The following is a 72089-nucleotide window of genomic DNA, read 5'->3' on the forward strand; positions in this document are numbered from 1 at the left end:
AAGTTCATTATAGAAATTTAGCAGGGTAAGGCACTGTGCATCTTCCATGGAATTTGCCGTATTTCATAAATGCGTTGCATTGTATTCAGCTCCTGTTGTTTCTTTCTGTCGACATAAGACTTCTTCAATAGACTCCAGCGGTCCTCAGTAAGTCTGGACAAAGAAATCTTTAAACCAAAAAAAAAAAAAAAAACAAAAAAAAAAACTGACCGATTTTTTTTCTCGTGAAGTCACGTGTCACTGTAATCAGCACAACAAACATTTATGCTTATTATGCTTAAAACAGCAAAGACTTTATTAATACACGAGATGTAATTTGTTCTAATGATAATTTTAGATCCATTTTCTTTTATCGATCTTTAGTTATTTCACAACTCTTTTATATTGTGCCAGCTTATGTTTCTTTACTTCAGTAAATGTGTATAAGTAAAATAGTAATGACCTTGACCTTTTCTCCAGATCAGACGAATGTTACAGTATTTGACATAAATCACGTTTATTTTACGCTATCAAAATAGTTTATTTGTGACTGGGATTATATCTATATGCAAAGGTCATTTCATGCTCCAATCTGACTAAAGTACTTGATCTTCTAAACGAAGATCTGAGAACGACCCATTCACATTCGTCTTCTGTATATTTTGGATTTCCAGTATTGCTATTTTTATTTTATCCAATCAGACGACATGTTCGAATGTCAAAGAGTAAGAAAAATGTGCAGTTATTCCAGGGCTCGAACCCAGGACCCCTCGCTTACAAAGCAAGTGGCCTACCGACTGAGCTAACCGGCTATCTGATACATTATGACATAAGAATTGTAAATATCAAAAGTCAAGGCTACAGGTAGATTTGCAAGATGTTGTAAGTTAGGCTCTGATTGGCTAGCGAAAGGGTCGTCAGAACGAGGCAATGAATAGGTCGTTCTCAGATCCTACGCGTAGCGTAATAGGATATGTACTTTAGTCAGATTGTTTCATGCTCATAAATGCAACAACATTCGACAAGTTCCATGGTGCAAAGACCAACGAATATGTGTCTAACAGCACTTACTACTAGCCGTACATGTAAGAGTTGACATATTAAATGTGACTGCTCACTTACGATATTTTTTGTTTTCATACCCGAAAGTTTATTGGAAGTCAAAGCCCTTATGGGCATCTGACACGCACATAACATATCATACAACAACATGGCATATTAAACAAGCAAGCTTTTATTGTAGTTAGCAATGTACGAGGAGGATTAGAAATGTTATTAAAGTAGTGGACTCGCAAACATAATTGGCAAACTACAAACCTTCCAAATAAATAACTTCTACAAGATAAGAAATTTAGCGAAAGTTTGTCAAATCTCATGACCAAATATGAGATCTCGTGTATCGGTGTAGACGCTTTATAAGCTTCATAAGCGTCTAGGCGTCAGATAAACTGAACACGTGATGAGTGATTTCATAAAACACTTCTTTGCCAGTGTATACGAGCGTGCCTGTATTGCAACATTGTAAGTGCAGATCCTCAAGGCCTGTAGCCGTATACATGCACCCGTTATTTTGACTATCACTTTTTCCGCACTCATGTCACCACACGACACTTTTCATTGTACTCCTCATAATGTAGTATGTAGTTATACACATTTACACTGGCAACGATCGTCATCACAGTAGCTACTGTACATAAACACTACACAGTTACTCTGACACCATTCTGTCATTCCAGTCACGTGCTCCCATCCAAATCTCGCGCCACATACCACTCGCGCTGGTACCCTGCATTGACCATATGGACCGGGCCCGAACGGTTCTACTTTCATGAGGAAGGAAACCGGTCTTATCACAACTACAGAGCCAATACCTTGATTGCTTGTGTCTTCTTCCGCTGCTGAGACACTCCCTATTTGTGAATTTTCCGTGCTTGAAGCGGGAACCAGACTACTGCTGTCAATATTTCCACTTAATGTTACTCCAGACATTTCATTAGATAGATTGATGTCATTTACTTTGGAGTCAGTGGGCTGCGTCACAGATGTTACAATACTTTTCACATCATTTTGACCATTCTGAATACCAGCAAATAAATTTGCCGAGAGTCCATTATTACCTGTGTTCCCACCAATCACAAATTCACTTTCGACACCAATGTTTACCTTGTCAGAATTTTCATCAGGATTTGCGATACCATTGGATTTTAAATCACCTCCTCCGAATGAAGATGGCGCAAAGTTTTCATTTGAATTTAGACCAAATCCAACATTGGTTGCAATTATATCAGTGTTTGCTGATCCACTTGTTAACATATCATTTACATTAAACACATCAATCTCTGGTTCGTTTCTTGGTATTTCATTTGTCACATATATAGTGCCTGATCTAGCATCCGGTGAACTTTTACCATCCACAATAAATCCAGGAATGTCACCAACCGTAACTGCAGAATCTGTGTTCAGCTTTTCAGTGGAGGATTCAACACCATCTGAAGGCGATATAGGTACTAAAGTTAAATCTTTGTTTATTTCTCCATCTGGCCCTACCACACTTACATCCACAGGAGAAACATCAAACACTGTGTTAACATTTGGTTTTGGAATCTCTATAACTTTAGTATCAACACTAGCTTTTATGGGGATAGTTCCAATCAGATTGTCGCCGTTGTTTGGCTTACTAATATCTACTATATGAATATCAACCGTGTTTGTTGGAACATCTTTTACGTTAGTTCTGCTTTCAACTGGTAAATTTACAATATCAAAATAACCAGTATCTTCTACTGGTTTTACATTTTTAGCAGGCGGTTCTTTGTCAGTGTTTACGATATCAATAGTAACTATGGTTTTATCAGAGTTCGGCTTTGGTTGAAGTTGATTGTTGAAACCAACTTCTGTTGGTTTAAACTCATTTTGTTGAACATACGGTGAACTAGTTCCTTTCAAAAATAGTATTTTGGGCTTTGAATTTGTAAAACTTATTTCAAAAATATTTGGAATTCCTTTAGAGTTCCCAGGGTATTTCATAACTGGTTTTCGTGACATGGATGGGAAAGGATTGTTTAATGATTTCCAAAATGAGTATGGTTCCCCATTTGAAGTTGACTGATCAAATTGAGGTTTTCCTTTCGTCAAATTGTCGAAAAATGGTTCACCCTTCGAAAAAGTACCGTGCGTTGATGGCCCAAGGGAAGACAGAGGGGTCCAGTATGTAGACGAAGGAGAAATATTCCACATGGCAGAATCAAGACTAAAACCCTTTGGTGCCACTTTAGGTATCATCTTTTTCCTGAAGATGACCGGGTCAATCTTAGGGTACATCAAAATCTGTGGATTATAAAGTTAATGTAACATGTTAGTTGCAGACGTAGTTTAGAAGATTCATCTTACATGTAAGAGTGCAGCTGAACTTACAATTCTAATGAAATATGTGCGGTTCAAAAATGAATTACATTTAAAGCAGTACTTACTGTTGGGGCCGCCATCTTTCATTACAGTAGATGAGTACTTTAGAATTTATTTACTGAACAGTCTGTGTATATGAACAGTCTGTGTATAAATCACCTTCGGAAAATCTAGATAAAAGTGCAGAAAAGATATTAAAATAGTCTACTTACAGATTTTGGCACATTTTCGTAGACAGGTCTTCTTTTTCCAAACTTGAGAAATTTGTGATCATAATACCCTGGACCGGAAAACGGATGTGCCATAAGAGCATGCGTCATGACGAGAATAAAAAGAAAATATTCAGTAAAAACCATCGCCTCGGTTCAAAGCATCAGAAACTGAAAGATAAAAAAACTTACGTCAGGTGATGATTTTATATATTTCAGATAAGTAACATACAACAACCAGTTCCGGTTTATGCCAGACTTTGTCACAAAGACGCTTTCAGAGCGTCAGTTCAATAATGGCTGCATGGCTTTCACAATAGAGGAGTGGGCGTCACTTGTGCGACACCTCGCAATTTCATATAAGATCTGATTGACTTACATACTGCGTGAATACGTGTAGTAAGATAGGGAGGCCTTTTGTTGCTTGTAAAAATAGACGACAAATCGGTATTTTGATTTAATGTATGCACAACGCTGGGGCCAAAAAGTTGTTTCGCACCGCTAGCAATGACAAATACAGTCGAACCTGTGTTAAGGACCACCTCTGAGCAGAGACCACCTGGCTCTAAAAACCACCTGTTTTGTTTCCCATTTTACTATTTTTACAGTGTATTTTCCCAAGGGTGGTCTTTATAGACAGGTTTGACTGTATACAGATTAGTGTCTAGGGTTCTGTGTAACTGGACGTAGGTCTATGTAACTTGCGGCTAATTCTAATCGACTTTGGCTCTTTTTATGTTATTTTTTAGCCATTGCAAATTCGAATTTCGTAACCGATGGTAAGAGTCGCGGGTCCGAGAAAAATAGGCTCATGCAGATTTCAGAAGAGTGATTTCATTAATTCTTATAGGGTCTTATTTGTATAATATTATAACATATTGTCACTATCAAAGAGCAAATGATTACAGGTGAGTCGTTGTCATGGAAATATTAACAGAAATATGCACGAGTTTTGAAGAGGAAATGATTGCGCGGCTTTAGAAACAAGTCTTATAATACATAGGATCTTCACCTACATCTATTACATAAAATGAGCTGCGGCATGAGAAAACCAACATAGTGGTTTTGCGACCAGCATGGATCCAGACCAGCCTGCGCATCCGCGCAGTCTGGTCAGGATCCATGCTGTTCGCTGTCAAAGCCTATAGTAGTTAGAGAAACTGTTAGCGAACAGCATGGATCCTGACCAGCATGGATCGCAAACCCACTATGTTGGTTTTCTCATGGCACGGCTCAAATGTGTTTGTTCTTTAGCCTAGGTAAATTTGAAGCTGTATTCGGTTATGAACCCTTTTTCTGTGATGCGACGGCACACATGAAACTGGCATCACGCACCCCAATACGACCATTGGACGTCAGTAATATATAAACGATAAATTTGAATTTAATTTGAGGTTAAGTGAGCGTATAATAAGATATGATTGTCCTAAATCTTACGTGTGCCAAAGTTTATTTCGTCTCTGTGTTTCTTCCGAGCATTTGTTTTTACTAATAAGCACCCCACAAAACAAACTTGACATAAATATTTGATGCGATATCCCACTCGCAATTTATTCGTTACATTTGTCACTGTGCTCACACTAAATGTCCAGTTTTTCTCGCTTTGGATGTAATGTTGTGACAGAATTATTACGATACATGACCATCATATAAACAGCATATTTATTCGCCTTAAGTATTTCCCGTATCAGCAGGTGCATTTTCCTTAACCCTTACCCTGCTAAATTTCTATAATGAACGTGTCCGTCTTTCAATTTGGACAGTTCCATTAACTGTTTAAAAGGGTACTTACAAAAAAAACCCTGACTTAATGGCGAACGGTGCAAATAATGATCAGACTGCATGGATGTGCAGGCTGATCATGATCTTCACTGGTCGCAAAGACAGACAGTCGTGTTTGTCATGATAAGGGTTAATATTTAATTGTCAAAAATTACATTTTTTTCGGGACGTGCATTATTTTTCTTTCCTTTGTTTTTTTGTTTCCAGGTTCTTTTTTGTAAGAATGATGGCTGAAAATATAGTCCAAATACTGTAAACGCAACATGTTATGTTTATTCTGTTGACATAATTTATTTTTTTAAATAAAAAAAGATCATGTTTGGCACGAGTTCGCCATCATTTGTCAAAGCTTTCTGTTTAAATTATTCACAGAACTAAAGAAATGTTTAACAGACTCACGTTTACCTTTCTGTTTTAGTGGGACGGGAATTTGGGTTAATTAACTGAAAATATAGCGAACTCTCTGTTAAACAATGTTTCGATCAGGTTAACACATTTCAATACAATTTTGTTAAGTTACAGAAAATCCAAAAATATATTATTAATGTTCCAGACGGGTAGCTTGAGTGTCCCATAATATGTGATGAATTTTCATATGTCCGTATTGTTTATCAAATGTTTAATAGTGTAATCAGACATGAAGGCTCCGCACATTTTTAAATTTCATTTAATATTTAACATTTCTAATGCTTGATATTAAAGTAAAATGAAATTCCACAAAATTCCAGTGATACAATCATTTAAAAATACAAGTTTAAAAAAAACCCCAAAACATTACCTTTTTTATTTTTCTCCGAAATGTTTTAACAGTATAAAGATACTAACCTTACTTTCAGAATAGGTCCGTATTTTTTTCGTATATCCGACAAGTGCACCCGCAGAATGAGCGTTTGATTTTTTTAACATGCATATTACCGGCATTTCCTATAAGTGTCAAAACACACAGTTTGCAAACAATCAACTGTAATAAAAATGTCCAAAATAATAGGTCAAAAAGCTAGGCATTCGTTCCTAATTAGTGGGCCATTATCAATAAAACATGTATTAATCATTCACGCGAGGACCGGACCCGTCACAAATTGTTGACAACGTGTGTCAGTGAGGGAAAGAGTCAGCACTCAAAAACATTTTCCTGAACGGACACCATACAACACGGACAGGTATGACGACTAGTTAGCCTCGTAACATAATTCGAACATAATTCGCGTCTGTAAAGGGCATGCTGCCTTATTTTTTGTGTGTTTGCAGTTTGCGGGATTGTGGTTGAACTTGCGATATTAGTCACTCAGCCGATGTGAATGAGGTCATTATGTCTAGTGTAGACTGTAGCATTGTGCTTACTTTCACCAAATGCTAAGCGTTACTAATTCAACGCAGAAAACTGCAACGTGTATGCGAACAATCGTCTGATTACCTTGTGGTCATTTTTTTATTCAGAAAACATTCCTTTAGTTGCCTCTTTCTATCCTCGAAACTCGGTAGGAATCTGGTTCTCACCGATTCACATTGTGTATAGACAAAATTGAAAATACTGACTGCCAAACGAAAACAATCTCGGAAAATTGTCCCATTGTCCGATCTGCATGGTGTCATATTGTCTTGTGGTGTCGCGTTATCACGCTAGAGCGTGCACTGTCACTGTCACGGTTACGTAGTGCATAAAAAATCTCATAAACGTTAGAAAAGATTTGAGGGAGTGAGGGCATAGGCTGCGCCCCATCCCAATGGATCATCCTTTGTGTACATTAAAATTACATGCACCTATTTTTTTATCATTTTTTTTTTCTCCGTTTAAATATCGCTGGCCTTTGTAAAGTAATAAATATTTGTTAGCAAAGTAAGCGAAGCGTGCCGGAAAATATAGAAAACATATAACAATAGAATAAAGAATAAAAATTGCAAACTTTGCCGAAAAAGTGGGTGGAATCTTAAAACACTAATAGATGTTTTATTCAAGTAAATGAGGGCTGCCGGGTGAAGAAACCGCGAACACTTCTGTATGGTTCAACATATCGCCGAATGTTGTCTGTGCAAATGCGCTACCAAGCCCCCTTTTCAAATTGATTTTGTCACTGTTTGTAAAGACATTCGTAATGTATCAAGTATTGTGCCAGAACAATTGAGCCCCTGTCAGCCTCCTATAAAATTATCACCATGGTTCGACGGTATAAAGTTTATGAGTTTTATTGAAAAGTCATCTACCTTATGGGCATTTGATATAAGTATAATAAACATAACATCTGTTCTCCAAAAATGTATTCCTTGTAAAGTGCGGCCCTTTTATATTTGCAGACATTTTTTAAAATAAAGAACGCCATTTAGAAGCCAATACCAAGGTTTTGTACATAAAACTGAATTACTTTTCGGTAGCTATGTCTAGATACTGTTTGCAATTCATTTTTACAGGAATGGTTTTGAGGACTTATCGTATAATCACAATAACTTATGTAGAACCAGGTTCATATTCAGTACTTTGCTGTTTGTACATAGAATTTAACTTCTTTTTAATAGCTGATCATTTGTTTAAATGTATAGAAACTGCTTGCACTTTGTTTTCTTAGGAATGTTTTTGAAGACCTCTCATATCATTACCAGAACTTATGTAGAGAAAGGTTCATTTTCAGTAATTCACTGAAAGTATAACAAAAACTCAATTTCTTTCTTGTTATAAATCTGAAAAGTAGATCCCTCGGAAGTACCGAGAACAAGGCAAAAAAGTGAAAATTGCAGACTCGGTTTGATTGAGTCTGTTTATGAGCAGTAATGGAAAATGCAACACTGTCCACGCCCCACCCTAGCACCGGCTAAAGCAGCATTCAATCTTTAAATGAGTTGAAATGAATGATCCCGAACTTGGACCAGAAATTGCATTTTATGCAACATAGCTCTGTTAGGCTCTATCTTTGTTCCATTTTCTTTTGGAAAGACACACCTTTATTATAATAAGTTTCAAGTATTCATGCACCAATCTACACAACGTGATTTTTCGTTCAAAGGTCACGGACCACTATGTACAACTGTTTGCAGTAGACTTGACCCACATTTAGTTTTCTATAACAAGTTTGAACGCAGGGATTGGCAGAAAGATAAGAACTGGACCTTTACATCATGAATAGGAATTTAGAGTCAACTATACACATTTTATTTTGTTCTTTCGCTATACAGTTAAAATGTAGAACTCAATTCTATATACATGGACGGAATTCATAGTTATTCTGATTTCTTCAACTGAAATAAAAATAATTTACAAAGATTTGTTTTAAAAGAGGCAAGGGGATTTAAGAAAAAGGTTTTTGTTAGGCTTTCTGTTACGGAGGTTTATTTCAAAGTGAACAAATTTTTATTCAACATGAATTTTGAACACTTGGATTTTGTCGTCTGCTTCTGTGTCATTGTAATAAACGGTAAGCAAACGGTGTATACTGTGCTGAGCAACGCGTATGGAGGTCAAATGAGTATTCTTACTTCGTTTTTCTCTAATGTGCGTGCGTGTGTGTGTGCGTTCGGTTTTAAGGACTTTTTTAACAAATTCGACAGTGTCTACTTGTACCAATGGCAAAATTCCCGCCGCGCTGGAATACTACACCTTAGACACGTCACATGATAGCCTCACCCCTGTTACATTATACTGACAAGGGGCTTAGAGGCTGACCAGCTAAAACAACCATTTTAATGCTTAAGCGCCAAGCGAACATTGATTGGAAGGTCAGTGTGCCATGCTAATTGCCAAATGCCTTATGCCAAATATTTAATGTTAAATGCCCATTACTTAATGCTAATTGCCAAATATTTGATGCTAAATGCCACTTACTTAATGCTAAATCCTAAATACCAAGGCTTTATGTCATATACATGCTTAAATTTTAAATGCCAAATGTCAAAAAGCTAATACCTATTGCTAAATGATAAATGCTTATCGTCAACGTCTTTAAATTTATGAATAATGATTTCTGTCTGTTAACCCTATGAATGTAACTTTTAATTACCAGCCTGACTTGAAACAAGAACACATTCTATTGGCCATAACAACATTGTATCGAAAATGTTTACACATGTACTCTTGAAATGTTTAGAAAATTTATTTGATTCAGACAAATTTATGGAAGAAGGGCCAGTGACTCTTTAAAGGATAATACATCCATGATAGATTCAGCTCTTTTGTTTTTAAAAAGCACTTAGCAATAAACATTTGGCATTTCTTGTTTCGTATTTCTCAATTAACGATTAGCATTTACCTTTAGACAATTACTGTCTGACAGTCAGTTTTTTGACATTCAACACTGCATAAAATATATGCCATTTAGCATTTAGCAATGCCATATAATAAAAGCTTAATGTCAATTACAGCATGGCAAATAGCTAATTCTTTAACTTATGCGTTAATGGTCTCTATCTCCTAAACAGGCTAATAAATGGAACTTTTTACTATCTGAAAATCTTATGATATTCTATCGGTCTAATTTGAAGTAATTATTTAGTATCAACGGTTCCACTTGGGACCGAAAACTTTTAGACTAAGACGCCAGTTTAGAAAAAAAGTTTTTGTTAACAAAAACACATTTATGTAACGAAGGCAAATGCCTATTTAGCGTATGCATTCATCCAATGTAATATTTAGTTCTTTATTTGAGTAAATATTTGACATTTATTGTTTGCATTTCCCAATTCGCAAATATCGTTTATTATCATTTGACAATTACCGTTTGACAGTCAACATTGACGTTAAGCAATTAGCATAAAACTTTAGCGTTTGGCAATTAGCATGGCGCACCGGCCTTCCATAAAATTACTATATTAATGTAGAAGACATCAACTACGTCGTTCTTAAGTACTTTAGAATATTAATATTTTCAGTAAAGTTTATCAGTGCCTTCCGTCCGGTAGATTATGTTGCACCTGTGAATCCGTGTCGACTTGAGGACCAGTTCTGCTCCGTGAAATGTTCGATACTACAGTTGAAAGGGGACATCAAATGTGACTTCTGCGTGTGCAGACATAGAGACGATTACGGTATATACGTTTTGTATTCGCAGTTATCAAAATAATTTCATATTCAACCTAAACGGTGTCATACATCCGTTTATAGTAAGTGAACACCTTACAATAAATGTACTTATCACTTAGTAAACTGATAGTTGTTCATGAAATGATCGTGTTCTTAAAAGAAAACATGAAATGAGCCGTGCCATGAGAAAACGCAAAACGGTTCGTTTCTCATGGCGCGGCTTAAACAATATGTTTTAGACTGAGAAAGAAACAGACGAACTGCTCTTAAGTAAAAAGGTTGATGAAGATTGAAATGTTTCATTTAATTCTTAAGTCAAAAATAACTAATGCAATAAAGACTTGCCGTTGTTTGAAAAAAATATTATTTCCTTTTAAAATATTCAAAATTGGCCAGAAAATGGGGGAAAAAATAAATAATTATCATAACGCAATGAGAACGTAGCGAATAGGTACTGACGTCACCGTGACACCGGCTTCCCATAAATTTTGCAACGTATGATATTCGCTGTTACAGGTATGATGACAATAAATGTAGACTTTCTTTTAAAGTGAATAGGTTCTCGCGAATTCTTTAGAGTAGTGAATCGTTTCTTTGTTGCAAATACATTTTTAGTTTAACCTGATTTCTTTGAGCCTGCTTAGAGGCTTTACCTTATTTCACATTATGTTACTTTTCTGCAGTAAAATGGGATACAACACCGGATCCTACCATGTCGTCTGTCCCCACAACTTCACTTCCGCCGGATGTTATTGAAGTTAACAACATCCGGTATCATAAAATCAGCGATCCATGCGTTTTATCACGTGACGGAGTTTGTCCAATGAAATGCACGGAAACACAATCAGTTAAACAAGATGGCAGCCATTGCACCATGTGCGATTGTAAAGGTATCACTATAGGAATCAGTAAATCTAAGCATGTTCTTTTTTTCGTGTTGTAACACCTACAGAAACACTAACGCACCCTGAAGGTTCTGCAGACATAACTGCGCACAAACATGCGTTAACGCAGTTCTAGCATAAATAGGGTAAAAATGCTGAATTAAATTACATTGTTTCAACTATACGTTATAATGCCTTTATACCCTCACATTTTGACAGGTAAAAGGTGTGTTTTTAGCACGTGATCTCTTTCGTGACACGCGTTTTCTCTCCTGTGTTAAATCACCCTTGAAAATAATACTCACGTCAGTTTCGTGCTAGAATTTAAATTTTAAATTATGATTTAGTGAAAGAACCAAACTTGTGTTTTTTATTGATAATCACCAGCCAACTGGGGGAAAAAGAGTGGGCGGTGACGTTGCTTATAAGTTTTGGACTTTTTTGGCGGTAAAAAATGCTGAAACCCGTTTACATAGAAATTCCCTCCTCCTTATGTAACATTTTGAACCATTCTTACTTTTGTTTAAAATATCTTATAGATTAATTTCATTTATACACAGTTCTTTACAATCAATCGTGAATTACTGTGACATATATTTGTCTGCCACTAAAGCACACGCTTCTATCTATTTTAGGTGCCGCTGTTCTGATTGGTTGAAATAAGTGAAAAATGAAATGGCAAATATGGAACAAAATTGTTATATGAGACAAGTTACTTTCCGTTTTGTTAATCTCTTCCAAATCACACTGTTGATCAGCATTGATTTTGTTTTGTATGTGACGATACGTTAATAAATTGTAATACATGTATTGTAAAAAAAATGTACTTCATTACATTATACAAATAATAAAACGCACTCAAATAATACGAAAATATTTTATTCGAAGTTCTATATCATACATTATTGCCCAAAAGACAAAAAAATCGTAAAAGACAGCCGCGTTTTTTGTGTAATCGCCATTCGAAATAAAATACATAGGCTGAATTTATTTCTCAGTAATTCCAACAAATGCACCAACTTGCCACATGATAGATCTATGTTAATATTAAAACACATCGAAACCATAGTTTAATAAATACTTCATAACTAACTCAATATATCAAGTCTCTTGTCTTACTCAAAGTAAGTATGTCCAATTTTTCATATTTTCAATGCAGCAAGGATTTTGATCCAGACTTAATTTGTCCAGACAGATAGGCAATTTGATCACTCATTCCATCGAGCTGTCTTATTGTTAATTGTTTAAAATTATTATGCCAGCATATAACAATAAAGAAGAAACCTTTATCAACCATTTGGGATTTCTAGGCAGGGAACACACAGTATATCATTCAATCAGTATTCGTGCACAACATACACGCACCTGCATGACACCCAATTTACAATACAGTTTAACCAGAGTTACAAATATTGCACAGAACTCTTTCGGCTTAGACCTCATACCCGACGTTTTGTAATATATAACATACACATGCTGTCCTAGCTCATTGTGTTTTACAAAGTGTCCTTTTGAACTATCGTCTGTTGAATTTACTGCGCATGTGCAAGCTTAAAAAGTAGTCCTGTTGTCGTATGAAAACACTGGGGGCGGCGGTAATGAGTTCAATGAGGACGCTCTTGCTTGGTGTGAATTAATGCTGAAATGAAAAAAAAAAACAGATCTTTATTTCCCACCTATGCATTTCCTCTACAATATCTAAGCTTTGTCAAACAAATTGATACAACAACTTGCATCATAAGGAAGCTCATGTTTTTTTGAATCCGTATCACCCTAGTCGACCAGCTTGCCTATTGCTATGGATAATCCACTGTGACCTAGACTATGACGACAGGAGGACAAATAAGTTGTCAGTCAAACTGATCGGCAAAGTGATACAGATTCAGAAAAACACAGAGTTTATGTGAAACAAAATTTAGAGTATAAAACATGCCCAGATCAACACGCTAGTATAATATTCCCTATATATAAGCAACTAGAAATTTTAAAATACGACATGGTCCCTTGACGAAACAAAGGCACAAGGACGACCAGATATGCGCCCGTATGCTTTTAACCCTTACCCTGCTAAATTTCTATAATGAATTTATCCATCTTTCAATGTGGACAGTACCATTAGCGGCTTAAAGGGCCGCTTACTAAAAAGATACTGATTGAATGGCGAACATTGCAGATAATGACCAGACTGCACGAATGTGCAGGTTGATCAAGATCTACTCTGGTCGCAAAGGCGGAATAAATCGTGCCCAGCATGATAAGGGCTAAATAAGCATAAATGCATATGCTTACTGCTTCGAATCAGAGTTGGTACATTTATCACATTTTAATAAGCGCCAAGTAGAGCAGTTTGCCTAAACAGTTTTCCTTGATTCTGTGCATTAACTGCCAACTTCTACACAAGGATCAGAAGTGGAGGAAGAATGAGTTCAGACACAATGTCTTTTATCAGACGTGACAAAGAATATATTAAGCCACTGCCCGCGGATCGAGCTCACGACCATACGATCCCTAGATCACTTAAACAATATAATTTTCGGTTCGTAAGGAACACTTTCGTGCACAAAAGTTTATTTATGAACATCGAAGTAAAAATTTGTTAAATTTCAAAAAATATTTACCTATTTTCCCAGTTTGCTCTGTAATCCCTGGAAGGAAATTCTTCAGTAAAAGCTTCATTTACAAACACGTTGTCATCTTCAATCGGTGTAGCCGTCAGCTGCTGCGCATGCGCCGACATGGTTGGGTCAGTGTACACGTGATCAATGTCAATTGACGCCGGATGCGGATATTCTAACTGTCGTTGTAAATAGTACCTAGGTAATGAATATTCATGCTCCCCTGAATTATACGACATTATCACCGAACTTGCGAGCGATCTGGTGTCATAATTCTGTGTCACGTGACTACCGTAGTTATGGTTGCTACGGGATACGTGAGTCAATGGACGACCATTTAGCATGGCGCTGGTCGGTGTAGATATGGAATGGAAATGTTTGTCATCTAGGTAAATGGATGTTGATGGCGGACTGTCCGAATTTCTTTCCAATCTATCCGTTGACCTACAAATTGAAATAAATGTCAGTGCTACAGCTGGAAACACACAAAACAGAGGATATCTCATATACATGTACTCAAATTGCTTGGCGGCGTCACTGCTTTTGTTTTGTTTTTTCATTCGGAATAGGTATCTTTGATTAGACAGTTTGAACTTTCCAAGTCAAATATTTGTCGGCTCAGAGCTGATCAAATGTACATATTCATGTACTCAGCCTAACCACTAGTGTACTGTACGCACATTTCTGTCATATTCAATTAAAAATGAAACGACACTATACAGAAACTTCGCCTTTTGTCGTGCATGGCAATCTGCAGAAATAATGGGAAGACTCTGACGCAGTTTAGTGGCTTATGCATACGATAACCACACAATATGGTGAAATTGCTATCTTTTGCCACAAAGTCTTATAAAAATAAAATTTACATGTACAGTATGTTTGTTCGTTTTTTTTTTCTATTGAATTTTATTCTATTTTTTAATGAAAATATCAAACAGATTTACCTAGCTGAATGAATGTCTCTTTTCTTGAAACACAACAAGTGAGCCAGTATAATTGTAAGTGCCAGGATAACTATAGCGCCACACCCAGCCAGAACGCCTATCAGCACTATATCAGACTGTGCGACACCATAGAGACTTGAAGCTGAAATAGAGGAAAATATATTCTTCTTTATTAACCTTTACCCTGCTAAATTTCTAAAACTGACTGGTCCATCATTCATTTGGGCTGTATCACTTCTTATTCAAAGAGGGTGTTCACTGAAAATATATTGACTTAAACAGACGTACAGGCTGATCTTGGCCTGCACTGGTCGCAAAGGCAGACTCTCTTGTCACCAGCAAGCTAAAGGTTATACATAGGTGTCATTGGTAAATATAGGAAATGTTATATATATATATAATTGGATTTTCATACATAAGGTTTCAAGATGTGCGGAATATTTAAACGATTGTCCGCTCCAAAGATTTAACCCAATCGCAGTGTTGTCCAATCAAATTCACTGACACCTAATTACTGTTGTCCCCTTGTTCCTACACTCAATTGTATTTCATGTGGGGCTACTAGTAACAATAACTCTATCCATAAATCGGGATGTGGTTCAAAAATAGTTCTATCCAACTCTTTTTAAGCGAAATTTAGTCACAACAGACCGGACTATGGTCCAAAGTGAAAGTACTTTAGATTAAGAAATGATGGTGACATACCAGTCTGCATTCATCAATACGAATATAGGTTTCTGTAAATGTACGATTTTATTTGAACATGGCCTTTTCCTTTGTATAATCAGGATGCATTTAATATAAGATTAAAAGGCAATTTAAATTTGACATGCCAAATAAGTTTTTAATAAAAATTGACATATGGTACAAGTCTGGCTAAATAAAGCTGCAAACATCCGTTGTAATAGGATTGACCTTCCAATAAAATTAAGTTCTGCAGTAACTGAGCTTAGAGAACGCAATATCAACCCAAAATCATTTATGTTAGTGTGTTAAAACTAATCAAATTATTGTTTACTTGAGCACGACGGTTCTGTGACGTCATCCCAGGCTCCGCCTTCAAGACACGTGATCATACTTGGACCTACGACATGGGAACCTTCTGGACAGATGATATGTATGTAAGGCCCTACGTCACTATGACTCAGAAGAAACTTCCCAGTTGTTACACTAACGCTAGTATTGGAACGCTCCACGTGCCAAATGCGCTCTATGTCCGGGCATTCTGAAAAGATAAAGAATTAATTAATAAAAATCTGCCGAAACGACACACGACTGTGACGACAAACATTTTTTTATTATTTAGGATACTAGTAACGTTGCAGTAACGTATTTGTTCAGCCTTCTGTTTCAGTTGTCATAGACTGTAACTCACTGCAGACCTGGATTGCCTGTGTAAATTATTGACTCCGGTACATACCGGATTTAAGCGATTGGAATGATAAGTATCTTTATTGTATACATTTTGTAACCATGGTAATACTTACCCTAACCTTTATTAAGTATAGTATATACATATTATTCACTAAATGCGTGCGGACATGCAAAATTATATGGCATGCGCATTTTTGCCGTGTGCTCCAATTGATGAACGCAAAAAAACGGCATGACAATAATTTATGCTAAACTATTTAATGGTAACTGCTTAATCCCAAATGCTTTTTTATCAAAATATTTGATTTTAATGGGTAAGAAATCAGTACCCTTCAAAATAAAGCATTACTGTACCAGAAATATGCATTTAACTTTATGAGGCATTTTGTTAAAAAGTATGGCACAGTCAGCTCTATTGAGGACGAACCTTCGACCTACGAGGTTGAGCATGACGAAATTTTCAATCGAAATGTAAGATAAAAAGTTGTTTTTTTTTAATGAGAAAGCTCTTTACAGAGGGCCATTCCACCTATTTCAAAAAGATATTTAAAAGAAATAACATACCTGTGATGCTTTTAGCTAGAGCCACCATCTTGTTTATTTTCTTGATATCGAATATATCCTTAGCTTTTTGTGCTTTCACTCTGTCAGATTAAAAACCCTTCTCCAAACTTAAGCCACTTGTGTTCGTAAGGTTTTCTTCATAATCGAAACATCTGAGAAAAACAGAATACACATGCAAATTTTAAAAATGAAAACGCAGTAGGTTAAAGATCAACCTACACTTTAAAGAGGTAAGGAAGAGGTTCACTCCAATACATGTTTTAAACTAATTTGTCATAAAGAAATTTTTTTTATAATACACAGAAGATAAAAAAAAATCTTTCTTACTTTGCATAAAACACGTTATAATAGAATCAGATTAGAGTAATACATACAATTCCTTTGATATCTATTCGTTCTTTCTGGCAAATGAATAATTAATTGCTTTATGTACATAATTACATGTTTATGTGAATACTAATGACACATATAGATATTTTCAAAGTTGTACATATTAAATCGTTATCAATCGAATATCAAAACATCATGACCAAAGTCGATAAATTATGTTATTTTGCCCTAAACCATATATAATCGATCAAGAAAATCAATTCAAATGTCAAAATATCTACTGGGAACAGTGGCGGACTCAAAAATATTGTGGGTGGGGCTAGAAAAAAATGATATCTCAACGTGGTATAGACTGTTGGTAAAGATTTTTAGACTACATGATAGAAAGGGATATGAACGATGAAAACACAATGTATTGTTAATCAATAATTGAAGCCTTCCAGTTATTTAAATTTCCAAGCATTTGCGTGATGTAGACTCTACAGTGATAAATTAGACAATAAACCACAAGAAAGCATTATTTATTTTCATTTTGATGTACGCTTGGCTTCTTTCCTTGACAAATCTGGTCATGTTAGAAAGCTACGCTCGTTTTAGTTGCATTATTAGACAGCGCTTATAGCTGTTTCAATGTATTGATTTACTTTCCCGAAATGTAAAACTTACATTAGACAGCGCTTATAGCTGTTTCAGTGTATTGATTTACTTTCCCGAAATGTAAAACTTGCATTAGACAGCGCTTATAGCTGTTTCAGTGTATGGATTTACTTTCCCGAAATGTAAAACTTACAAGAGCAGAGAAGAAAACAGATCTACTAAAAAAAAAAAAAAAAAAAATAAGAACAGAAACAAACTTAAAGGCGTATGCTAGAATTCCCTGTTTATGAGATGGGCGAAAATTTTCCCAATAACAGAATTTCTTTAAACTTTGGATATTGAAGGACAATCATCTAAGAAACAAAAAAATGCAATAAAAATCATAGGTCACCGGATTCGAAAAAGCGTTATCTGCCCTTGAAAACGTCATTTTTTGGGGAAATGCCGTTTTTAAGGGCAGATAACTCTTTTTCGATACCGGTGACCTATGATTTTTATTGCATTTTTTGTTTCTTAGATGATTGTCCTTCAATATCCAAAGTTTAAAGAAATTCTGTTATTTGGAAAATTTTCGCACCAAATTCTAGCATACGTCCTTAAAATTCATGCGAACATTATCTATGCTCTAGTTGACTATGAGTTTTCTGCATTCTGCGTGGAATGGGACGTTTTCATGTACTACAATGATGGCGGGTTTTGCAGATTGAAATCGCGAGTAGGGGTTTATTCTGCTGACAAGAGCAAATATGCGTTATTGTAAAAGTATCAGATCACGTCTGACTTGCGTTTCACTAGGAATAGGATCTATCATTTCATTTTCTTGATTCGTGATAAGACTTCGTAAGAAAAGTATGAAAACTTGGTATTCCAAAAAGATACGTAAATAAGATCTGAAGTTGTCGTTTTTTATATAAAACAAAGAAGGATTTGAATTAGTCATGTTTAACCTTAAAATTTAATTATCCAATTATCCAATATTTATTAACACAATAAATTTGATTGGTTTAACCGAGACGTTCATGCATTGATGAACCAAAGCCCCGTACTCACTAAGATTGAAGGTACTGACAGATTAAAAATTTACTCTTTTTGTCAAATGACCACAATAAACTTTTTCCTTAGGGAGCATTTCAAATACTTATTAAAACAAATCTGAAGATATTCAGCAATGAAAAAAGTTGCTGCAACCTAATTCTTTAAAATGTCTAAGGCTCATGCACTTTTAACGGTTGTGAATACTTTGCGTCCCATGCTCCTTAGTATTAATGTTCATCACGTGCACCAATTTCAAAAAGATAAGTGTCAGTGTTACTATACATGGATTAGCACCCCCCTCCCCCATCCCCCATTAAAGAACCTCTGTAAATCTAAGTTATAACTTTTATGTATTTATTAGAAAAACGTCGCATAAAGGAAAGGACTTCGCAAATAACGAGGCTTGTCAACGCATGCTCACGTCAACGTGAGAACAGAATAAGAATCCTTTAATTAAGAATCATTTAATTCATTAAGAATCCTTTAATAAAGAATTATTTAATAAAGAATCCTTTAATTAGAAATCCTTAAATTAAGAATCATTTAATTAAGAATCCTTCAATTAGAAATCCTTAAATTAAGAATCAATTAATTAAGAATCCTTTAATTAAGAATCCTTTAATTAAGAATCATTTAATCAAGAATCATTTAATTAAGAATCATGTAATTAAGAATCATTTAATTAATAATCATTTAAAAGCACATACATGTAACTCCACTAAAACTAAATAAAATAAAACTTGCATTACATACCATACTGTATAAGGAATATCCATCGAAAATGCTCTATTTTGACGAAACGACGTACATGCGTTCCTTGTAAAAGATGTTTTGAGTGTAGCAACGTAAGAACAAGACATAAACGTTTTATGTAACGCCTAAAACCGCGGGGCGATCAAACAAAAGGGGAAAAACATAGTACACGCACACAATAAAATAAAAAAAAACATAACGCCTTAGGAAATGTAGTTTTGTTTCAAGTCAATGAGTTTTGACAGTTCATTTTAAAGAAGCAATATTTTATTCTTTATTGCATGACAGCGTGATGATGGATGCTCAGTACGTGTACTTAAATTATGACAGTATCTAAATAAAATCAAATCAAAAAGAAAAGTGGACTGTGGTTAGTGTGTCCAGATTTGAATCTTATCTTTTATTTATTTCAATTTTTTTTACCAGCGGTATCTTTGCCTGCACGTGCATGCAGATTCAGTTGCGCATGCGCACTTTTTGGATATCCATACAGGCTCTCAGCCCCCCACCCCCCCCCCCCTCCCGCGCATGCTAAAACTCCCAGATATTATTTAATTTTTATATGATCCTATTTTTTTTACTCGAGGGTAACTATGACTTTGGCCAAAATTTACGTTAAAATTTTCTTGAAAATAAAAATAAAATCCAAAAAGAGGTGAGGAGTGGTTTAAATAGTTTAAATCTTATCATGCTGGACACGATCGATTCTGCCTTTGCGAACAGTGTAGATCATGATCAGCCTGCACGGATTGATCAGCCTGAACATCCATGCAGTCTGATCATGATCTGCACTGTTCGCCATTCAGTCAGTATCATTTTGGTAAGCACCCCTTTTAACAGTTAATGGTGTTGTCCAAATTGAAAGATGGACAAGTTCATTATAGAAATTTAGCAGCGTAAGGGTTAAATCTTCGGCAGAAAGAAAATAACCAAACTTTGCTTGACAACTCAGCCAGCCCGGAAAACATCGCAGAAATACTAATATAGTATGACACCTGTCGGTTGAAATTAGCTGTAAACAGGCGACATAACGTAGAAAATGATAATTTTCGACTCGTCCTGCCTTCAGATAAGATTTATTTTTTCTTTAATATAGTCTCTTCAATGTGCATCAGTTTACAACCTAAATCATAAAACATTAGATACAATGTACAATGTCATTCATATATGAATTATGAGAGACTACAACAAACAAAAATTGACTTCTTTCATAGAGGCCGAGATGTAGCTTTTATTGTTATTTAGAATTCTATCATTATTGTCTAAAATCTAGAAATTAAATTTAAAGTACTAGGGCAGTGTCATTTAAAAGTTTAAAATGTAGCTGTCCTACAGTCTGCATTCATCAAAACAAATATAGGTTTCTGTAAATGTAGACTCTACGATTTGATTTGAACATGGCCATTTTCCTTTGTATAATCAGCATGTATTTGATATGCACATGTTGCCTACGAGATTGCAAGGCAATCTAAAGTTGATTTCCCCCCAAAATGCCGTTTTTAAGGGCAGATAACTCATTTTCAATACTGGTGACCTATGACTTTTATTGCATATCTTTGTTTCTTAGACGATTGTCCTTCAATATCCAAAGTTTGAAGAAATTCTATTATTGGGAAAAATTTCGCCCATCTCATATACATAGACTCTAGCGTACCCCTTTAATGATAAACTGAATAAAAGCTTTTGATGTGTTTTCACTTTTTATTGAAATGTTTCGAGACTGTAAAATTAACAGTGAAGTTTAGATTTATTCAATAAGAAAAATTAAGCCCTCATTCGAAAACAAATCACCGAAAAAACGATATTGAACTTAGCAAACAGAGTTGTTTTATTCTTCAAAATTGTAAAAACAAAATGATTTACAAAAAAAAAAAACGTTCATGCAAATCTATTTATATCATCTTGACATATACGCATGCGCACAACGATGTGAAACAATTGATATTACTGTGGGAGAGGACAGATGTTTAAGTCGTCAGTAGAAAAATTCATTCATATAAATGAATTAACATTATATTGTCGTGAGAAAGAAAGGCCTGTTATCTTCAGTTAGAACATTATTCAATCGCTATCAATGGAATACTTTAGTTCGTCAGTCATTAGGTACATTTTTAGATCCTCAAAGTTTATTTCGTACAATCAAGGCACTTTCTACACTACATACGCCTAAAAGTAGTACACAAACCTAAATTTTCATATAACGATTGAACCTTATATCTGTAATTTACCGAATGATGTCATTACAAATTAGTAAAATAAACTGTAACAATTTTTTTCATACTCAAGACTTAACAGCTAAGGTAAGAAGTTATTTCCGAAAGTAGTGCAAAGACCTTCCGCTGGTTTTTTGTTGACATTTGGCCTTTGTACTCAAAACTAGCAAAACCATCTGTCATTCCCCTAATGATAACTGTTCACGATGACGTCCAGTACAGCTGAAATGAAGGGCCGAATGATAATGCAGATTTCTTTTTCACGGGCAATCAATGCACTTGATATTTTAAAACAATGTGTATATTGCAATATGTGGTTTCTTTCGTTGCTATGGCAACCATATCTCGCGTCGCCTCCTCTTTAGGTGGGTGTATTTTCTTAGCTTTGTTTTGCTAACATGGTAATTTACCATACGATATCATGTATTTAAATTTTAATAGAATATAGATTTTAGATGAATTCAACTTTTATCGAACAGTGTCTAGTTTGGCGCATTTGCTGGTGCGGAGTGACAACCCTCTATAACAGTTTCATGATAATCTTAACATATTTTTATCAACTGCTTACGGTTTTAGAGATATTCAACCAACAGTTACTCCCGATAGCCGTATTGTATACAGGTTAATTTAATAGTGAGATTCAGTGACTTTGATATTATATTTAAACAATTCCATTTAAAACGAAAATTTGAAAATTGAACGTCTCATACGGATATTATTGATGAAAAATAATCCAGTTAGAGTTTGCATTTATTATCAATAATAATAAAAAAAAATGTTCAATAGCTTTTTAAACAACAACGTCATCACCATCGTCATCATCAACAACAAGAACAACAACATCATCAGCTATAAAAGAACAAGAGAAAAAGGTTTTAAACATCTTACGTAAAATGCACAGTCATTCAAGTTTGCGTTATTGAAGTGCAAATTTAGGCTAGGGTAAATTATTTTCTAACTTTACAACTTCATTTCACCGGTTTAGAAAACATTTTGATGAAAATGACCTAATTTTGCCAACCAATGTTAAACTGTTTGGGTGGAACATTAGTAAAATATAGTCGTCGTTCTAATTTATTATTACAATGATCATCCAATTTATTTTCATAATATGACTGTAAATTATATACGTATATTTACCCGCCCTATAATTTAGTGATAGTGTTTAAGTGCAGTGTAATTATTCGTTCTTATTATTGTTTATTAAACATGGTCCAACCTGTCAACGTAGTTATACAAAATTACCCCAGAACGTATTTCTATATAAATGCTGTTATTTTCTATTCCACTGGATTAAATACCAAATAAATAAATAAATAAATAAATAAATAAATAAATAAATAAATAAATTTTACAGTAATTGTTTTGAAACTTGATATTGGAAATAAATTTTCGTTTCAGTTTTGTTCTTTAAGTTATGACTCTAACCCAGAAATAAATAGCGTCGAACTATTACCTGGTCAACAGCACAGACTATGGGCCGCCGTTTTATATATAGAGTCATGTTATAGAGATGATATATCCCCTAGGTCCACCAATATTTACTTGACCTCGACATATTAGTCGTAGGTCCACCAATTTACTTGACCTCGACGTATTAGTCGTAGGTCCACCAATTTACTTGACCTCGACATATTAGTCGTAGGTCCACCAATTTACTTGACAATTTACTTGACCTCGACATATTAGTCGTAGGTCCACCAATTTACTTGACCTCGACATATTAGACCAATTTACTTGACCTCGACATATTAGTTGTAGGTCCACCAGTTTACTTGACCTCGACATATTAGTCGCCGCTGCCCTATAACCCTACTGTAAGTGTATATCTTCTTTTTTTTCAGACACGCTTCACATAAGTTCAGCTCGACCAAGGGGCCGTCGCTTTCTTTTTACACAGAATAGTTACAGTATGTGCACCATGTTTTGTCCACTAGTATGTCCACAGGGATATGTTCTATCAGCAAACGGATGTTTGCTGTGCCAGTGTACGACCATAACTTCCGTTACTACGACATCTTCATTTCAACGTTCCTCAGGTAAAGAGCTATACAGTTGTTTTTTCTTGTGTAACATATGCACATGTCCTCAGTTCGGTTTCAATTAATGCACTCATTCTTTTATTTATTCATATTTGAATAGTAAGATTTTTTTTTTATTTTTATTTAATCAGCACGTACATATTATTTGGAAAAACTGAAAAGAAAAAAAAAACGTTTTGAGTATTTCAAGTGTGTCTGTGTTTTATTTCATAAATATCGCTCAAATAAGCACATTTTATAGTGATTTGTGTCATAACGATCGATATTATAGACGCATTTAAAACGTCGTTGGTTGCCATGTTGTTGAAGCGGATGTTTTAATTTAAATGCGCATGCGCTTTTCACGTGTGACTCCTCACATAAAATCATCATTATATTACATATTGTATTGCAACAATAAAAAAAAGATTTCAATTAAAAAATTTAGTGTACAAAATCAAAGACAGATATGTTATTATTCATATCCTGTCTGAAGAGCCGCCTGTATTCTTATTTTTTGTCCGATCACTAGTTGTCTCTAATCTAGTTACATTCATAACAGAGGTAAAACTTGTTCTTGAATTTTGCTTTCATTTATCAGTCAAAAGAAAAACAACGTATCTCTGTACCTTTACTGTGACAACGCCGTAATTTCTTGAAAAAGCCGGTTTTTATTAATGACTATTTGAAAAAAATCAACTTCTTTAGATTTGCCAGTGACAAAATGGTATGGTAAAAGTTTGAGGTAAAAACATGAGTTAAATATTAATGAACTTATGCATGTTGTTTATTCAATACCATGTTTCTCTGCTTGACCATACAAAACACACATATTCTTCGCCCCGTCAATATTCTCAGAGCTTTGATTCTATTTTCATATATTCTTCCGCAGCTTTCACCAGAGTGTTCCGTTTCTTTTGTTATATACTGCTTCAAATTCAGACACTTATGAATAGCTTAATCTATTTTAAAATGACTTTACATTTTATTACAGTGCAAACCGTTCTGCAACCTTTTTCGCCAATCAACGGCGGGATATTTCTGTCTAAACCCTGTAACCCTGCCGTACGCCACTGTCGTCGGCAGTGTACTCTTGGTTACCTACAGGGCGGCAATGGTTGTCAGTATTGTATCTGTCAGTCAACGATTGCCAGTCACGTGACAACGCCTGTTACACCCGTTCCGTCAACGACAGGACATCAAGGTAGCTTCTTTATTTGATTTTGGCTTAAATCAGTTTCTTAACAGTACCGTTAAGTTATTTAGCGGAGACCAATTCACATAACCAGTGTATATGGATTCTGTTCTAGTACAGGCCTATTTATTTCGCATGTAACTAATAACTCCTTCCATCTCTTGCCATCATCTACCTCTCTACCCCACCCCCGCTTCCATACTCAAAAGCAACCACCGCTTCTCCCCACACACATGAATCAGAGAAACTGAGCTGAAGAGTGACGTTATCTTCTTTCATATCATAAAAGAAAACTTCACCTCAGCCGGGGCATTGAACTCACGATCTTTTTGATTGTTGGACTTGTGTAAGTCCTGAATTCTAAGAGTGGGACCAGACATCAAGGCCTAGTGAAAAGAAGCTATGTTTTAAGACAAACTGAGTTTTTTCAATGCCCGAAGTGCCACCTCTTGAATTTGACCATAAATCCAGTGATGATTTTGTTTAATCAAGTTACGTACATATCTTTGAAATATTAATACCATTAATGTTCTATTTTTTTTGCAAATTTCTTAGTAGTAACAACAAGTGAAAATGTAACAGTGTCGCCATTAACTACACGCACCAGACCTACGTTGTCGCCATTAAGCATACGCACCAGACCTACGTTGTCGCCATTAACTACACGCACAAGACCTACGCAGTCGCCATTAATTACACGCCCGAGAGTTACACTATCGCCATTAACACGCCCAGGAGTTACGACTACTACTGTTACTACAACGATAAAACCGATATCAGCCAGAGTTACGACGCGGATGTCTACAAGTCCAACTACAAACTACAATGACCCTTGTATTCCATCACAGAAAACGTGTGATAAGCCTTGTGGTGGAAGTTATGTAAAAGGTGAAGAAGACCTTATATTTTGTATAGAAAAATACTCGATATTAAAAAAGACAACTCTTCGCTTAAATGGGTCAGCAGTGTTGTTGTACTTATAAAATAGACTGGCCCGGTTTATAGGTTGGTCTGGGCTACGGATATGCGATATGTATTGTATTTTGTCATTATTTTTGAGCATGGATCCTCTTCAGTTTGGAACCGTCCATGTTTACAAACACGTTTGTTTATTTTATGAGGAGTACATATCGCTTGTTATCGTTTCATTTCATTTAGGCAAGATTCGAAAAAAGTCCAACGGAATTCCCCGAACATCATCGGATTATGCCGATAATATGCATAATTTATCGAAATAAACAGTGTATTGAATACCAAGAGTACGGTGTGTGCCACCGTACAATAGAATTTAAAAAACCCAAACATTAAATAGGCGTTTTCCGTCAAATGATAACGTGATGTCAACACTCCCGTCATACGACTCATACGACGAAAGAAAATATCACTGTGCAATGTAAACTGAATATTGTCAATATGTGTTCCACTAAACTGGTATTATTTATTTTTTCCAGGACCTGGCTGGTGTCAGTACTGCTTATGTGCCAAAAAGAACGTGCAAAAAATCCAGACAACAACCATAGCACCAGGTTACATTGTAAATCATTATCAAGATAAGAAAACTTTCTATGAACAAATTCAAATCTAGTCTGATAGCCTAGTGGTAGAGCATCCGCTTCGAGAGCGTGAGGTCATGGGTTCGATCCCCTGCCGCGTCATACCAAAGACGTAAAAAATGATACCAGTAGCTCCCTTGCTTTGCGCTCAGCATTAAAGGGAACTGACGTCATACCAAAGACGTATAAAAAATGGTACCAGCAGCTACCTTGCTTGGCGCTCAGCATTAGAAGGAAACTGGCCTCTTCTCTTATACCCTCGTGGCGATGGATTCCATCAGGAATGAGGTGTCGAGAGGGATTAATATAAGCTGTAGAACTTCCTTCACAATCGACCTGAAATAAACTAGTGTAACCTAGTCTGATATCATTCAGGACTCTGTCTAGTAACTTTATAGCAGACTTGAATTTATTGAGACGTTTAATTGAGAGGGAAAGAAGACTTTAGTGTGTAAATTTCCACCACACACAGGCCTTTTAAAAATGCTTTTTATCAAATTAAGATATGCCGAAATTTTTGCACCAAGCCTTATGATACACCCTAGGTATAGGTGTACTAAAAATATGTGTCTGTTTGCTGCGATGGGACATGATTAGTTAAAACAGGATTTGTTTTGTATTTTAGGAGCTATGACCGGGAAGTTTGCAACAGTGCCGCACTACCTTGACTTGAGTCCAACATCAGAGGCATGTATTATTGCAAAGGTACGGGATATTTTAACTTGTGTTACTGTATCTTCTACATTAAATAATGTTCAAGAGTGCGACTGGCTAGACCAAAAGCAATTATGGGTCTAAGTTATGCATTTCTGCATACTGCACGAGCATCTGATACTGTGAACTACAAACTCTCATCATGCTGGACACGATTGATTCTGCCTTTGCGACCAGTGTAGATCATGATCAAGCTGTATATCCGTACAGTCTGATCAAGATCTGCACTGTTCACCATTCAGTCAGTATCATTTTTGGTAAGCATCCCTTTCAACAGTTAATGGTACTGTCCAAATTGAAAGATAGACAAGTTCATTATAGACATTTAGCAGGGTAAGGGTTAATGCGACAAACGGTGACATTAAGCAGAATAGGGCAAAGGTATTAAATTGTTTTACATTATTATCCTCATCTTGGTAGGTGCAAACAAATAAAACCAGCTACTGTACACATAACGAATATGCGTTTAACTTGTTTAGGGAAGTTGGACACGTAATGACAACAGGAACTTTCCGTTCGATCAGGCATTCTCCGTATGATTTCGGCATTTTCCGGAATAAACGGAAAGCCGATACACAATAAATTTATTCTTTTATCTTTGCCAAACGTTGGAACATTCTAATGAAAATTGGACACAGTCTTTAATAATTATATTCTCTTTTTTTTAATGAAACATAACTGTTGTAATGACCCTTTCATTTGCGATTTTTTAAATTTTTTGTAATGCAAACTTTTATTACATTTACAGGTAATTTGTAACCAAAAATGTGATCATGGTTTTGTTAGTCATCCAAACGACTGTCTTTATTGTTCCTGCAGGAAACAGGCTGATGGTATGTATGTGTATACTTTTAACTATTAAAAATCTTCCTCCAAACTCCCACAGCGATTACCTGACAAATACCACGTGACCATGGAAATCACATGATGGTTTAAGGGATATCCAAATTTTATTTTCTTTCTTATTTTCGATTTTATCTTTCATTTTATTGTCCACATTAACCTTAAATCTCTGACTGAAAATACTCAAAGGCAATTTCAATGAGGAAACGATTAATGAAAATGTTGACAAAGATATAATAATGTCTTTTGGTATCCCAGAGTCTATTCCATATCATTCTTTTTGATAACAGTGTTTCAGTTGAGCCGGTGATATAGGGCATGAACGTCGCCACCCATTTTATTATCTCTCACGAACAAACGCAATCAAACCGGCTCTTCCATTAGACCATATTATTATATCATTCGCTCCCGAAAGGTTCTCTGACGAATTGCATTGAAATAGACACCCCTTTTCGTCCCCCAATTCAGCTAGCATCTCGCGCTTTACCGTGTCAAAATCAAATATAAACACATCATGCCTTTATTTTCATTATTACATATGTGTACTTTCAGTTCCTGCAAATGATGATCCCGATGCCTTTTTCGTTACATTACCAAACCCATGCGTTAAACAAACACCAACCTGTGGAATAATGTGCCTTAACGGTTACGTCATGGGACCACGTAATTGTGAATTTTGTTCGTGCAGAAATTGATATAGTTTGTATCAGAATGAAGGAGTTAAGAGATCTGACGTGATTAAACTTTAATTCAGACACAGAACAATAAAGACTTATTAATTAGTTATTTTTAAGGTGATTTTTGTTTTATGTATAAATTTATTACCGGAAGCAAGGGAACGTCACCGCCGGCATTTGACATGCACTTTGCAGTAAAAATATTGTGCTTAGTGAATGTATGTCAGTCGAATCGAAACTTGTGCATAATACAATAAATGCTTGTGTTCGTTATTTTTTGTGGTAATATAGACAGTTGGTGTATTCCAGTGAAGACCCCATTACATTATCATATAATATATCTTTTCTTCTGGCGTTAAAGCTTGCGTTACGAACAGAGATTTACAAATTGTATAGTGAATTTAAAATGACCATAATACATTAATTAAATAGCTCTATGGCTGTGTTTTTGGTAATCTGTGCTTCCAGGAAATATACCCTTACCTTTTATCTTTTGTAAAGCGCATACACATTTCTTCAACTGTCAGTTGCAAAAAAGGAAAAATATTCCTTACCCTTTCTAAAATGAACATGTCCATCTTTCAATTTGGAAAGTACCATTAACTGTTAAAAGGGGTGCTTACCAAAAAGATACTGACTGAATCGCGTACAGTGCAGATTGATCTGACTGCATGGATGTGCAGCCTGATCATGATCTACACTGGTCGTAAAAGAAGAATCAATCATGTCCACAATCATAGGGATTAATATTTGATGACAATTTAGAAACTTACCATATTCATCTTATCTGGACACTTTTAGGTTTCCAAAAATTAACATGAACAACCCGATTTAAAATGACCTTTCTTTGAATATAAAACTTCATATTCCTTTTAGAGCGTTTGATGAAAAATGGATGAATGGTTACTGCTTACCGTACACAATATAAGGATTAGCCATTGTGTATGTTATCATTAAATAGTCTTAATTAAATTGGAAAATTGTTTTCAAATGCGACGTGAACTGAGAACTGACATTAATTAAACCCAGTCAAAGTTTGAGGTAGTCACAGTTTGATCCTTTTTAGTACAAACTCCTTTTCTGCTGTTACGCGTCATCCTTTTATTATATGACATGCAGGAAAACATTAGGATACCAAGCGTTTGCAATCAATGCGTAAGCAACGAATCTAAGAATGCTCTGTCACACTATCTATAATGTAAAGGCTGTTATTAACTAATTTTGTTCCGACAACGATATATTTATTCAGGATGAAATGAGATGTTGCCCGCGCATGCGCAGTCAGCAGCTTGCAAATTGGGAATATAATATTTGCCGTAAAACTACATTATTTGCCGTTGACATTCGTCAAAAATACGTTGCTTCATCTGGGCCAATATAAAATTTTCTTGGCCAATGCCAGAACCTTTAATTTGAATTTTTAATCAAGCCGGGTAAATGCGATACAATGTTTGATTTACTCTTGACATCTAGGCCAGCATAGGACCCTTGCTTGGCAGAACAACACACACCATCTTAGTGTCGTGAACAAAAAAACCCTTAATAACCATAATTATATACAGTAGCATAATATTTGATTACTAACACGGAAGATAAATCATTTAGTGCGCTGTTACATAAACGATTCACCATTTAGTATGCTATAACCTAACCTGAAATGACCAGACCATGAAATTAATGAGAAAAGAAGTGCACATTGACAATGAGAGTTCCCAGTCATCTACTAGATTTATGCAGATTTATGAAGTATTGTCACGAAATTCACATCATTTGATAAACGATGATTATTTTTTTAAATGAAGTTGCACTTTGACTTGCAAAATTGAACCAGGTATTGCTTGGTTTTGAACGGGTTCTCGATTGCAATGTGACATTCGCACTGAAATTTGTCACACCGAGGACATGTTTAACATTCAGGTTAGTCTGGTCGAGTTACCTTCTTTGAAAGTAATCATGGATCTAGATCAAAAGCGAAGCATGTTGTTAAAAAAAAATAACGAAATACGATCAAATAACCATTATGTGATTCCATATAAATATTCAAATATCATTTGGCCCAGTGGCCTCGGCCATTGCACCACGCCTGTGCCAAATATCAAAGCCCATATGGAACTAAATATCATTGTACAGTAAGGACAACAACAACAACAACAACAACAAATAAATAAGCCCTAAACATCATTCACATGGATTATGTTTTTAACTTTTTATTGATTTCACTGAATATTCTTTTATGATTTTTAGGAAAACATTACGTCTTTCCCAACGGCTGTATCTGCTTAATAAGTTAGCATATTATGATACAAAATGTTTTATTTATCCTTTGAAAAAAGTTATATTTACAAGTTACATTGAGAAATGTTTTATATATCCATTGCATTAAGAAACGTTTTATTTATCCATTAAAACACGTTCTAAATATCCATTACATTGGTAAACGTTTTATCTATCCATTAAATTGGAAAATGTTTTATTTATCCATTACATGCACAATATTGGCATGATCTTGGCCCTCTACGATATCCGGTTGCACAGAATATTCTGCAAACATCAAAGCCTTGGATGCAAGGATTGCTCAGCCGAATCATGGGTTGATGCTCTTCCGTTATTATTGCTAAAAATAGAAATTTTAACAGATATATAAATAAAGCAATTTTCATTGGTCAAAACTGTAACTTTTCATATTTGTTGGTTTGTTTTTTGTCTATGGTAAAAATAGTATAAAAGTAGAAATTTGGGCTTACTTTTGTAAACGAAATATTAATTTAGAAAACACTGGTTGGTTCTTATTAGGTGTTAAAAACTTTAAATGTAGTATTGGTTTTTCTTAATTGTTGGTTTATACCATTTAGTCTAAAAATGTTACCTTGACATAAAACAGCATTGTTCGCTCTTGGATCAATGGATATGATGCCATAGTGGAACCACATAATATTCACTGACACAAGAGTTAATGATTGTTTATCATTAACATTTGTTATGATTAACTTAGCTCAAAATAAAGCTCTTCAAATATATGATATTTCTTCTATACTTTAATTCTTCATAGAAACATTACGAACAAGTCATTAAAATATGATTACCGCCAGAAAAAATAGCGCCCTCTGCAGCCGACAAAGAAACATACTTACGCGGGTATATGTCATCTTTGCTTATGCACATCGTACAAGAGTCATCTGTCATGAATCCAAAGGGATATTTCAGTTGACATTCTGTGATCCTCTGCATGCATTCTCCTTCAGAAAGTGTTGTTGTGACGGGTGGTGCAGGCGATGTCGCTTCTGTGATAAAAATGTACATATTCGAATATTAGATAAATCCGAAAACTAATGCCATCCGACATTATATGCGAAGATTAAATCTTCACTGGTTTCGATATCCAATACATTGCATTTAAGGTCAATACTGTTCTTTAGTCTTTATGATTACCAGAAATGCAAGTTACTACAGCTGAAAAATTAAAAGTTTAACATGTCATGTTTTTCTTTAGTTTGAACAAATTTTGAAACGATCATTAGTATCACTTTGAAGCGCTTCGCACTAAAGCGAGAGGTAGTTTTGTTTCTCGTGCTAGAGAGAAAAGTCCGAGGTATCTACAAAATATAAAGCAATATGTCTGAAAGTAATGTTTATAACATATTGCGAATCTATTGTGTTTTTGCTACTAAGTTTGCAAAAGTTAAAAGCCAGGACTGATAACACCTGAAAAACAGACAAACCTGAGTTGTGTGCAACTGCACATCTGCAATGTTGACAGCCAGAACTTTCAGTTTGATATCCGTCCATGCACACCATATCACAAGTGGCGGCCGCATCAGGGCACGGATTGTTGTAGCTTTCAGACAGTTGATTTGCTGTAGATAAATAAAACCAGTTAAACGATTAAGGCCCTATGTTCCAGACGGAGTGAAAATGATTCTCTTACCTACATAGACATACAAAATAATGTATACCATTTTAGTTTTTTCAGTCATAACCAATATGAACTTTTGATCCATCGAGAAATCAAAGATCATTCCAAATTGTATAGAACAAAGAGATACAAACTTTTGCAGATTTTACCGAATAATATTTCACCGAAAGTGTACAGCTACCTTAAGAAATTAACGGAAATACGTTTTTGGCACCTGTATTGAAGTTGTCCTTATATTTTGTAACAAATCTTGTAATTTTAATTATTTGAAGTTATTTTTTAGCTTGTTAGAAGAAAAATGTTTGCTACAGAACTGCACATATGATTCAAATATGATCCTTGAATGTGACCTTTGACCTTTAAGTTTGACCTTGACCTTAGCCCTAGGAACTGGTTCTTGCGCATGACACTCCGTATCATGGTGGTGAATATTTGGGCCATGTTACATTAAAATCTCTCCATGCTTGAAGAAGAAATGCTCCGAACAAAGTCATTCTTGCATCTGACTTTTGACCCCTAAGTGTGGCCTTGACCTTAGACCTAGGGACCTGGTTCTTGCACCTGACACTCCGTCTTATAATGGTAAACATTTGTGCCAAGTTACATCAAAATCCCTTCATGCATGAAGAAGAAATGTTCCGGACAAAGTTTGTGGACGCCGCCCACTCACCCATCCGCCCGCCAAGGGCGTTTCAGTAATACGTCCCGTCTTTCAGACGTGCGTATAAAAAGCAGACATCAATGAACTATGTGTATGTTACTGTTTGAATTAGAGTAGTGTTCCTAAAAGGATTTAATAAATGCCAAAATAAGTGTTGTTTAAATAAGACATGCAGTACGGCATGAACAGGAATAATGACAGGTACATGTTAATTATATGAAAGCTATAAAAAGGAGGATAGGACACAAAGGGGTCGGGGAGAAATGGAAAAGGTAAAGAAAAAGAAAGTAGGGACACAAATAGGGCGATGGGGCATAAAGCAGGTGAGTGAAGAGAATTAACAACAGCAATACACACGACAATACACATAACAAAACGAAACGGAGAAAAAGCAAGTTGAAAATACGGGTACCGATTTGAGCAGGCTAACATAATTTTATCCTAATACTTTACATGTTTGAGATGCTGCACAGAGGCAAAACTGACATCCATTCGGTCCATTATAAAATCCGTTTTCACATTTCAGATCACACGTGGTGCCATTAACGCATGGTTTATTGTACGTAGACGAGGAGGGACTATTGTTTATAACTCCGCCCATTGACATCGGAACTCCGCCTTGGTGAAATGGGTCACCACCCGGATTCATTGGACCTGAAAAAGAGAAGAATCAATTATTCCCTGTACAATATGTTTTACTGTTGAGTTTGATAAACAATTGAAGTCTTTTGTAAAATTATTCTCGAGTGGCATGTTTGAATATCTGTTTTCGCTCCAGAGGATGTCTTTGAACGGGCATTATAATGTCATTGCTTTTCCCGGCTACTTAGTTTAGACTACACTGACGATACAGCGTTATTTGCCTGCCACTGTTCTTTCCTTTTTTACAAAGTCAACAGAAGACTTGTTTGACGAAACTTACCATGCGCAATCACGAGAAATGTCGATTTCTACGGATATGTACCGATATCTGTCATAGTTTAAGGCAGTGGGCCTGAAATGACATTCGGTAGTTTACGTATCATCCGTATGCGACTTCGGCAGTCTACGGGAATTTACGTGAATTTACGGAAAGACATATGCGCGTTCAGCTACATTTACGTCTGGTGAATACCGAAGTGCACCGTGGGAACATGTAATTATAGAGCCATAACGGGTCAACTACCTTAAAACAAGATAATACTTTTAGTTCTTACCGTTACTCATTGCAGCATCCCCTGTTGTTGAACACCGACATATTTTACATCCATGACTATCTAGGACGTACCCATTTTTGCACTGTAATGGGCACATAAACGGAGGACAGCCATTACCGTAGGGGTAATAGAACTGACTTGATACCTCTACCAAAACTGAAAGACCAAAAAATAACTGATGATCAAACCAATTCACGTGCTATGTAAATGTGTGTTTTAATAGGTGTGTTATCTAAATGTTTTCATTTCTTTTTTTAAAACGTCTGTTTAATCAGCATAATATACATGTAGAGGATATATGCTGTTTGTTGACGTATTGTTACACAATGCAAATAATAAAGTCCACAGTTCACCATGTATGTAATTATTTAACTGGTTCCCCTTTTATGTTATTACATTTGCTCCCTTGTCTGACTGTCTGGTTGTTGACGATGTTTATTTTTTCTTTTATTTATAAATCGAATGTGCTTTAAGATTGCTTTAAAAAGGAAACCTGCATACGATTTTATAGTGCATCATCAACAGCAAAAAGAAAAAAAAAAGCTAAAAAGATACATCTTTGTTATGACAATCGGCAATTTCCGTGCGATTACGTACCCTACGTTTGCGATTTCGGCATCCTTCGGTCATAACAGAAAATTATTTTTTTTCTTCATAAATTACAGAAGAATGCCGATATCGCATATAGAGAATACGTAAACGATCGGAAATTGCCGATTATCATAACGAGTCCACTTCCTTAAAAAGGCAAGGAAAGTCTGAGAATTAGTTCATTTTATATGAAAGCCATTCCCAAGCCTTTCATAACGCTGGAAGTATTTTTAAAATCGGATCACTATTGAAAAAGATATGGCAGTTTTAAAATAAAGAAAATTGCTAATCATGGCGGCATTCATTTTAAAATAGTGTGTTTATGACGTCATTTACACACTGCTGAATTCTTTATTTAGCAAATAACCTTTCACATAGATTAATTTCATATGTTTCTTGAACATGACAATTTCTTTCATTAGAGCTTGAAAATGTAGAGAAATTATGTCACAGAAATAAGAAAATACAGTTCAAATATATATGCAGAAATTGATAAATCCGCCATTTTGTTTGCTGTTGCCATGGAACAAAATGGCTGCCATTTCGATCAAATATTCAAATGCTCACAACTTTCTCATTTGTAAGCCGATTTTGAAAATTCTTTCACTTTTTTAAATGATTTAAGAAATCATATCATGCAGACGAAATAAATATAAGAATAACATTGCCTTCCCTTTAATATAATACTGTATTTTAGTCCTTTCATCAATATACTGATAATACTTGACCTTGATCTGTCATCAATATTGCATTTAAGAAATAATTTATAGCAAAAGAGTGTTTTAACGCTATTTATGCACGATGGGCGGTTATACGTCGGGCGTAATAATTTCACGAGGGCGCAGCATCATTCTAGTGTAGCTCTAAGAGTTTTTTAACAGAGACAAGCTTATTAGAATGTAGGGCAAAATTCAATAGAGCCGAATAAGGTGCTGCTTTAATGACACATACCGATTTCTAGTGCTGTATCAGCCGAAATGGAATATATTTTCTTAGACAAATAAGGTTGAACTCTCATTGGAACCGATGAACTTTTTGACGCATGGAACGTCGAGAAGCTATTATTACGTCATTTCTGACGTCATATAAACATGACGCAAACCATTTAATATTAATTTTTATCACATGTTTGACGTCGCAGGAGTGTAATAAAGCCATTAAATAAAAACGATAATACACTAGTGTAATAAAGCTTTGACGTTGACGTCGCTTTTAGTAAAGGAGACGTCGGTGAAATTGACTTGTTTATATAGTAAAAGATATTGATATTTCAAAAGAAAAAACTAACATGTGTTAAAAGAATAATACATTTGTGACTTTCCACATTGAATTTATTAAACTCGTTGAATTTTATTCAACTCGTTTAATAAATTCAATATGAAAAGACACTCATGTAATATCCTCTATTTCCGTATCAGGTATGAGTTTCATACAAGGTTCTATAGTCCTAAGTAGTGGATTACAGTCTGTATTTCTGGCTGCCATAATAATAAGAAATAATTGACGTCTCGGATTCTTATATAAATACATGGAGATAGAAATTATGTATTTAATAACGAATTAAACCTAATTAAGCAACATTCCATTCATTATTATTTCATGATGACAACGTCGGGAAGTTGTCAAACATTCTTTTTGTAATTGTAATAGATCTAGTCCAAATTAATTACTTGTAACAACACCATCATACAAAGTGTCTCAAAGCCCGCCCGCTTAGCTCAATGGGGAGGATCGCGGGTCGCGAGTTCGAGCCCTGGGCGATGTTCTCCGTGACGATTTGATAGAAAAACATTGTGTCTCAAATCATCCGTCTTCCACCGCTGATTCATGCGGAGAACAGGTTTGTACTGGTACAGAATCCAGGAACATTGGTTAGGTTAACTGCCCGCCGTTGCATAACTGCAATACTGCTGAAAAACGGCGTTAAACCAAAAAAAAACAAAACAAACAAACAAACAAACAAACAAACAAAAAGTGTCTCAACATTATTAAGGCGCTATTGAAGCTGAGAGCATGCACAGTATAGGAAAAATATATAATTTATATTTATTTTTATTATCTTGCTTAAAATGTGTCACCTGTTTTCTTAAATTATTAAAATTGACAATCTATTATCACCTGTTGATGTCAGAGAGGTCACGTTGATAACAGTTAAAAGTGTACTTACAGTAGAAAATGAAGAAACAAATAAGTCCCACAGGTGACATTATTGCAAATTAGTGTTATTCAAGTCTATTTCATTTCACAAACTAATCCATGTTTGGCCAGAACGTCTTTAAACCAACACTTTATAAAACTTTACACATCTAAGTTGATGAAATTTATTTAGTCGTCAACAAGACAATTAATGTTTTCAGAATGAGAGGTGTGTAAAGTGAAAGCTCACGACTTTCCAGATAAGGTGTCTATAGACATAACAACGGCTTTTGATAACGTTCTCTTTCTATGAGGTTTTACCGTCTTGTTTAGGACAAAATTGGAATGCTTGATGACAAAGGGGAACTTTATTTGTATCATCAGGGATTTTAATTTTGGGTGAAGATAGCGCAGTGCATAATTAATACAATGACTTCTATTTAAAATCATTTGTTGTCGGAGTTTGCATCTACTTGCTGAAGTTGGCGGCCTAGCGGTCTGAAGATAGCGGCTTAGCAGCCTGAAGTTAGCCACCTCGCGCCCAAGCGGCCAGGCAGACTCGTGTATTTATTGTAAAATAATGATTTAGAAAATACGATTTATGTAAACAAACGTTAAAACTCAGTAAAGCACAAAAAAAGAATGTTGCTTAACCCATGGTGAAAATTTACAACGCAGCCTAAGAGAGTAGACTTACCACAAAGAAATTAAGAAACAGGCATGTTTTTCCTAATTTATACTGAATGAAAATACATAAAACAGAAATTTTAACTACTCTGAGAATTTCCAATCCAGCGGCATAGCGGTCCATCAGACTCTTGCATTTATTTTAAATTAATGATTTAGTTCCGTTTCGAAATGTTGTTTATTGTAAAATTCAGCATATCCGTCTTATAATGCGTATTTTACTTTTTTGATATTTCTGTAACTTTTTTCTCTACAAACCTTCAAACACGACTATTGACGTCTATTTTTGATGAACCATTATTTCACGTCCGTCAATGAAATACATAAAACAGCATTTTTAATTACTCCGAAAATTTCCAATCCAGAGGACTGGCAGCCTGATATGATTTAAAAATGTCATAACCTATGAGAAATATGCTCCGAGCAGCCTAGCGACTTATTCCATACAAGTTACAATTAAATAATTAAAAGTTAAAATTCATTAAAATGACTTTTTGAAAATGATTATTCTAGGCCGTCAGGCCGCTGGAAAATTTCTCGCAGTCTGTCGGCCTAGACTGAATTCAGATAAAAATGCTTGAAATCATGAGTAAATTGCTCCTAGCAGCCTAGCAATTTATCATTGGATATACGTTACATAGAGGATAATTGTTGGTTTCGGTGTAATATCACGTTATAATTTCACCGAGTGGGCACCAAAAGTGATATTTTCACGAGTGGCGCAGCCACGAGTGAAAATAACAACTTTTGGTGTTCACGAGTGAAATTACCGTGATATTACATCGATACCAACAATTTTTCTGTTTATTTTATGTCTAAAACTCTACTTTTGTTGTGTTTATTTCAATAAAATGTCGAAATTTGCGGGAAATTTTATCAGGAAGCATCGCAAAGATGACGTCATTTTAACGACGTCATCGTCATATTGTTTCCGGCTTTCAGTACGCTCGGTAAACTTTTTGACGTTAATCCGGGTATCAGATTTGATAATTTTCACTGAGTGGCCAGTGAGTTTATCAGGATATAATTCACCGTTATATTTCGATAAACCACCGAAAAACATAAAATAAAACTAAATATTTAAAAGTTAAAGATAAATAAAATGACTTTTTCAAATGATTATTCTAAGCCGCCAGGCCTGATCTAAATTGAAAGTCAGATAAAAATGTTTGAAATCATGAGTAAAATGTTCCTAGCACCCTAGCGACTATTGGATACAAGTTACAACTTAATTTAATTAATATTTAAAATGTAGAATTCATTAACATGATTTGCTTTGAAAATGATAATTCTAGGCCGCCAGGCTGCGTTGCAACTTTTCAAAGTTTAACAACATTCTTTTTCGTGCTCTATTGAGTTTGCACATTTTTATTCACAGTTTTCTTTACATTTATCTTATTTTACAATAAATACATGAGTCTGCCGGGTCGCAAGGCCGCTAGGCCGCCAGGCCGCAATTCCACCGGATTGGAAATTTTTAAAGTAAAAAAAAAAATTGTTTTATATATTTCTTTGAGCATAAATAAACCACAAACATGACTATTTCTTAATTTCTTTGTACATGTAGTAAGTCTACTCTAATAGGCTGCGTTGCAAATTTGCAAAGTTAAACAACATTTTTTTAGCTTTTCTGAGTTTTAACGTTTGTATTCACTGTTTTCTTTAAATTTATCGTATATTCTAAATTATTATTTTACAATTAAAATATAAGTCTGCCGGGCTACCAGGCCGCTAGGCCGCCATCTTCAGGCCGCTAGGCCGACAACTTCCTGGAAAATGCTAATGGAAATGCATTGAAAAATATTGAAATTATTTTGAAACGTTATGGAATGAATGAAATTTTAAAACGTATTGATCATATCATGAAAGACTCAAAACAGGTAAAACTGTTCGATGATTAAAGTTACGACGGAACTATGTACTATTTTGTACATATAACAGAATAAAATATGTTTGCTCGTACGTTGCCCAGTGTTCATGAAATATGCAGTGCCGCAAATTAACTGTCAGAATTTAAGGTATCCATCACCCAGTTATTAGTCAGTAAAGAGAACTGTGACATTGAATGGCGAAGATCAAATATCTCCTCATATCGTTCAGCAATTAGCAAATGCACTATCAGATTGAAGGCGGCAACCACATGCCCCCCCCCCTCCCTTCCCCCAACACCCCCTCCCCAACCCCCATTTTGTTCGTGGAGCATAACAAGAGCAGTTTAATGATATCGCTTGACTATTTCAAACCCCTCTACATTTTATTAGCTTACATACAAAAGACACATCAATATTTCCTAAGCCAAAAAGGGGCATAATTTTGTAAACTTAAGTCAGAGCTATGGAACCTGGTTTAGTGCTGTGATGTCATGATGTCGAAAACTTATGAAGTGTTTGAAAGCATTCGGTCCAATAGTTTCAGAGAAATCCACTTATTTTGCATACCATTTCTGCGAGATAGGGAAAGCCTGTGAAAGGTTCTATCTTTTTCCTTTGGTGGGACCTGATAGTATATACCGGTCACTCGGATGTGAGCATAAGAAACAATGCGCGGGTACCAGACACTCGGATGTGAGCATATGAAACAATGCTCGGGTACCAGACACCCGGATGTGAGCATAAAAAACAATGCTCGGGTACCAGACACTCGGATGTGAGCATATGAAACAATGCTCGGGTACCAGACACTCGGATGTGAGCATAAGAAACAATGCGCGGGTAACAGACACTCGGATGAGACAGTATATGAAGAAAAATGCTCAACATAAGTAGTGAATGATGTCGCATCAGATGATTTTTTGAGGCGCTCAAAATGAGGTGACCCCGTTTATTTTCTTATAAATTCTGAGAAACAATTCCATCAGCAAAACAGAAAAACAGTTTATTGCAAAATTACTGTTGTTAGTCACATTTGTACAACTCTTACTCGAAACGAAAAAGCAAGTGATAATATAAGGAGTGTAATAGGCTTCATTTTAGAATTCATTGAGCTTTTATAAATATTTCTCTTAGATAATTTTAGGCAAATTAAACATTTTCAATAATCGAAGCCAATCTTTTCGTTCAGCATTTTAAACATAAAAATATTATGTCCGTCCAGAAGTCCGGTTACTTTATGGTTAGTTCAAAGTTCTTGTATACACAGTCAGTTTACGACGTGGATTCCTCCAATTTCCAATCTTGCTTAGGATTGATTAATAAACTGAAATAAAAAAAAACAGTGATGTTTACGCCACAAACAACAAGAGAGATGCATGGTTTAAACTTTATAGGGAATCGATCTTACCGATTTTCGTCGCGAAGCGACGAAAATCGGGATCGAATCCCACTACGGTAACATACGAGGGTATCCAAACAACACATACTATCCAAATAAAAAAATATGGAGTTCCGGTTTAGACCATGGGCGTGCGACGACCCCGATGAAATTCGGGATATCACGGTCTTCGTTAATATTAATAAGCGTCCGTCAGATCAGTAGGCGAAACGCAATATCCGCACAATAAGATGTCTGCGACCCGAAAGAATATTCAAAGTAAGCTGTTAATTTTGTTGCGTCAAAAGCTAATCAGCCGGTAACGTGACTACACTGATATAATTTGTGATACAAACATGCTTTAATCAATACTGAGTAGCATTTTTTAAACGGCGACATTTTGAACATTTTTATATTTAGAGTGAGAGTGGATACACGTTACACTGGCGCCGACATTTTGAAAATTTGAGGAAACAAAAATATTCTCCAACGAGTTCTTCAGCTCGGGGAATGAGAGAATAGATTCACCTTTGTGTCGCTTTTCAGATCGTATTTTAATTCCTTTCCGGTACTTTAGTTTCTTTGAACTTCTCTGTTACTAAGCCTATATTGAATTTTTAAAATTAAGAAATCCGTGATTTTACTTGCAGGCATGACTGATTAATGGAATTATTTTACTTTTATATAGAATATGGACGGCACTCCAGTACAGCATGTGCATGGTTGGACCTGTTGACATTTTTAGAAACGTGAGTAACTAACTTTCCATTGTATAATAATAATGTAAACAAACACCCCACCCATAAAAAGCATAGAAATTCCTTATTTTTTACATTTTTATTTATTCATCAATTTGAAATGGGCCTTTTAGATTATTGTTTCTTAAGGCTCACTGCATGTATACACAGTAAGTTGAGCTTATGATTCTGCCGATAAGCTGTGCTCGGCCTAAATATAGGGAATCGGATCGGCTTCTACAAAGAGCTATAAAATAAACAGATCGGCAAATTGAAAGGCATATAGAGCAAATCTCGCCAACATCCTGTGACAAATGAATGAGATCTCGTTGTAAGCATCTGTTGATCATGATTGATCAAGTCAGCAAACGCTTTGAAATAAGGTTAGGTCTAAAACAAAATATGCCTGTTTCCTGTAACCCGACCGACCGTAAGTTTTTACCGCCGACCACAATTTTTTTATGGGCCGAAATTCGAGATTCTGATCATATCTTTATTGATTATAGGGATAATTTAGTTGTACCCGACCTCATCGCGCATAGTAACGAGCGTTCCTGGTTCCGTCGACATGAAACAACATGGCGAAAAGCCTGTTTGTCGGTAGACTCGAGGTTTCGGGTTTTCACCCGCGAAAATCGAGGTTTTCTTTGATGCTTATCGAGTTCAAAAGTTCTGCCCCTTGTCAATCAAATCTCGGTGAATTTCAATACTGTTCGCCGCCACAAGCGGAAGTATGGCAGTAGGCGGAGCGTCATATACTAATTAGCTACTGACAGATGTCAATCACGCCACGCGCCGACTGACACGTGGTCATCTCGCGGTTTGTATTTAGTACAATAATGTCCTTCATTATGAAAGGTGTTTATTGATCAATGTGTAAACGTTAATTGATAAACAATTCGTAGAAGAGCAGCCTATTATCATGTTTGTACCACTTGTTCAGGGGTCACGCTGTCGGTTGCACTTTTGTGGCCCCGAAAACCTTTAATTGGCAAAAACGGCCCGAAGCTATGTCTGTCTGCAAAACTATGAACTTTGCCTGTTACACAATGTTTACTGAACAAAAGGAATCAGTGTAGAAAAAAACTTGTATGAACAACATCTGTTATTGAAAGGCGTGAGCAAATTTTCAACAATTTTATTTGATTACTATTTAGGCAGTTATTTGGCGATAATAAGGTTACTGAACACTGAAATGTTCTGACACCTACTAAAAAAAAAAAAAAAAAAAAAAAAAATTTCCTACCTACCGACCCCCATTTTTTTTCAGCATGTTACAGGAAACAAACATATTTTTTTTTTAGGCCTTATTTTGAGTTTCGGATCATTTGTTTATCATGATAATGGTGCATTTTTAATGTTATTAGTATTTACAGTACTATTACAGGAGGAAGGAATGAATTTATGATGGAAAGTCTGAGAAATCAACAGTTTTCGTTTGAAAACGGACACAAACTGGTTTATTACATGCCGGGCATACCACCAGTTTTATACTTCAGTAAGCGTCTGTTGATTTGATTATGATTGATCAAGTTGGCAAACGCTTTGAAATAAGATAACACGCTAACACGAGATGACGCGGGATTATCCCAAGTTGCCATTCTGTGTATTTTATAGTTCTTTGGCTTATAGAAAAAAATATAGATTTTAAACAGGCTGGTAACATTGCCTGATCGGGCTTTCAACATAAAAACTAACATTTTTTTAAAAATAGTAAAGATATTTCTTTCAAACTTGGTTCATCTGTTCATATGACACAAATTAAAATAAAAATAACTTGGTTGCCTTCAGTTTTGGTAGAATTATTTCCCCTTTTCAGATTTTTATGACGCATAATTTTTGAAGTCCAAAAAAATTATGTGTTAATGCATTACATTATGCTATTGGCGTTTGTTTCGTATATTCCACACTCATTTGACACCGTGCAAATTGTCAACAGTCAGGATAGCGTTGATAAGCGCAACTTGGCGCAGACATGCAATACTGTTTACATGTCGTACTGATACAACCACATTTTAAAATAAATTTGTATTGATACGTCCACATTTTAAAATAAAGTCATATCTGATCCCTAACAAGTTCGTAATTACAAAAATACAGCCCTTATCTGGAGTTCTGAAGCATGCTCGATTAGTTGGTCAGAATTTTGAAGGAATTGAATTCAAACTGTTCCATAAATGCAAGAGTTTAAGAGTTAGTCAGAACCATAATCATGCAGAAGATGTAATTACTTTCACAAATCACAGGGCTCAAATTTTGGACTTGCTAAATGCAAGTTAAGATAAAAATTTCACACAATTTATTTTGCAAATACAAATAATAGTCAAAATTGTTGCGGTTTTTGTTAATGTTTGTAGATTCGCTTTCATTTGAGGATAACAGAAAACACAACATCTTTTTTGGTTAGCCATTTTTTGTTGAATGGATTACTGATTATAAAGAAATGTAGAGGTCTGTCTTATAATTAAATCTAGAACGCAGGCTATCTTACTAATTCGTACATGTATTCAGTTGAAACGCTATTTATAATATTAGGTACGAAAATTTGCCTTAATGCCGTAGTTTCAGCCAGTAGTTAAGTTACGCCATCAATGATGCGTTCCGAATTACTTTGAAGGTCATTTTGAGTTATAACGCACAAAATTATACGCCAAGGAAAACTGTGCAAGCAATATTGATGTTCTAGCATGATTTTTTAGGATATTCTAACATTCTTAATTGAAAGTCTAAATTTGCAAATAGATTTCAGATTAAGCAACAAGAAAAAAAAGCTACAGTCATGCGAAAATTTGCAGTACGTTGGTCAAAAAAGTTAAATTTGAGCTCTGCAAATGCAAACTGAAGACGCTCACATTACTTTTTGGTCCGATGCATTCAGTTCCCAAACAATACATGATGAAGTATTTTGAGGGTATGAGCTAGACTAGTTGTTTTATGGTTCAAAATTCAGCTTTAAGTTCAGGCATGTGAAATTGGTGTCAGGCTTGGAAAATTTTCTATCTGGTTGCCAGCATGGGTTAGTTGAAATCTGAATTGTGTATACTGCACACATACTCAAATACGTTTAAAGTTATACGTTTATGAATCATGACCGTCAGATACCAATAAACAATTGTAGCATTTTGTCGGCTCCTGTGTTCATACTAAACTGAGGAAGGCAGAACAGATTCTTCTAACTGCTTTACCAGTCTGTTTTTGCCTTTTAATGATACCGAGCAAAGTGAAGGTCATTGACCACCAAGTCAAAAAGGTACCTGGGTTAAAGTAATGTTTGGCTGTTCTGGCTGGTCAGTTGTGTAAACAAACCTACTCATACAGTGACTTTTCTTTTTTCAAAACTGAAATTTTTAGCCGCATTTACTTCGTTTCATTATACATTTTGACAAAATTTGCTACTGTTTTATTTTCATTAAAAAAAGTTTTATTTAACAAATTTCTCCCGCCATGCCAATGATATAATTGGGGTCATCTTATTGGCATGAAAATTGAAAAACTGCGAAAAGTATGTTAGCTCTTAGACCTTTGAAATTTAAAAACAGCTGGTTGTCCATGTTTTCTTAATTTGCTCACTTTTCACTATTTTCAGGCATCTTGGTCTATTATACAGAGTATTGTTGTACTGCTCCAAAGTGCTTGTTGACAGACTGGAACCACTTGCTTGCGGCTCATAAGGTATTTCTATCTTTCTGTTTATTATATAGTTGCAGCTGTGGGAAGCAGTTTCAATCATTCAAAAAGCATGATATACTGTATACAAATTAATATTTGTGTCAACAGATTTTTGCGACTGAGTCAGTGCATAGAATCAAATACCAAGGAACATTAGGCGTAAAAAGAAATTGTCTGTTTCCTGTATCCTGACCTACCATAAATTTTTGGCCCGACCCTAAATGGACTTTGTCTTTGAGAACATTTTTTTCAACTTTTTGACCAAAAGTTGCAATTCTGCACTTTTTATGCTTTAAACATGGACAGTGATGTTATAAATCAACTTACTGATGCTCTAGAGGCATAACCCCCATATTTGTATTCATTTTTTGACACAAAAATAATTTCCAAAAAGTCTCCCTAAAAATAATTTTAAAAAATCCAAAGAAAAAGTTTTTCCGACCTACCTACCCTAATTTTTTTTAGCATGTTACCAGAAACAAAATTTTTTTTAGACCTAAGTAAAGACTCCATTTCATTTTCTTGATGATAAAGCATTTCTGGACAAAATCATAAAATTTCATACATGTATGCAAATTTAAACAATTATTAGCTCGATCACCTGTCACAGTGTGACAACATGAGTTGATGTCCGTCATGTGCCAACAATTTGTAAAAAATCTTATTCAGAACCACTGGACAGATTTACACCAAACTTCACAGAATGATCATAGGGTGGTCCTCTTTCAAAATTACCCAAAGAATTTAATTCCATATACAACTCACCGAAAAGAAAAACTTTGAAAATGATTTCTTGTCCTTATATGACAGAGGCCTATATTCGGCCACTTCCCAATCCAAAAATATTGCATTTTTGCTCAACATCCCAAAATGCAAGGTAACATTTCCCAAAAATCAGATCAACAAATGGTTTAATTTTATTTACATTTTAGTGTTACCGGAGGAAGCGGTTCTCAGATATTGATTTTTTAGCTCACCTGTCACAAAGTGACAAGGTGAGCTTTTGTGATAGCGCGGCGTCCGTCGTCCGTCCGTGCGTCTGTAAACTTTTGCTTGTGACCACTCTGTAGGTCACATTTTTCATGGGATCTTTATGAAAGTTGGTTGGGGTCTCTTTTTATCAATTTACAATATTTGATTTCTGTTTTACAGGTTCACTTCTTGAGAGCAGGCAGCTACAAAATGGAAGGTCAACAAATCCAGTATACTTGAAAAGCAAGAAAGAAACACCAGAAAATATAAAAAGACAGAAGAACAAGGGAACTTTAATAAAAAAACAAACTTTTAAGGATAGGAATTCAGGATTTATTTAGAAACTAAATTTATTTTGAGAACAGCAGTGTTTGACTAAGCTCTGTTACTTTAAGAGATAATGTATTATCATATTGGTTTTGTTATTGTCGAGCCGGCTTGCGGAAGCGAAGACATAGTTGTCCAAATGTCTATTCGGTGTATGTGCGTGTGTGCGTCCGTCCGGATTTGTTTGTCCGGACCATAATTTGGACATGCATGGAGCAATCTTGTTTATATATGGTATGAATGTTAACCTCAGTGAGACGGAGTGTCATGCGCAAGCCCCAGGTTCCTATCTCAAAGGTCAAGATCACACTTACAGGTCAAAGGTCAAATTCAAAAATGACTTTGTCCGGAGCATTTCTTCTTCATGCATGGAGGGATTTTGATGTAACTTGGCACAATTGTTCACCATCATGAGACGGAGTGTCATGCGCAAGAACCAGGTCCCTAGGTCTAAGGTCAAGGTCACACTTAGAGGTCAAAGGATACAAGAATGACAACTTTGTCTGGAGCATTTCTTCTTCATGCATGGAGGGACTTTGATGTAACTTGGCACAAATGTTCACCACCATGAGACGGAGTGTCATGCGGAAGAACCAGGTCCCTAGGTCTAAGGTCAAGATCACACTTGGAGGTCAAAAGTCAGATACAAGAATTACTTTGTCTGGAGCATTTCTTTTTGATGCATAGAGGGATTTTGATGTAACTTGGCACAATTGTTCATCATCATGCGACGGAGTGTCATGCATAAGATCCTAGAATTACTTCCCTTTGTTATTACTATAAATAGCTTACATTTGTAACTTTTTTATTACTGGTCGTAGGGAAAAATCAAGACCACTTTTCTGTAGTACAACATGCATGTTACATCAAATTTTCAGGTGTATTTTGACCTATCTCTGCTGGTGCGGAATTTTGTGTGGACTTAGAATTTTTTTAATATTTTTTTTTTAAATTTTTTTTTTAATTTTACGTTCCTTTGTTGTTACTGTAAATAACTGATATTGTAACTTTTTGCAATCTCTTTTATTTGGCATAAATGTTTGCCTCAATGAGACAAGGAGTGTCATGCACAACTCCCAGTCCTTTTGACAGCTGGCGGGCTTGACATATTGCCCATGGGCATCTAGTTCTCATATTTTTCATGAGATTTTAAAGAGAATGTTTTGTTATACCCCCATGTAGTAAGCTTGTCTGTCTTACAGTCAGTAGGTTTTCATGGCTTCCAGATGATGACTCATGAAAAGCTTGACCGATTTAAATATTTTTTTTGGTACATAGTTACAGGTCAAGTTTGACTTTGGGGTCAGTAGGTCAAAGGTCAAGATAACTTGCAAACGCTTTGGCCTGGGATCATAGCTTTTATAACACAGGTGTTACATGATAAAATACAGGTTGTTTGAATTTTAGGTCAATAGATCAAAGGTCAAGGTCACAGTGACCTTGAACAGTTGAACCGTTTCCGAATGATAACTTGAGACCTTGAGCCTAGGATGATAAAGTTTGGTACACAGGTGTCACATCATGAAATACAGGTCAAGTTTTACCTTGAGGTCAGTAGGTCAAGGTCACAATAAGGCAAAACAGAGAAATGTTTTTCAGATTATAACTTGAGAATGCTTGATCATGGATCATGAAAATTGTTAGGGAGGTTGATTATGACCAGCAGGTGGCCCCTAATGATGTTGAGGTCACAGGTCAAGGTCACACTGACCCAGTTCTTTAAAATGATGCACGGAGGGGCACCTGGGGTCTTCCTCCACCATTAAAACTGGAAAGTCGCCATATGACCTATCCTGTGTCGATGTGATGTTAAGTTCAACAAAATAAATAACGGTTCTTTAAAACGGTTTTTGGACAATAACTTCAGGATGCTTGGGATGAGAAACACAAAATTTAGTACAAGATTGGTCTTGACCAGCAGATTACCTGTATTGATTTAGAGTTCCAAAGGTCAGGATGACCCGGAACATTTAAACCTTTTCCATACAACAACTTGAGAACACTTGGGCGGAGGATCATGAAACTATAGAGATTGAATTTGAGGTCATTAGGTCATAGCTCAAGGAAATGCTGCTTTGATATTGGCTTAGTTCTGCGATAAGGCCATATTGTAGGGGTATAATTCGTCACTCTTGTGACAACTCTAGTGTTAAGCTCACCTGAGCACAAAGTGCTCAAGGTGAGCTTTTGTGATCGCCCTGTGTCCGTCCGTTGTCAACAATTTGACTGTAAACACTCTAGAGGTCACAATTTTGACCTAATCGTTATGAAACTTGGTCAGAATGTTACCCTCAATAAAATCTTGGACACATTTGATGTTGGGTTATCTTGGATCAAAAAACTAGGTCACCAAGTCAAATCAAAGGAAAAGCTTGTTAACACCGTAGAGGTCACATTTAAGGCTATATCTTCATGAAACTTGGTCAGAATGTTAATCTTGATGATCTCAAGGTCCAGTCAGAATCTGGGTTGTGTAGGGTCAAAAACTAGGTCAAATCAAAGGAAAAGCTAGTTTACACTCTAGAAGCCAAATTTATGACCGTATCTTAATGAAACTTGGTCAAAATGTTAATCTTAATGATCCATAGATCAGATTCAAATCTGGGTCAAGTGGGGTCAAAAACTAGGTCACCAGGTTAAATCAAGGGAAAAGCTTGTTAACACTCTGAGGTCACAATTTTGGCCCAATCTTAATGAAACTTGGTCAAAATGTTACCCTCAATTAAAATATTGGACAAATTTGATATTAGGTCGTCTAGGGTAAAAAACTAGGTCATCAGGTCAAAAACAAAGGAAAAGCTTGTTAACACTGTAGTGGCCACATTTATGACCATATCTTAATGAAACTTTGTCAGAATTTTAATCTTTATGATCTATAGGCCAAGTTAAATCTAGTTTAGGTGGGATTAAAAATTAGGTCACTAGGTCAAATCAAAGGAACAGCTTGTTAACACTCCAGAGGCCACATTTATGACTGCATCTTCATGAAACTTCATCAGAATGTTAATCTTGATGATCTTTCAGTCAAGTTTGAATCTGGGTCATGTGGGCTCAAAAGCTAGGCCACCAAGTCAAATCAAAGGAAAAGCTAGTTAACTCTTTAGAGGCTACATTTATGATCATATCTTAATGTAACTTGGTCAGAATGTTGATCTTTATGTCAATATGTCAGGTGAGCGATACAGGGCCATCATGGCCCCTCTTGTTTGTTTGTTCTTGTTGTAAGAGAAATTGTACATTTTAGAATACAGATTACAGCAAGTCACATTTTCTTTATTTTGACAATACTTATTTCAAAGCCTGACAAAAGCATCCAGTACTGTTATTAAAAGTTGTTATTCACAGTTCAGCTATATTTCATGTATGAATAAATCAAGTTATGTGATCTGTGATCATTATAAATGTGTATACAGATAAAACTTAAACATGTGAACAGTTTATTCAATAAATAAAGTGTAATGCAAGTCTTTGTGATGTGTATATAAAAACAAAATTAGGATTTGTTTTACGAGTAATTTCAGAATTACAATTAACACAAATAAAAAAAACCAAGCCTGCACAAGAAGGCTAATATGTCTCCCTAGACTGAGCTCTTAACCTGCCGTGGTGCAAATAGATTGTTAATGTGTGTCTGTCTGTTAAGTCTTGTTAACAGTGAGTTGCAATCTAATAACTTTTCAGTTTGTATGATTTTTAGCTCACCTGAGCACAGCGTGAGCTGTTGTGATCACCTTAAGTCTGTCATTGTGCTTCTCAACAATTTGCCTGTTATTAAACACCCTAGTAGACAGTTTTTTTTTAAATGTTAAAGGGATGAGTTGAAGTCTGGTCGATTCCCGATTGAGGCAGTGCCTTATTTCATATTATTGAAGTCAGTTGTTTATGAATGTGCGATTTATGAGAATGTAGCAATGTTTGTGAGACACAAGCTTTAGTGGTCACAGCATGTTCGAACCTGAAATTGTGGATCGAATTCAGTCAGGCAAGCAATGCTTACGGTATTAAATTTGTGGATCGAAATCAGGCAGGCAAGCAATGCTTACGGTATTAAATTTGTGGATCGAATTCAGTCAGGCAAGCAATGCTTACGGTATTAAATTTGTGGATCGAATTCAGGCAGGCAAGCAATGCTTACGGTATAAACTTCCTGCTCGGTGAAGCAAAATGTAAATTCTGGTTACTAATTTGTTTCTTTATTGTTTTTTATTTCGACAAGCGTTAGTTTTATTGAATAATGTATAATTGAGCCATGTCATGAGAAAACATACATAGTGGCTTTGCGACCAGCATGGATCAACCCGAGATAGATTTTGTTCTACATGTATGTAGGTTATTCGCTGGTGTTAGAATAATTTGATTACAGATTATTTGATCTCAACAGACTTTGTAAGTCATATTTTCCAGATGTAGCCACCAGCTGCTTTTTGTACGTTTTACATTTTCGTGTGATAAGCTTGCATAATAATAATATATTCACGCATTCTCAAATATATATTTGGGTTAAATTCTTACTTGGAAATCCAAACACTTCCACTTCGCAAAGAGAAAGGGTTCCCATTCCTTTAAGATCAACTTGAACATATCTCGCCTCTATAGCCCGAGCCGGAGTAAAATTGAAGGTATGAATGTCATCTATCTGACCTGGCACACTGCCAACAACGACCATAGACTGCAGTGATGTACCAATGGATAATGTCAAATTCTTTGTCATCCACTCTAAAATGATATTTCTTTATGAGAACATAACTCATATATTCGGTCTTTCATCTCCATTCAAAAGTATTATTTTATTACGTTATTATACATGAATAATAAATTATACGTTTCAAACTTTCTTACATGTATTAAATCTGTTAACAATTACTGGGACAAACTTACTTAAATAGTCCAAACGGTTATATAATTCTACACGGACGATACCAAATATGGCTCCAAGATCGACCCGCCACCAAGGACGGTTAACTGTACTTGTGACAAAACATGACCGTCCACTGAAGCGTTGGTTAGTATTGCCGTCCACGCCTTTTTCTCCGCTGTAATTGTACCATACACCTGACATGGTCGTTGTTTTTCTTAGGGCAACACTGGTCTCATCAACTAAAATTGAAAGTGTAATATTTATTAGTAAGTAGGGACTTCTATTATTCAAAATTTGCTAACTTCTTATTACCTAGATGTAGCAACAGAATTTATGATTCTCCTCACAAATACATATACTTCTAAACATCAAATTTCATCGATTTTTCACATTCCGCCGAAATATTTCATAGGCATTTCTATTACCGGCCCTATCCTATCTCGATTCCTTGCATCATTTCTTAAATAATGTGATGTGAAACAACTACTAACGATTGCATTTCCGTAGAACTAGAAAAAACTGTTTGTGTGAAAAATACTTATGTAAAATAATTACGGATTGCCACAGTTTGTTTATTTCTGTGCGATAACGTATGTCAGCATTTTTCTTTTCTATTCTTGAAGTTTGGTTCAAGAGCTCTCTGTATTCTGATCTAGATCTGTCTAATGAGAGATGTGTTATACCCAAACAAAATAGCTTTCCGATTATTCTTAATAAAATGAACAGACTTCTAAGGGCTGCAGTATACAACGGTAGTCTTTTAAAATCTGTTTTACTTACGTTTTATAAAGATCTATTTGAATAGACGTAAATAGTAAGCAAAAAAAAAAAAAAAAAAAAAGGGAAAAGGTTATATCTGATAAAATATTTTCAGCTAAAAAAACACTATCAAATCAACTAAAAACGAGACAATAAATACTTATTGATTTCATTTGCCAGGTATTGTATGACCTGGTATACACAGTATTCAGTATTCGAATACACAAGTAAAATGACATCTTCGGTTGTTGATTTGGTGTTAAGTATAGTTACTTTTTGTGCATTTGTCGACAGTCGTCACATTCCAGTTTCCATTGGGCAGGCAAACAGCATATTTCATTCCATTGACCATCTTGTACCCGAAATTGCATTCATATTGTATGCGGTCACCAATACTCTTCATGTTCCCTAAAATCTTTCCATTCGTCGGAGGTTCATTTTGCAGACATTCTGAAAACAATCAGACAGCAATTACAGTAGAACCTGTCTTAAGCGACATTCATCGATACCACGTTAATGTGTCGGTTAACAGAAGTTGTCGGATGAAGCAAGTTTTTCATATTATTATTAAATCTATATTTATAGTCCTTTCCATTGGTCTACGTCTTCCTTTCCATTGGTCTAGATATAGTCACATGATCAATGATAAAAAGTCGTATTGACTTAAAAGCGGAGCCAAAAACACGAATTGACCGCCAGCTGTGACGTCATCACGGTTTAACGTCAAAACAATGCGACGTCGTACACAATTTACCACGAAAAATGACCAAAGGCTGCAGATATTTGTATTTAATGTTTATACTTATGAGTAGGCTGTATTTAATAATAAAACAATTGTTGCCTATTAAGTTCGGTCGATATGTGGATTTATCGACCTGATAAAAGCGATATCGACCGAGGGCTCGGCCGAGCCCTCGGTCGATATCGCTTTTATCAGGTCGATAAATCCACATATCGACCTCACCGAAAGGCAATAATTGTATATTATTATTAAATCTATATTTATAGTCCTTTCCATTGGTCTAGATGTAGTCAAATGATCAATGATAAAAAGTCATATTGACTCAAAGGCGGAGCCAAAAATACGTATTGACCTCCAGCTGTGACGTCATCACGGTTTAACGTCAAAACAATGCGACGTCGTACACATTTTACCACGAAAAATGACCAAAGGCTGCAGATATTTGTATTTAATGTTTATACTTATGAGTAGGCTGTATTTAATAATAAAACAATTGTTGCCTATTAAGTTCGGTCGATATGTGGATTTATCGACCTGATAAAAGCGATATCGAGCGAGGACTCGGGCTGCGCCCTCGGTCGATATCGCTTTTATCAGGTCGATAAATCCACATATCGACCTCACCGTCAAAACAATGCGACGTCGTACACAATTTACTACGAAAAATGACAAAAGGCTGCAGATATTTGTATTTATTTTTTAAGTAGGCTGGATTTTATAATAAAACAATTGTTGCCTTTTAGGTTCGGTCGATATGTGGATTTATCAGGTCGATAAATCCACATATCGACCTCACCAAAAGGCAATAATTGTATACTATTACATATATAATTATACATTCCATTAAGTTACAGTGGAACCTGAAACATCAATGTTTTTCCATATTGACGTTCAAATCTCATATCGGGTGCCTGACGTCATTTGTGTCGTTAGTTTCATGCATGTCGTCACGTTTAAAAGTTCTTTAACGACTATATTTTTAGTTTTACTCAGGCCAAACAACAAATTTATATCATTTATATAACAATTACAAGTGTAGTATGTGTATGTAATAAAAAGATTATTAGATTTGCATCGAGAAATACGCACTCGTTCTTTCGCGGAATAATATTGCGCTCCTAAAGTCGCGCAAAATCTCAGCTGTAGAACTCGTGCATAATTCTCGATATAAATCTAATAACCTATAATTATACAATTACACCCTAATATATTTGTATGATTTTCTGTACAACCTTTTATCACATGTATTTTCCTGATTGACAGTGGCATGAAGGCAAAAAGTTAAGAAATGAATCTCAGTTATACAGTATTCATTTTGGATAGGAAATATGTGTCCTGTTAAGTATGTGGATGCTGAATGCTGAAGGTTCCAAGGTTGTGTTATACAAAACTTTTGAAATAAAAAAGGACAGAAAAAACAATAACAGATAACGTACACGAATATGGAAGCATTTAGCGTATCCGACTCGACCCAAAGAACAATCACACGGTAAATCAACAATATTCTCGTACAATACTAGTATATGGACAACTTTCTAAACCCATTTACCACAAGTTCAATGTCAACTTGTAAAGTATCTTGGCACATGAATAAACCATAAATTAGAACACAGCCATCATAAAATTAGCCGTGGTGGATAATAATCACTTCGAACAAACCATAAGATATAATAGTTGAAAAATAAAGACACAGCTTTAGAAAGATCAGCAGCATTGAAAACAAGAAAACTGGAGGAAAATCGCGTTTGTATACCAGTCAACCTCCCATTTACTTTTACTAGCTTCAACAGTACAAATAAAATTATTCCCACTGATGCAAAACAAAGAACTTAAAAATTTGTCAATGTCATTGCCCTTCTCGGTGTTTAACATAGACGTTAAAGAAACTGTTGTCTTTGGTAATGTTTATAACTTATGAACATTTTATGTGAAAACCGCCTTTCTCTCCAAGCTTATGTGAGTGATACAGACAAAGTTAAAAATAGAATGCCGCTTATTTTTCATAGTTCGAAAGAGTTGCAACGATGTGAACCGTTTAAAACCGCTTAAATGCTATACCGGGAATTGTTTTTACTCCGAAAAAAAATAGATAAGAGTATATGAAAGACTTCTTTATTTGTTAGCGGAAATATAAGTATGGGTCGCTTTACCTGTATATTTGTAGCATGAGAAAAGCAACCGCTTACCCGTATGTTTACACGTTTGTTCACTAGGTATACATGTCATGTCGTCTTGGTCACAGTTCGCACAAGTCGGAGGTTTCTGTAAAAAGAAAAGAAATACACAAACTGTTACCTTTCGTATTCGCAAGGAAGAATTCGGTTTGTTTTTATTTCCTTTAGAACTGGACAACTTACTACATCAGCATGATATTGCCTTAGATATATAACGATAGAAACGATGCAAATAGCCGTTATTTTTCAGTTTCTTTCTATACATTTTTGGGAAACTCAAACGTTTTCCAAACGATGCTGCTCGACAGAGTGCAGTGTGGCTCTTATTTCAGTGTGTCTTTTTTTGAGACGGAGAATAAATAATTTGGAGTTTACTTTTGTTTGTTATTTTTCATGATTTAACAACTTAGACTTCATCACAAGCCGTTTAATTTTGTATTTGGGCGACCAAGTTTTCAAGTTTTTATCATATTCACGAAACAAAATATATTAATGTAAATATATTATATATTAAAATAAAATTTATTTGTAATTCTAAACCACAGAAATATAAATGAAGTTAAATTCCTTCGTATAATACACTATGGTAGAACATAACGGCCGGGGTGATTTGTGCTATTTTGATTGCTTCAACAAAATGCATCATTCTTTTGTAAAAATAATACTAAAAAGTTACCTGTATAATTACAATGTCTGATGCCTTGACCTCTACGCAACTCTCTTTACTGCTGTCTCCTTCGTTTTCTTCTGACGAATAAAGATAGCAAGCGTTGTACCGTCTTTTATAATTAAGAGCTCCGCAATTCGGACGCATGCCGCATTCTTTTACACATTCCGGAAGTGCAATTCCTGGCAATATGCCAATTCTATCCTTTTCACCACGGCACGATTGTTTGAATCTAAAGGTGTAGTCCAATTTGACGCCGTCTTTACTGGTATAAGTAAACGCAAAGATTTTCTGGCAAAGTAGCATTAACACAAAAAAGTCCGAAATCCGGAAAATGTTCATCGTGAATGGTGCTATGTGCCCCTCACGCGACGTGCACGTAACAGTGAACACGCAGTTGTCAATATATATCAGACACCAGACTGTTAGAATGAGCAGCCTATTTGTTCCGTTTTTATGAGCCGCGCCATGAAAAAAAAGCACAAAAAACCAACATAGTGGCTTTACGACTAGCATGGATCCAGACCAGCCTACTCATCCGCGCAGTCTGGTCAGGATCCATGCTGTTCGCTAACGGTTTCACTAATTGCAGTAGACTATGAAAGCGAACAGCATGGATTCTGACCAGACTGCACGGATGCGCAGGCTCGTCTGGATCCATGCTGGTCGCAAAGCCACAATGTTGGTTTTCTCATGGCGCGGCTCATATTAAAAAAAACTATGAAAGACGCATTCTTATCCCTATTCAGTCTTTATTTGTCATTAAATGTCAATTTTCTGTTTCGTTTTCTTTTCTAACAACTTCAGTTTCTGCAAGAAACGCTTTGTAAAAACTATCATTGAGTTGAAGAAATAGTTTAAACACCTCGAATCATAAATGTTAAATATTATCAGTATCAAAATCTGCAAAACATCCTATCAATATCACTGGTAAGCAGCAACAGGTATTACGCATATCATATTGCAGACAATTTTCAGAAATGCCTCATTAATAAAATAGTAAATGAATAAATCTCTAGCAGTCATATTTCACTTTCTGATTCTGAATATGAAAACATTTGTTAAACCATTCAAATTCGTGGAAGTCATATGTTTCAAAGTATTATTAATTCATACGAAATTTTGCGCGCCTAGCAGAAATGCTAGTCGTTCGCTTTTGTTACCTGTTCATCGGATTTCCATTAATATTTATATATGACGTATGATTGTGCTTTCACAAAATAAAGCGTGAAAAGGTATATTATATTTTTTATATTTGTTCATCAAAACCACATACGGAGATTTTATTATCAAATATTGAAGGCTTTCAGGCTGTTTATTGTCTGATTCACTGCGGTTCAGAATTGAGCTGAGCAGAAATTAAATCATCAGGACGCTGTCCGGAGTTGTTAAATATCCAGACACGTGGTAAATCAGACGATAAAGCATGAAAAGGTCTTGTCGTTATTTGAGACACGATTTTACTGGACGTTACCCATGGAAAACGTGTGCTGTTACGCTCAGATGTTACCTTTGCTTTGTGAACAACCCTCGTTAGTTCACAAAATTGTTGTTTTGGAGATCTAATATGAAATAAGGCACTGCCTCAATCGGGAATCTATCCCATTGCCCATATTTGTACTGATGTGCAAGACGTTGCGATTCGGACACGATATGTGGACGCTTATAAGGCACAAGGAAAAGGCGTATTCTTCCACAAAATCCGAAGTTAGACGCGCTGTGCACGTGCCGGAAGTACACATTTTTAATTGAATAGTAGATATCTCATTTTATACTCAACTTTTTTCTTCTTAGGCGTCTTATCAAGCCAGCCGCAGCGGGGTGCGAGAACAGCCGCCGCAGAGACTTTCTGCTATCAGACAGACCTGTGATTTACATTGAAATATAGAAGGATCAAATTTTGTTTTGACCATTCTTATTTCCTGTTTTGATATTTAAATTTATCACTGTTCCTACCATAAAGTTCATTTTCTTATCTTTCCACTGGTGTATTTTTTATTAATGTAACACTATTTCTTCTTGCTTCCAATTTCATTTGAAATCACCATAGTTTTTCCCTATGTAACCTACTAGTATATAAAATGCAAGCAAAACACGTTTTTCGCTAACTTTAAAGGCCATTTAATACTGTTTCTCCTCTGAAACAAATTTTATCACTGTTATGACGTGAAAGTATAACAATCAAAGAAAGTGATGATACAAAAATATTTAAAGTAATTCAATAGCATCTTGCTTCCATTTGCATTTAAAAACGGCTAAAATTGCATTGTAGCCACTCTGTCCAAAATGTCAGGGTTACGTTCGGTTAGCTGATAGGATTCTCTGTCTTGCTTGAAGTACATGTATTCCGTAGTAGAGGCAACGATGTTAGAATTATTATAGCTGGAATACCATTGCTCAGGGTCACTCAAAATCCATTGTTATTTATCAGAATCGGATCAGTGCATAACAGAAAAAAATCACAGCTATATGAACATACAACTGTATTAGTTTTACTGTTATTATATGTATTACAAGATTTCTATATGATATAATTGACTGATACATAAATTTAGCAGTACTTGATGTATATAAAATACACTGTTGACCCATAGATTCGAGTGCTTAATCTTAATTATCATGTTTACGACGCTTGAAGTTGAACAAATAGTTGTCAAAACTATTCCTAGTTTAAATGCTGACATAATATATCTTTTTACTTGATATCTTTTAACTTGAAATAGATTTTAATATTACAGTAATATTGATTTTAAAATAAAATAGCATTTTGCTGGTTGGTTGTTTTGCTTAATATATATATAAGCGTGTAATGTGTTTCTGATTAAAAGCATAGTAGCTGTCAGCATGATCATACCATAAAACTTCTGTAAACACAGCAGGTATCCGCGCCTGTATAAGGATATGGAGGTAAAATAGAGATATTACCTCATGATAACGGTCAGCTATAAAAAGAAAAACTTCATGGTGAGAAGAAATGAAAGAAAATGAACTAGATGTTTAATTAAAACACCATATTTCTATCCTAAACATCTATCCTGAAACGTTGACTTTTTCGGAAACTATTGAATACTTTTGATCACAGAAATGCGAGTTTACATAATTGTACGCAGTGTGCGCTATCCATACGGATATATACGAAAGACCCGTGGTGACATTTCAACTTCATTATTTCACGATTTCTGCTTCCTGATTTCACGATTTCCACTTCATGAATTCACGAATTCACGATTTCTGCTTCCTGATTTCACGATTTCCACTTCATGAATTCACGATTTCACGATTTCCACTTCATGAATTCAAGATTTCACGAATTCACGATTTCACGAAAAAACTTCACGACTTCTTGATTTCACGATTTCCACTTCATGAATTCACGATTTCTGCTTCCTGAATTCACGATTTCCACTTCATGAATTCATGAATTCACGATTTCCACTTCATGAATTGACGATTTCACGATTTCCACTTCACGAATTCTCGATTTCACAATTTCCACTTCATGAATTCACGATTTCACGATTTCCACTTCACGAATTCTCGATTTCACAATTTCCACTTCATGAATTCACGATTTCCACGAATTCACGATTTCCACTTCACGAATGGTGAAATCGTGAATTCATGAAGTGGAAATTGTGAATTCGTGAAGTGGAAATCGTGAATTCATGAAGTGGAAATTGTGAAATCGAGAATTCGTGAAGTGTAAATCGTGAAATCATGAATTCATGAAGTGGAAATTGTGAAATCGTGAATTCGTGAAGTGGAAATCGTGAAATCGTGAATTCATGAAGTGGAAATCGTGAAATCAAGAAATCGTGAAGTTTTTTCGTGAATTCGTGAAATCGTGAATTCATGAAGTGGAAATCGTGAATTCGTGAAGTGGAAATCGTGAATTCATGAAGTGGAAATTGTGAAATCGTGAATTCGTGAAGTGAAAATCGTGAATTCATGAAGTGGAAATTGTGAAATCGTGAATTCGGGAAGTGGAAATCGTGAATTCGTGAAGTGGAAATCGTGAATTCGTGAAGTGGAAATCGTGAAACCGTGAATTCATGAAGTGGAAATCGTGAAATCGTGAATTCATGAAGTGGAAATCGTGAATTCAGGAAGCAGAAATCGTGAAATCGTGAATTCATGAAGTGGAAATCGTGAAATCAAGAAATCGTGAAGTTTTTTCATGAATTCGTGAAATCGTGAATTCATGAAGTGGAAATTGTGAAATCGAGAATTCGTGAAGTGGAAATCATGAATTCATGAAGTGGAAATCGTGAATTCATGAAGTGGAAATCGTGAAATCAAGAAATCGTGAAGTTTTTTCATGAATTCGTGAAATCGTGAATTCATGAAGTGGAAATCGTGAAATCGTGAATTCATGAAGTGGAAATTGTGAAATCGAGAATTCGTGAAGTGGAAATCATGGATTCATGAAGTGGAAATCGTGAATTCATGAAGTGGAAATCGTGAATTCAGGAAGCAGAAATCGTGAATCGTGAATTCATGAAGTGGAAATCGTGAAATCAAGAAATCGTGAAGTTTTTTCGTGAATTCGTGAAATCGTGAATTCATGAAGTAGAAATCTTGAAATCGTGAATTCATGAAGTGGAAATTGTGAAATCAAGAATTCGTTAAGTGGAAATCGTGAATTCATGAAGTAGAAATCGTGAATTCAGGAAGCAGAAATCGTGAAATCCTGAATTCATGAAGTTGAAATCGGGAAATCAATAAATCGTGAAGTTTTTTCGTGAATTCGTGAAATCGTGAATTCATGAAGTGGAAATCGTGAATTCATGAAGTGGAAATCGTGAATTCAGGAAGCATAAATCGTGAAATCGTGAATTCATGAAGTGGAAATCGTGAAATCAAGAAATCGTGAAGTTTTTCATGAATTCGTGAAATCGTGAATTCATGAAGTGGAAATTGTGAAATCGAGAATTCGTGAAGTGGAAATCATGGATTCATGAAGTAGAAATCGTGAATTCATGAAGTGGAAATCGTGAATTCAGGAAGCAGAAATCGTGAAATCGTGAATTCATGAAGTGGAAATCGTGAAATCAAGAAATCGTGAAGTTTTTTCGTGAATTCGTGAAATCGTGAATTCATGAAGTAGAAATCTTGAAATCGTGAATTCATGAAGTGGAAATTGTGAAATCAAGAATTCGTTAAGTGGAAATCGTGAATTCATGAAGTAGAAATCGTGAATTCAGGAAGCAGAAATCGTGAAATCCTGAATTCATGAAGTTGAAATCGGGAAATCAATAAATCGTGAAGTTTTTTCGTGAATTCGTGAAATCGTGAATTCATGAAGTGGAAATCGTGAATTCAGGAAGCATAAATCTTGAAATCGTGAATTCATGAAGTGGAAATCGTGAAATCAAGAAATCGTGAAGTTTTTTCATGAATTCGTGAAATCGTGAATTCATGAAGTGGAAATCGTGAAATCGTGAATTCATGAAGTGGAAATCGTGAAATCAGGTAGCAGAAATCGTGAATTCGTGAATTCATGAAGTGGAAATCGTGAAATCATGAAGCAGAAATCGTGAAATAATGAAGTTGAAATGTCACCACGGGTCTTTCGTAGATATACAACCAGATGTTCTGTTGCGCAACATATTATACTTAATTAACTAAGCAAATGCAAATACGATAGTGGTCTGATATTAGTACTTAATTGTGTGCCTTGTGCCTTGTTATTTCTTTCTGTACTGTTACATATTGTAAATACATGTGTTTTTAATTGTCGCAAGTAAAACTTCCACAATGAACTGCATTTCACGGCCTGCACTTAAAAATGAACTTTCATTTAATAACCGGGTACCTCCGCATCGAAAGAAAGCTTTGAAGCAGAATATTATTTTAACACTAAATGTTACAAATCAAGTTATAAAAGCTGTTGATGAATCAAAATTATCTTATCTTCACGTCTTTAATTCACAATTTGGATGTTTTCAATTAAAAATTCAATCACATATCACTGTTGAAAATGATTTTCTATCATTATAATATATATGATTATTATTACATCATAGCTATCTTTTCACGAGGCTGGTTATTGATTCTGTTTATATTTTAGATGATCATGAAAATATTTTATCCAAAAAAATTCTTGCATTAATTATACGGACTCCCATTTCGTCCTTCCTATTCTTTTATAGATGATAATGACAACACTGTTTATTGGTGATAAGATACGTTATGTTACCTAACGGGTAGATAAGGGGAGAAACTCGCATATCCAATTTGTCTTATCAACCGTAAATACAGGGTACTGTCCCTTGATGAAAGAAGACTTTAGTTTGACATGGGTATATCGCATGTTACCGTAGAGGGATCGATTCCCTATTGTATCTAATTTTGTAGGACTGTCTACAAATTACGTACTCTCTATATTTGAGTTCGGCAATCTCCGGTTCATTACGAAAGGTCACGTGCGAGTTCAGCTATATCTGTGTCCGAAGAATGCCGAATCGCATAACGGGAATACGTAATCATACGGAAATTACCGAGTGTCATTTCGGGTCAACTACATTAAAATCGTGTGAAAGAAGGAGAAATCAATATGTATAATCTATATATCTTTTTTAAACAAATACAAATGTAAGTTGCAATTTGAGTACGAAATACATGATGCTGTTTAACCTTTACTCTGCTGGCGTCAAGTGATTCTACCTTTGCGACCAGTGCAGACCAAGATCAAACGGCGCGCCAAGCAGGCTGTTCATGGTCTGCACTCTTCACTATTCAGTCAGTAAATGTTCAGTGAAACACAACTGGTACCCCCAAATTGAATTATGGACCAATTCATTTTAGAAATTTAGCGGGGTAATGTTTAAAGTAAGCGTGCATGCCTACATTCTCAAAACACATTCAACGCGTCCATTTATTTATTTTTAATTGTTATAATGTTATAAGCCAAGTATAGCTTGCTGACCCCGTTACTAGAAATGACGTTGTTGCTGTATATATGATGCATTGGCATTTATTATAGATACAAGAAATGACATCAAAGATCTCGTGCCTATTTAAAGTTAGGCCATGTTCGTTGTCATGCTAACGAATATTCTTTTGAAAACTTTAAAAAGTTGTTATGTCTTTTACTTAACGAATGTCTTTGATATATCAAATCGTTGGTATCGGCTTATCAGTAAGCTTAAATTATGGCGCGAAACCTAACTTTGGTACTGATATAGCAGTTTATAACTGCGCCGTATATACAGGACATCTTGGTACAATAAAGATATGTTTGGTCAAGACAATACCGTATGTATGGTGGCTGAATTCTATTTCGTGTTGTCGGGTTGGCGGGTCGAAGACACATCAATACGAAAACATGACGAATACCTTATTTGTCGAGTTTTCGTGTTGTCGGGACGAAAACACGCAAACACGACACATTCAGTACAACGCGAAAACTCGACTTTTAGACGGCGCCGACACGACATATTTACTTGTCGAGTGTTTGTGGGTAAGGCGCCCTTTATTTGTCGTATTTTTGTGTTTTCGCCCACCCAACACGCAAACACTAAATGGCAGAAATCAGCCACCATACGTATGGCAATGGACTGATTCACTTGTTGTGATGAATGTAACGGTAACAGGACCAGTGTACAGTTACCATGTAACAAACAGCGGTAAGATAACATATTGGACAAGATATAGTTACGTTATTAGTAATAATTATGTTTTAACTATCCACAGATGTCGGATCTTTTGTGCCATGTCGGTATTTGGCAAATTTATCCCATATTTACATGCGCTTGACAGGACTGAAAACCGTTTTATGTCACATTTACTTACCTGATTAAAATTTACAATATTTCTTTTTTCTTTAATAAGAATGAAATATTCCATTTGTCATAGCAACACCAAATTAACTATAGAAAAGTTATCTCTTGCAACGGCAAAATATGTTATGCTTAGTCAAATTATTTTGATATGTTTATGTAGAAGTTTAACAATTTATATAAGTAACACATATTCTTTTATTTTGCAATGGCGAAACTGTTTTCCTATTGCAAGAACACAGTATTTTCAAAAAGTTTCGACCTAAGGCGGTTTAAATACAAACATATTCGTTAAAATAAAACATGTTTAATAAAGTTACATTGTGAATATAAATGACTTTGCGGAGTCTATGTTGACAATGTAATATCGCAGTATAAATTTCCAGATATTCAAAACGTTTGCATTTCAATCTTTTGAATGATGTTTCTGCTTTGTTCATGTGTATCCATATTTAATGTGTTCAATTGAAAATAACAGTTCAGCGCAGTAATAAAACGTGTAACCCGAGTTTGTCCAAGTGTATCACATTATTCTATCAATGAATATAAATATTCCATTTGCAGACACATTGTTTTCAAGCAATATTTTGCTAATCTGTCTGTAGCTGCAATCAGTAGAGTGTGCTAATTCACCGTGTTCAACCGGTAACGCCGGTTTACGGTAATAACCGTGAATTAACCATTATCATGCTGGACACGACTGATTCTGCCTTTGTGACCAGCGTAGTTCTTAATCAGCCTGAGCATGATCTGCACTGTTCGACATTCAGTCAGTATCATTTTATTAAGCACTCCTTTCAACAGCTAATGGTACTGTCCAAATTGAAAGATGGACAAGTTCATTATAGAAACTTAGCAGGGTAAGAGTTAATACCAGAATCAGTACGGAATGAGGGTCGGGCAGGAAATCTTTCTAATATCGGATCTATAATGTAAGAGCATTTTGTGATATATTTTGGCAGATTACGAGACTCCCATACAACATGCAAAATGTTGTCTCGTTTGGAATATTGATAAGAAAGTCTTATCTATTTGAAGATAAAACAGAAGACTTCAACATATATTTTTGTTATCTTAATTATATATTATAAATCTAGATGCAATACATCTTATTAACATAGCACCATTGTAAAGATTGCGACTGTAACTCACTGCAGACCTGGAACGCCCGTATAAATTACAGACTCCGGTATATACCGGATTTAAGCGGTTTGAATGAAAAGTATTGTTAATGTATATATTTTGTTACCATGGTAATACTAATCCTAAACTTCAGTCAGTACATTATAGATATTATATACTAACTGCGTGAGGACATGTAATAATTTGAGTATTTCTGCCTTGAGCGGTAATGGACGGATTACACCAAACCGGAAGTGACTACTCAGTGTTACGTGAAGTAGCTCAAAATGTAGTTCCATGCTATGGATGAAATCTGGTATAATGAGTGACATGAGGAGGTGACAGCTATATTTTTGGCGTAGTTTTATTGCTTATTGTGGTGAGAAAAGATCTAGACCACTTTCATTGTGAATTTCCTAGAATAAGTTTTTTTTCTTTGCGAAAAATGTCTACCTACGCGCAATTGCTAAACGGCTGTTTTCACGGGGTGATGTACTCAGAACAGATTTTTTTTCTTATATACAACATAACATGTCAATATTTTCTATTTTTGATAAGAAGACATGTCATACTAAATGACTGTATATGGTTTTCATATCATTGAAATGCTCAAAAGTGCTGAAAATGAGGTCTGAATATTTAATTGTTAATATAAAATAAATAAGGAATTGAATTGGTAGAATGTAACCTAATTGATAATCACTTCCGGACATGCACAGAAGATCGCTCCATATCTGCAATGAGCAACATCGATTTAATTGAAATCATTTCGAACTTTAAAACACATCAAACAGTTAATGAAATATTCAAATGATATGGCACAGCATTGTTAATCAAAACACGTGCTGTGACTGTTTGATTAATATCTGGCGAAGTATGTTTGCTTGAACGTTGCCTAGTTGCCATGAAATATGCATCACTAATCATTTATAATTTTGTCTGTTGAAGACAAATGACAACTTGAATAAAGGCTTTATATAACATGTGTGCGTTAAATGCCAGTATTTACGCATTCATTTACATCAGGAGAAAACTAATTTAATACTTTAACTTTCAAGTAAACATGTTTTGATGACTTTGCTGTCTGCATAACAATTCGAAAACAAATATTTGTCATATTTTGAATCGGAACAATGATCATACTAATTAAAAAAGTGATCACACTTTATATGTTTTGTTTAGAAATAAGAAAGTCATCGCCGTTTTTTAAAATTATTTTTGCTTAAAAACTACTGTTTTTCAATGGAACCGCCCAGAAAAAAGCGGAGAAAAATCGTGTATCAACAAGACGATTCACATGCTGTTAATATATGATTTCTTTGAAATACTTTCCCGGGGACGAATACTTTTTCCTGCGATGACTGACATCTGGTATATGCGTCATGTTTCTTCAATAATAACTTCTTTTTGTAGCATAAAAAGATGCAATCAACCCATAGTATGTTTGCAATTATCAGTTATCAACCCCAAAGGCCCTGCCATCTAAGAGCCAACAATGTGCTCCCTCTTCTGTTCACTCCCCTTTGAACTCGTCGTCGGTTCAATTTTTGTCCATAACCGTGCTTTATAACATGTGGTGTGATTTTGCAAAACAGTTGAGAATGAATATCACTTTCTGTAAGTGTGTCCATTTCATAAAGATATACGAAATACCTGCCTACAAAACTTTTAATGTCAGTGGCCTATTTTTTTTAAGTTTTAAACTTTGTTTGACGATTGTCCCAATAGTATTATTATCAAGCATTTGCTATAAAGAGGCCGACTGCAATTTTGTATGCGTACTGTAGTTCATACCTGTTACCTGTATGCCTATACATGTATATTCATTCTATGCCCATGTTCTTTGTAGTTTCTTAATGCGGTCATAAAGTATACATTATGCAATGTAATTAGTATATGAATGTAATCTGTTTTTGTGTCTCTTATAATTCATTTATTGAATGACCAATAACATGTTAGATACATTCGCTTTTTATTATGTCAATTGTGAAAATTGTAACATGTATGTTGGATGAGACGTAAATAAACTATATATATATATATATATATATATATATATATATATATATATATATATATATATATATATATAAAGTACCGGCGATGAACAGAGTATTATGTTTTGCCGAATAAACTATTGAAATTGAATTTATAGAACCATAAAGCCTTTCAATGCTCTGTAAAAATTAATTTTAATCTAATTGCTTTTAGGCTGAAAATGCCTTTCATTGAACTGTATAAGATAGGCTGAGGCATCCATTGGCGAGTGGTTGCTAATTTTTAGTCACATGCTCCTCATAGATGTGGGTTTGAGTCTTACTTCGGGCGTAGATTTTTTCATATGAAGGAATCCATACTCTGATAGCTTGCGGAAGATCGTCATTTCTATCTACTCAGGTGCTCACCCGTAATGAAATAGGCTGTGACTAAATACAGAGTTGGTGCACCTGTGATATATTACAGACTCCGGTATATACCGGATTAACTAAATTTGAAAGAAAATATCTTAAATGTATATATTTTGTAACCATGGTGATTCTAACCCTAACCTTTAGTCAGTATTTTATGCACATTATACACTAAATGCGTGCGGACATGCAAAAAAATGAGTATTTTTGCCGTGCGTTCCTTTTGATAATAATTCCGCGCATGCGCAGAACGGCTGCACCAACTCTGCAATGAGAAACATTCAATGAAATAATGCGTAGGGACACCTGTGGTCTTCCTCGGCCACGAAAAGCTTAATGAAAGAGTTGGGTTTTACGGCGAATCGACACAAAACGGTCATATATCGCCGGGACGAAAAGCTGAAAAGTCGCCACATTATCTATAATTGTGCATGTGTTACGTTAAAACAAACAAAAACAAAACAAACAAAACTATGAGATAATTAAAATTTAATTGTTTTAAAAGAATCATAATGCATTTCAATGAGCTCTAAAAGATGATTTAAATTTAATTGTTTTAAATGCACATAATGCCATAGTTGAAAATGTGGCTGCTCTTACTGCAAAAGTTTATCTTGTGTAACCATATAATTATGCATAGCATCTATTCAGACAGGTGTTATATCTATTCTTAACATGAAACTTAACATCTAAAGGAACTTTAAGCTCTTATACATTCTTTTTAATAATAATAACATTGATAGTAATAATGATGATAATAATAAATAATAATAATAAAATCTTATCCAATAAAGGTTATGCAGAGTGTACATAGCATTAAAATAATATAAAACTATCTCCAGTAAGGCCTTCAGTTCACAAGAACAAGAACAAGAACAACAATATGCATGAATACGAACATTTACATTTACACGAATCACTTGCAAAAAAAAAAAAATTAAAAAAAAATACATCCAACAAAAATAAAAAAAAAACATAATAAAAAACAACAACAACAACAACAAGAACAAAAAAAACAATATATTATTTTTTATATTATACTGCTTCCCATTTATTCATTCGACAGACACTCGCATAGGTAAAAGAGAGAGAAAAACAACAAAAATCATTATATGTACACAAACAGAACCATTTAGAAATTGTAGGAAACACGAAAGATAGTACTGGGTAAGGGTAGATTTCTCGGAAGCACAGAGCACCACAAACACAACCTCAGACCCACGCATTTGCAAAGTAGGCTCACAGCTAAAAGAAGCTGTAACGGAAAAATATTACAGACGGGTTGGTTCAAAAGCCCAACATATACATTTTAATTTCATGCAAAATAAAGATAGAGGGTGAGAAGGGGTACAGAGTAGAAAGGGAGTGGGGGAGGGGGTAGAAGGGGAAAGTAGAACATGGATGAATATACAAAGGGAATGCTAAGTTCCTTAATCACAGTTGAACTACAACTTAAACCACAGTAGCAGACACTCAAGTCCCAAATACAAACACACACACACACGCATGCACACACACACAACTTACTATAAAATAAATAAACAGACAAATAAGAAATAACAGCACCGTAGGACACTGCCCAAGACACACAGACGCACAAACACACAAACGCACACATCTAAGCAGAAAAAGACAACAATCGGGCATCGCCTTAAGATTCGGGCAGCCAAAATTGAGGTGGGCACGATAATTTACTCATAGTAAAGGGGGAGGGGATGCCAAAGCAAGGCATTGCCATTGCAAGGGGAAAGTACGTGGCCGATAGGGGTAGTGGACAAACAATTGTTGTTTTAAATTTTTGAATGCTTTTCATGTCCAGGATTCCTTTATTTCAGCAGGAATTTTATTCCAAATATTAACGCTGAAGTACGAGAACGAATCTTTAAGTAGATTTATACGAGGTCTTGTAAGCAAATAAGAATTTCGTGGGATACAGAGCATAGATTTTACAATGTTTTATTTTAGGAACTCCGTATTTCAGTCATATTAGGTAATTTACAACTTCATTTTCTAGGGTAAGTTCTATGTATTTTGAATTACACTACACGATGTCGCTGTCATAATTCGCGCAATACCCAAAGTCAGATGTCTGGTTCAGTGCTTAAAACCACACGCCCATCTAAAATTCCGGTAGCTTTAAAAAGGAGTGGAATAACCTGTAGTTTGTTAGTTTAAGCCCTGCATGCCAATTCCTCCACTTTCGAATCGTAAGTTGAATGATTTAGTAAACTGAAACAAAGAAAAATATATTGCTGTCAAAATTATTCCAACAGGTAGATTTTTATAAAAAAGAAATGTTAATATTGATGTTTCTCAATTCAACTCTATAAAAAGTTGATAATCGAAACGTCTAGTAAGTTGATATTAATTACTTTATACTTAATGGGGGAAAATTGCAATGTTATTTTGAATCTGTCATTTTTGACGAAGAACAGTTTCCATCAGGAGTACTATTTGAACACTTCTAATATATATTCTAGAGTAAAATTTTTATTAGTCGTCCAACAAGACAATTAATGTTTTCAGAATGAGAGGTGTGTAAAGTGAAAGCTCACGACTTTCTAGATAAGGGGTCTATAGACATAACAACGGATTTTGATAACATTCTCTCTCTATGAGGTTTTACCGTCTTGTTTAGGACAAAATTGGAATGCTTGATGACAAGTATAATTTGTATATTCGGGGATTTTAATGTTGGATGAAGATAGCTTAGAGCATAATTAATACCATGACTTGTATTTAAATTCATTTATTGTCGGAGTTTGCATCTACTTGCTGAAGTTGGTGGCATAGCGGTCTGAAGATAGCGGCTTAGCAGCCTGAAGTTAGCGACCTCGCGCCCAAGCGGCCAGGCAGACTCGTGTATTTATTGTAAAATAATGATTTAGAAAATACGATTTATGTAAACAAATGTTAAAACTCAGTTAAGCACAAAAAAAGGAATGCTGCTTAACCCATGTTGAATATTTGCAACGCAGCCTAAGAGAGTAGACTTACCACAAAGAAATTAAGAAACAGTCATGTCTTTCCTAATTTATACTGAATGAAAATACATAAAACAGAAATTTTAACTACTCTGAGAATTTCCAATCCAGCGGCATAGCGGTCAATCAGACTCTTGCATTTATTTTAAATTAATGATTTAGAAAATACGATAACATAAAGGGAACTGTGAATACAAACGTTAGAACTCAATAAAGCATACAAAAAGATTGACGTTACATTGAAAATTCGCACAGCAGCATATTGAGTACACTTGCTACAAAGAAAATAAGAAACAGTCATATTTATGGTTAATTTATGTTCAGTGAAATACATAAAACAGCATTTTTAATTACTCCGAAAATTTCCAATCCAGTGGCCTGGCGGCCAAATATGAAGACAGTTTAAAAATGTCTTAACCTATTAGAAATAGACTATGCTCCAAGCAGCCTAGCGACTTATTTCATGCAAGTTACAATTAAATAATTAAAAGTTAAAATTCATTAAAATGACTGATTATTCTAGGCCGTCAGGCCGCTGGAAAATTTCTAGCAGCAAGTCGGCCTAGACTGAATTCAGATAAAAATGCTTGAAATCATGAGTAAATTGTTTCTAGCAGCCTAGCAATTTATTGGATATATGTTACAACTAATATTTAAAAGTTAAAGATAAATAAAATAACTTTTTCAAGTGATTATTCTAAGCCGTCAGGCCTGGTGTAAATTGAAAGTCAGATAAAAATGTTTGAAATCATGAGTAAAATGTTCCTAGCAGCCTAGCGACTATTGGATACAAGTTACAACTTAATTTAATTAATATTTAAAATGTAGAATTCATTAACATGATTTGCTTTGAAAATGATAATTCTAGGCCGCCAGGCTGCGTTGCAACTTTTCAAAGTTTAACAACATTCTTTTTCGTGCTCTACTGAGTTTGCACATTTTTATTCACACTTTTCTTTACATTTATCTTATTTTACAATAAATACATAAGTCTGCCGGACCGCAAGGCCACCAGGCCGCAATGCCACTGGATTGGAAATTTTTAAAGTAATAAAAAATTTGTTTTATGTATTTCATTGAGCATAAATAAACCACAAACATGACTATTTCTTAATTTCTTTGTACATGTAGTAAGTCTACTCTAATAGGCTGCGTTGCAAATTTGCAAAGTTAAACAACAGTTTTTTTAGCTTTTCTGAGTTTTAACGTTTGTATTCACAGTTTTCTTTATATTTATCGTATATTCTAAATCATTATTTTACAATTAAAATATGAGTCTGCAGGGCCGCCAGGCCGCTAGGCCGCTAGGCCGCCATCTTCAGGCCGCTAGGCCGACATCTTCAGGCCGCTAGGCCGACAACTTCCTGGAAAATGCATTAAAAAATATTGAAATTATTTTGAAACGTTATGGAATGAATGAAATTTTAAAACGTATTGATCATATCATGAAAGACTCAAAACAGGTAAAACTGTTCGATGATTAAAGTTACGACGGAACAATGTGCTAATTTGTACATACAACAGAATAAAATATGTTTGCTCGTACGTTGCCCAGTGTTCATGAAATATGCAGTGCCGCAAATTAACTGTCAGAATTCAAGGTATCCATCACCCAGTTATTAGTCAGTAAAGAGAACTGTGCCATTGAATGGCGAAGATCAAATATCTCCTCATATCGTTCAGCAGTTAGCAAATGCACTATCAGATTGAAGGCGGCAACCACATGCGCCCCCACCACCCCTCCCCAACCCCCATTTTGTTCGT

At 35.2% G+C, this 72089-nt stretch overlaps 5 protein-coding genes and 1 long non-coding RNA gene across 8 annotated transcripts; 3 read left to right on the forward strand and 3 right to left on the reverse strand.

Annotated features, from left to right (window-relative positions):
* Window positions 1-8462: 8462 nt before the first annotated feature.
* LOC123542157 (uncharacterized) lies at window positions 8463-12058 on the forward strand. The gene is made up of 4 exons (XM_045327835.2): window positions 8463-8779; window positions 10230-10385; window positions 11064-11270; window positions 11900-12058. Exons 1-4 carry the CDS (start codon window positions 8725-8727, stop codon window positions 11920-11922), a joined length of 441 nt encoding a protein of 146 aa, XP_045183770.2. The 5' UTR covers window positions 8463-8724; the 3' UTR covers window positions 11923-12058.
* A 116-nt stretch (window positions 12059-12174) lies between these two features.
* LOC123542152 (uncharacterized) lies at window positions 12175-16905 on the reverse strand. Its single transcript, XM_045327828.2, has 5 exons — window positions 16762-16905; window positions 15842-16048; window positions 14824-14965; window positions 13883-14323; window positions 12175-12903 (listed from the first exon to the last, which is right to left on the reverse strand). Exons 1-5 carry the CDS (start codon window positions 16787-16789, stop codon window positions 12816-12818), a joined length of 906 nt encoding a protein of 301 aa, XP_045183763.1. The 5' UTR covers window positions 16790-16905; the 3' UTR covers window positions 12175-12815.
* A 4989-nt stretch (window positions 16906-21894) lies between these two features.
* On the forward strand, window positions 21895-29065 carry LOC123542147 (uncharacterized). 2 transcript variants are annotated; one of them, XM_045327818.2, is made up of 8 exons: window positions 21895-22054; window positions 23534-23728; window positions 24705-24914; window positions 25464-25793; window positions 26357-26431; window positions 27084-27163; window positions 27921-28005; window positions 28568-29065. In XM_045327818.2, exons 1-8 carry the CDS (start codon window positions 21985-21987, stop codon window positions 28708-28710), a joined length of 1188 nt encoding a protein of 395 aa, XP_045183753.2. In that variant the 5' UTR covers window positions 21895-21984; the 3' UTR covers window positions 28711-29065. The 2 variants fall into 2 exon arrangements, with proteins under 2 accessions (XP_045183753.2, XP_045183752.2); XM_045327817.2 differs by having other exon boundaries at window positions 25461-25793; window positions 28568-29062.
* Window positions 29066-30847: 1782 nt separating this feature from the next.
* On the reverse strand, window positions 30848-37442 carry LOC123542153 (antistasin-like). Its single transcript, XM_045327829.2, has 6 exons — window positions 37221-37442; window positions 34463-34618; window positions 33720-33920; window positions 32412-32546; window positions 31824-31973; window positions 30848-31306 (listed from the first exon to the last, which is right to left on the reverse strand). Exons 1-6 carry the CDS (start codon window positions 37258-37260, stop codon window positions 31167-31169), a joined length of 822 nt encoding a protein of 273 aa, XP_045183764.2. The 5' UTR covers window positions 37261-37442; the 3' UTR covers window positions 30848-31166.
* A 3726-nt stretch (window positions 37443-41168) lies between these two features.
* Window positions 41169-46914, forward strand: LOC128550903 (uncharacterized). 2 transcript variants are annotated; one of them, XR_008368537.1, is made up of 4 exons: window positions 41169-41404; window positions 41814-41874; window positions 45449-45534; window positions 46684-46914. It is a non-coding gene; the product is annotated as an uncharacterized LOC128550903 (long non-coding RNA). The 2 variants fall into 2 exon arrangements; XR_008368536.1 differs by lacking the exon at window positions 41169-41404 and having other exon boundaries at window positions 41708-41874.
* A 4399-nt stretch (window positions 46915-51313) lies between these two features.
* On the reverse strand, window positions 51314-56177 carry LOC128551310 (uncharacterized). Its single transcript, XM_053532124.1, has 5 exons — window positions 56040-56177; window positions 55376-55451; window positions 52721-52897; window positions 51709-51927; window positions 51314-51546 (listed from the first exon to the last, which is right to left on the reverse strand). Exons 1-5 carry the CDS (start codon window positions 56175-56177, stop codon window positions 51314-51316), a joined length of 843 nt encoding a protein of 280 aa, XP_053388099.1.
* Between the last annotated feature and the right edge of the window lie 15912 nt (window positions 56178-72089).

Source organism: Mercenaria mercenaria, chromosome 19, assembly GCF_021730395.1.
Source record: "Mercenaria mercenaria strain notata chromosome 19, MADL_Memer_1, whole genome shotgun sequence".
Taxonomy (NCBI): Eukaryota; Metazoa; Mollusca; class Bivalvia; order Venerida; family Veneridae; genus Mercenaria; species Mercenaria mercenaria.

Bases quoted from the DNA above. Each gene is read 5' to 3' on its own strand.
- LOC123542147 (XM_045327817.2), top strand. From the start codon at position 21,985: ATGTGTATATTGCAATATGTGGTTTCTTTCGTTGCTATGGCAACCATA. The intron at 22,055-23,533 runs GTGGGTGTATTT...CTTTTTTTTCAG, and splicing joins TCGCGTCGCCTCCTCTTTAG to ACACGCTTCACATAAGTTCA. The intron at 27,164-27,920 runs GTACGGGATATT...TTACATTTACAG, and splicing joins AGGCATGTATTATTGCAAAG to GTAATTTGTAACCAAAAATG.
- LOC128551310 (XM_053532124.1), bottom strand. From the start codon at position 56,177: ATGCGTCCGAATTGCGGAGCTCTTAATTATAAAAGACGGTACAACGCT. The intron at 52,898-55,375 runs GTAAGCGGTTGC...GATTGTTTTCAG, and splicing joins ACAAACGTGTAAACATACGG to AATGTCTGCAAAATGAACCT. The intron at 51,928-52,720 runs GTAACTATACTT...TTTCAATTTTAG, and splicing joins TGTCGACAAATGCACAAAAA to TTGATGAGACCAGTGTTGCC.
- LOC123542153 (XM_045327829.2), bottom strand. From the start codon at position 37,260: ATGTCACCTGTGGGACTTATTTGTTTCTTCATTTTCTACT. The intron at 31,974-32,411 runs GTTTGTCTGTTT...TTTTTATCACAG, and splicing joins TGCAGTTGCACACAACTCAG to AAGCGACATCGCCTGCACCA. The intron at 31,307-31,823 runs GTAAGTATGTTT...TTCTATTTTTAG, and splicing joins CAAAGATGACATATACCCGC to CAATAATAACGGAAGAGCAT.
- LOC123542152 (XM_045327828.2), bottom strand. From the start codon at position 16,789: ATGGTGGCTCTAGCTAAAAGCATCACAG. The intron at 14,324-14,823 runs GTAAATCTGTTT...TTCAATTTGTAG, and splicing joins AGAGACATTCATTCAGCTAG to GTCAACGGATAGATTGGAAA. The intron at 12,904-13,882 runs GTAAATATTTTT...TTTTCATTTCAG, and splicing joins AGAGCAAACTGGGAAAATAG to CATTAATTCACACCAAGCAA.
- LOC123542157 (XM_045327835.2), top strand. From the start codon at position 8,725: ATGAATTTTGAACACTTGGATTTTGTCGTCTGCTTCTGTGTCATTGTA. The intron at 10,386-11,063 runs GTATATACGTTT...ACTTTTCTGCAG, and splicing joins CAGACATAGAGACGATTACG to TAAAATGGGATACAACACCG. The intron at 11,271-11,899 runs GTATCACTATAG...TATCTATTTTAG, and splicing joins CACCATGTGCGATTGTAAAG to GTGCCGCTGTTCTGATTGGT.